Source organism: Rhipicephalus microplus, chromosome 10 (assembly GCF_043290135.1).
Source record: "Rhipicephalus microplus isolate Deutch F79 chromosome 10, USDA_Rmic, whole genome shotgun sequence".
Taxonomy (NCBI): Eukaryota; Metazoa; Arthropoda; class Arachnida; order Ixodida; family Ixodidae; genus Rhipicephalus; species Rhipicephalus microplus.
Window position 1 is genome coordinate 57,767,572 of NC_134709.1, and position 71,719 is coordinate 57,839,290.

Sequence of the window (71,719 nt, forward strand, 5' to 3'; positions counted from 1 at the left end):
TTTTCTTGCCCTCTTCAGCTGGAAACACCGATAATGTCGACCGTTTTACGCTTATGTAGCGCCAGAATTTATCGGGTGCGCTTTTAATAAACTTTTGTAGGGTGTGTTCTGGACGTACGGCGTTGCTACACTCGTTCTTGTGCCGCAGTTTCAGTGATCAGTGCTAGGCTCTGCCGCTTGCTCAAAAAACTTATGACGCCACTAGCAAGTATATCACTTCGTACAGCCAGCGCAGATCACGTCACGCCGGCCGCTGCCTGTACTGCTCGCATAGCGATTGATGGCCTCATCTATGCCGTCGAATCGCTAGTGTTGGATTCCTGCTCCCATGACCTCATTTTGAGTTGGGACTTTCTCTCCGCTAATAAGGCCGTCATCGACTGCTGTCGCGCTGAGGTGGCATTTGAAGTGTTAGGTGACACTTCGTTATATGATGCTCTTGAAACAGGGACAAACTATTTGTTGCTGACGACGTCATCATACCGCCGCACTCTTTTGCCCTTACCATGGTGTCTCGCAACTCGCTCGCTGAGTCCAGTGCCCTTTTCACGCCATCTGCTCTTTTCGTTCGTCGCAAATGTTTGCCGCTACCTTATGCCCTCCTAGAACTTCATGACGGCGTCAGCAGACTGCTTATCTCGAACCTCTTGTCATGTCCTGTAACACTACTTCGGGGTGAGTGCGTTGGGCGTGTTTACAGTCTCGACCCTTCAGCAATTATCGACATGCCGACTGGTCCTTCCACCGAACACGAAGTCGCCAGAGTGACCTGTGCCTCTTCGCCGCAGACTACTAGGCCTGACGTACTGAGCAGCTCCATCGCCGACACGTTAACCGTTTCGCAACGTGCTCAGCTTCTACGACTGCTGAACAAGTTCCGTTCTTCCTTCGACTGCCAGCATACTCCCCTCGGCCGCACGACAGCTGTGTGTCGCCGCATCAACATGGGTACCAATGCGCCATTGCGTCAAAGACCCTATCGCGTGTTCGCAGCCGAGTGCCAGGTTATCGATGACCAAGTAGCTGACATGCTCAAGCATGGCGTCATCCGGCCTTCGAATAGCCCTTGGGCATCTCCAGTCGTTCTCGTTATAAGAAGAAGGACAGGTCAATTCGCTTCTGTGTTGACTACCGTCGTCTTAACAAAATAACTGAAAAGGACGTTTACCCCTTACCGAGAATCGGCGATGCCCTTGACTGCCTCCAAGGTGCGGAGTTCTTCTCTTCTATTGACTTACGGTTCTCTTCGTTCATGTTTATCGCAGAGTTTTGTAGTCGAAATTCATAACTCATATGTGTGGAATACGCAGATCTGTTTGCAAGATGTTTTTTTTTTTCTTTTTTTCATGTACTGATATTTTTCCCTAATGATGATGTGTGGAGTTTAACGTCCCAAAACCACCATATGATTATGAAAGACACCATAGTGGAGGGTTCTGGAAATTTCGACCGCCTGGGTTTCTTTAACGCGCACCAAAATCTGAGCACACAGGCCTATAGCATTTTCGCCTCTATCGAAAATGCAGCCACGGCAGCCGGCATTCGATCCCACGACCTGTGGGTGAGCAGCCGAGTACCTTAGCCACTAGACCATTGCGGCGAGGTGCCCTAATGCTAACACGATTTTATGTTACCCGTCTGTTTTAATATTTTTTTCTGTTATATTTTTGTGTATCTTTGTATATTCACTCCTGCCATAGTGCAATTAGCGCTGCAGTATGTGTAAATAAATAAATAAATCAAAGACAGAGCGGGCAGATTTCTAGTGTTTTGCCACTTATGCATTTTTCAAGCCACCAAAGTGAGTATATATATTTACCTATCTGTTCCTGCTCAATAAGGGTCACCTCCGGAGGGTGCATCGAAATCATGGCGCGACTTACAGCCCAAATAAAGCCAAGTCGCAGATTTTCAATAGACCAAATATAGCAATGCACATACCCAAATCACCCAAATCAACGACGAAAATTTTTGTACCCCAATTTGGCTATATATAGCCAAACCTGACAACGCTGCACTCGGCAGAAATTTTAAGCACTTGCGAATGCCCAGCCATATTGAACTGACGACAGTGTTCATGCTTGTGAACAATTTCGTTCAAAAAGCAAATATTACGCATATCTGAGACGCAACATCAATACTTAAGTATTAGGTGGTGTGTTCTTTTACCAGAAGATATGTATATATGTAATTCTAAAGACCCTAGTGTTTTTAAGCTGCACAGGAAATTCAACGCTATGCACTGAAGCACCCTGTGCCGACGATATTGTGCTGTCCACTTCGGCGCACCTGTAGTACATTCGTACAGCCAGTTATCCTTTTACGCAATAAAATACAGCCGTTTACTTGCTAGGAGTTTACTGCGGGAAGATAAACTGTTCATGGAGTTAAAATGGCCCAGTTATACACAGTCTCGCAGTAAATATTTGGCGAGACTGGGTTTACGGCAAGAGAAAAGTCATAAAGCATTTTATTTGCAACGATATGGTTAGAAATTAATGTTGACGCTAGATGGAGATACGTATACACGATTACAAAACGTCCATGCATCGGCGCAGTCTGCACGGAATGCTGAGAACGGTCAGCGTCGTCGGCACCTGCAAATGCAGCGTCAAGAAGCGGTGCTGTGAGAAAAGCGCATTACCACTGTGCAAAAAACACGACTATGTGAGCATCGCAAGTACATGATGCACGATTGCGTGAGCGTACCGCGTATTATTAATACCGTATATGTAGCAGTGTGCAAGAGGGGTGGCCACCTTCGTTGTAACCTTAATTCACTTAATGGGGGTAAGATGGCGCTGCAACTAACCTCCGCCCCCCTTGAAGGGGAACTCGTTGTACCCCTATCACTTTACATTAGTATATATAAATTATTAGCAGTATAGTAGCACTAGGGGTAGTAATAAATTATGTATATACCAATATTACTAATATAGTAGTAGCAGTGGTGGTAATTACATTGCTATTTCAATACTATGCTAGGCTTCATTTTTATTCCTTCACGACATTATTCGATTATGGATCAAATTAAATCGATAGATTAAAAACGTACAGTCACTCACACTAAACACCCTTGTCTCATAATGAAGATTTTCATGTGTATAGTTCTTACGTAAACATATAATCATAGGCTTGAGCAGAGGCGGAGGGAGATGTTACACGGCAGCGTTTTCCTTCACACCACTTCTAACGAGTCCGAGAAGCAACAAGCTTCACGACTGATGCAATAATAAACATGAAGTGATTACAGGCCCCTGATAACAGCCTGCCTTATGTCTGCAGTGTTCCGTGGTTGGCGGTGAGAAGTGAACAGCCCTTCAAATGCAACGCTAGGGGTTCTTTGTCATCATTGTTGTCAAAATCATTCATGGCCGTAGCCTTAGACTTTGAATAATTTAAGTAATGCTGGGGCTAGTTCGACTGAGGGAATATATGTCAGACTTGGCGCACCTCTTGGGTGCATCGTGAACTTGTTTACAGCGCGCAACACCAGAAACGCACAACAGGGAAGGAGCAAAAGAAAAAGAAAAGATTGTGCTGACTCACAACTGTTCTTTATTGGAAAAAGAAATGAAACATATATCCATCACCTTTTTTTTCTAATAAACAGTTGTGAGTTAGTGCCGTCCTTTCTTTTAGATTCGGAGCATCTAATACTCGAGGCTTGTAGTGCGGCGCGTCCGCAAGCTTCCTCCTCCTTCTTCCACCATCTGTGCATCCCTTCCTCCTCTACACACCGCGCGCGCTTCACTCCTCCACCATCTGTGCACCCTTCCTCCTCTACACACCGCGTGCGCTTCTCCTCTTCACGAACATTCGCTAGCTGTATAATGTAGCGCGCATGCGCCGTCACGCTTCGAGAACATCGGCAGCTGACGCGCGCGCATGCGCCGTCGCGCTTCGAGAACATCGGCAGCTGACGCGCGCGCATGCGCCGTTGCGCTTCTCCCCCTTCTCGAACATTCGACAGCTGACAGTGCATGCGCCGTCGCGCTGTATATATACTCAAGGTCGGCGCTCGCTCGCTCAGTTGCCGCTCGTCGGTTGGTTTGTACGGCGCGTCGACGTCCAAGGTCGCGGTGAAATGAATTCCAACGAATCCACAAACACAATGATCGACGTCCCTTCGACCAGCGCCGCCCTTTCGCATACGTGTGTACGTGTTCACTCATTTAACACCCCCTCCTACAACCACGTTAACCAATTTAGCCATCGACCCAAGTAAGTCGCAATTTAACACCCCATTTCACATTCACGTTAACCAATTTAGCCATCGACCCAAGTAAGTCGCACTTTAACACCCCGTTAACCAATTATATGCTCCGCATCCTCCTCAGTGTTCCCCCGAGGGAAGCTGCGGGCAATTTTTTTTGCTCTTTCCCTTCCTGTGTTTCTGGAGTTGCGCTGTAAATAAGTTCACGATGCATCTCAACCAACTAGCCCAACTTACCGTCTTACTACACCTCTTGGATGATTTTGGGGAGTTGGGCAAAGACAGATTGACTGATTGATTGATTGAAATTCACTGAGAATGGGATCATTGGTCTTAGCAACATACCGATGCTAATCCCAATAATGCAGCCACACTTAATTCCCACTATTCATTTGCCATTATCCTCACTCAATGCTTCTCATGTAGCACAAGACGCAAAATTGCCTGATGAGTAAGTAAATTGGCAGCTTACCGTTACACGTAATCCAGTGCGACTGCCGATGAATCTTCCAAGGCACTTATGTTCCTGGGTTCACCTTGGACATCCGAAGGCGTGTCTGACATGTGAGGACAGTAGGTTAGAGAAATGCTTCCTTTAAGCTCGTCTCGCAGCTGGAGTGTATCCAGCTCTTTAACGGGGGGGGGGGGGGGGGTTCAACCACACTTTTTGTATGTTCATACATATATGTATATATATTTATATATATAATACACACATGCGCAAGCAAAATTTAAAATGTTCGGGAAGGTTTTAACCCCACCCCGTACCTGGCAAAGCCCCTGACTAACACCAATAGGCAAGCAATAATTACGATATCACATATATGGACTTTCCAGAACCCTTTTTGCCGTTGCCGCATGTTCTGTATACTGTACACTCTAGGTAAACGAAGATATCTTGAGTGGAATCGCTCCTTAAATGGAACTGCCTCTAATTTGATTGCTTTCGTATATGAACTCTGCAACACTGTTCATCACTCAAAAGCAGAACTCCTGTCTAACAGAACAAATTTTCTATATCTCTTGTGGTTCAGTTCAACCAGAGTCTATAAGTTTAAAATCGACATCATCATCCAGCGCGTCTTATGGTCTAATTTTAAGGCAAAAGCATGAGAAATTGTAGCTAAAACTGAGATGAAATGCGTCCGTAATGTACCATTTTTTTTTCGCCTTATACACCACGGCACTCAAGAGAAACACAACAAAGGTTCGTTTTAAATATCGCATCCGAATTTCAGCATCGCTACGACAGCGTGGCGTCAGTATATCGAAAATGTAGCCTTTCGTTGTCCAAAAATCTTTGCCGTTTGCCTTTAAGGATGGAATAGAACTGACTGGTTGCGAACGACCACCTCTAAAGTGTGTGATGTCATGACGCCACTGTTTCAAAGTTGCCACATCAGCTGCTGACATGTTAAGCTTAAAACGGTGGCTTCACACGGCTCCCATATTCATTCACTTCCTTCTTTGGCTTTAAAAAGCTGGGTTCATGATACCGGTTTGTTCTTAATATAGAATGGTTAAACTCTAACACAGCACAAATATTCTTGAATTGCGTAGGATCAGCATCAAAAGTTTAGAAGACACATGACAAAAAAGAAAACAGCAACCTAACAGAAAGAGCTGGATGTTTCTTCTATCTCGGAAAAGAGTCTCAAGTTTATGTCATCTCTCCTGTTCGGAAAGCACAATAATGAGTGCTGTGCGGTTCAATCGAGTAGAGTCACAAGTTCCTGGGAAATCGCAAAGATTTAAAAAAACCTCGTAGTCTAAGTTTTTCACGGTGGCTATACATTGGCATGATGTTGCTCAAGTGCTGCAGCGCATGAAGCGACCGAGTTCAAGGTCACGGGTTCAATTCTGATCACGAATGCTCCATTACAACGGAGACATTGATAGACCAGCGAAAATGCAAATGTTCAGCCTAAACAATTATACTGAGACAAAGAAGAAAAATATTTCCTGGCCTCCCCTTTTATACGGTATGTCTCACAGTCAGATGGTACTATAGGAATGCAATAGCTAACCACCTAACTGGTCAGTCTAATTAATTCAGCATTACTTTCAAAGTACTCTCAAGCAAGATGTCGATGGTACTATAGGAATGCAATAGCTAACCACCTAACTAGTCAGACTAATTATGTTCAGCATTACTTTCAAAGTACTCTCAACCAAGATGTCGCGCTCACTTTCCTCGACGTGTTCTGTGTCCTCCGCGAACACTATGGAGACTGGCGGCCTTCCGGAGCCTGAAAGGAAATCATCGCACGGTTAAATAAAGAGAATCTAAATGTTCTTTACGTAATGCATCCTACACTTAGAAGTAATCGATGTGTGCCACTTCAATTTAGAGAAAAATGTTGGAGGGGACCCTAATCATAAACTTATAAGCGTGTGGTAGGGTTTCCGTTAGTGGCTACCTATAGGGCCAAATTGGCTGCTTTATAACCCAGCCTGGTGAAGACAATTTCAGGTTCATGCCGTGGCCACTATTTGGCAGCTTCCAACTTCTGTTTTTCCACTTTCTATTCGCCTTCCACTTTTATTCTTTAAAAAAAAAACAGTTCTTTCACTTCTATTTTATTCACGCCTTTATGCCCCGCCGTGGTGGACTAGTGCCTAAGGTATTCAGCTGCTGACCCGCAGGTTGCGGGATCGAATCTCGGCTCCAGCAGCTGCATTTTCAATGGAGGCGAAAATGCTGTAGGTCCGTGTGCTCCGATTTGGGTGCACGTTAAAGAACCCCAGGAAGTCAAATTTTCTGGAGCCCTTTCACTACGGCATTTCTCATAACCATATAACAGTTTTGGGATGTTAAACCCCACATATCAATCAAATGCCTTTATTCGTTGTTCAATCATAAAAACAAAAACTCGTCCTAATAGCCCTTTTTCAACTTCTAGCTGCAAATTCGGCGATAACATTACATTGTTTTTTTTTTTTGCTGCTTTAGCTACATTTATCTAATGATCTGGCTTTTTTCGAAGCTACCCAAGAACAGCCCTGCTGGTAACAGGATTTTTCAAGGTTTTTTTATTGACTTTAGGATCTAATTTTCTCCTCAACACGTTTGCGGTAACAGCGTTCCGTGCCACCGCCTTAGCGGATCGCGAAGGCCCCGTAGACATAAGTGCATGGTTGAGGTCTCCCCCGCGAGATGCCACGGCGTTTCCATGGTGCTCATAGAAAAACCATCTGCTCTTTCGATGAACTCCTTCCATAAAACTCTAATTAATTATTCTTATAGCCAACACTTAATTATACTAAACAAGCTTACTTGCCCAGTGTAATTAACTAACTCCTAACTTCAACCAGCGTTGTCTCTTTACAAGAATAATTAAAATCCCGAAAACCGTATATACTTGGAAAAAAAGCAAGAGTCTCACACTAGTTCGTAGTGCCAATAAAACGCTGAATTCTGAACGGTGGCAAAGAATACCTCGAGTGATCTCCCACGGTGTGCTCGCGTGCTTGGCACTTCTTGCTCAAGGCTACCGACACAGTGTGACCGGTAGTGACAGTTGAGTCATGGTGGTATAGACAAACCTGGGACGGTTAGTCTATACCACCAGGTGACGGTGACTATATACGTTTGTCTATACGGTCGGTAAGGTAACGTGAGGGGTGACTTTTTATATGTCTGGGAAGGAAAGATAGTGTTTCGGTATTCGGTTGCAACACCACGGTCGATTTAAGGCAGCCATAATATCGAGAGAAAAAAAAACGCACATTACATTTAAGTAAATGCGATAAATACGGAAACAACTGATACTACTTATTGTTGCTACTGCTGCTGTTGCCCTTGTTGTTGTTCTTGATGTTGTTGAATGTTGTTATTGTTAATTATGGATGTTGTTGCTTTTGTTGAATCCACGTTTTAGCTTGGCCCAACGCTTAACCCCCTGGCCCGAGGAACATCTTCCGAACACGGGAGAGAAAAATAACGATGCCACTCACTGTCATCCCACAGGTTTCCGTCCGGCAGTTCAATCAACTGCGATTCGGTGTCATTTTCTTTTCCTGCCCGAAAACACATGAAACAGAAATGAAATACACATTTAAATTCTCATTCAACTCTTCTCCTTGCATGCAAAATTTACAACACATGTCAACATCCTAGAACGCTGGAACGGCAAGCTCCGACGTCGTGTATACCAATGAGGAATAATTTGAGATAGCCAACGCCCAGCATTCATTATTAGCGGTCATGCATGTCATAATACCGACGACAAATAATTTCATATGGCCAACGCTTGAGCATTCATCATAAGCGGTCACGCATGCCATAATTTGGCTTTTCCTAAGCCGGGTGTGATCCGCTCTTTTTTACGCGGCGACAAAAGTATAAGGTAGACTGCCATACGCGTTTACAGTGTGTACAATAATAATCATGATATATATGTAGCGTCAAACAATAGCGACATACTTGCATTTTATACCTTTCCTCCAACAAAAAGGTTAAAAAATTGCTCGTAAAAAGCGTTCGAAACACGATGAAAATAACCCCGGCATATTATATCGGCCACGATGTAGCTAGGCAACCCGAAAAACGGCCAGAAGATGGAGGCTAGCCATGAAAAAAATCCGTTAACGGCACTTGTGTGCTTGAACCGAAGTTTCAGCAAGTAGAGTTCTAGCCTTGAAGAGATAAGTTCATTTGTCAAAACATTGGTTTGAGGACAGAAACCTTTATTTACGGATTTTTTCAAAGATAGAGGCAAGTCGCATGTGAAATCAATATCATTTCTAGATGTTTGTATACTCCTTAGCTGCGATGTTTTTATTAATATTATTATTATTATTGTTAATATTATTATGCCCCCATATGTAAGATAAGTACCTGTGCACAATTTCGGACACCTACGTTTTCAAGCCCTCTAAGGGTCGCGATAACGCATTCACCTTTAAGAACAACAGACTCCTCTCATTAATCTTCTGTGGGAGCCGGCTAATCTGCTACTACGGTGGGTCTGTTATAAAGGATACTGCTGTAGCGAACTTAAATGTTTTCATTATTGAATGTATTGTTTGAATAATGAGATACATATACACCCAGATATCCCGGTGTGTCTCCTAATGCGCATTGTTGTCAACGATTCAGGAAGGTCGTACCGTTCTTGGGGGAAGAGGGGGCTTCTTTTGGGGTTATTAGTCCCTTGTTAACTCGGTTACATCCGGCAAATCTGGTGGCGCCTCAAGCGCAACAAGGTGATAAGAGTGTGAAGGCATCCAGCACTTACTTGTTGTTTCGTCGGGCTGTTCGACGTTGTCACTGGCTGGCAGAGAGAGAAAAAAATATATTGGTACAATAGGTCTCACTAAGGTGTCTTGCATAGACCATGCAACAACTCGGGTTGTATATAAAGCCTACCTGAAGTCGCTGTTCCAGCTAGCGTTGGCCTCTCTCCGATAATGTTCCGGTCCCAGAAAATAAAAAAAATTAACTACACCTTGCTAATTCCCCCACAACAGTGAACTAGTTGGTTTGATACAAGCTGGAGTTGGCGTAATAACAGGTTAAAGTCGACACTGGTCTTTTGACACTTTGCTCTAACGACACTGATTGCGCTGTAACCATGTCGTCACGTTCCACCATTAGCAAACTTGTAAAAGAGCGAATAAGAAAACACAGGATCCGCTATGCACTCTCCTGGCACAAACTGAAGATGCAAGCAGTCTTCCTTCAAGGGAAAATTCTAGTTTAAGACGAAATCCATAGATGCCTCATGAAACTCGAACAAAGACCGTCAGCCTCCACACGAGTGGTTCGAAAAATCATCATGCTGCGATGATGTTACTCTCTGACGTTACAGGTCATCAAAATGTGTGACCTCATCACAATGTCACAGCACATAATGTGAGTAACGTCACGTAATGACATCGTGCCGTCATTGCTTGGTCATGGGTGAGCCTATCTCGGAGGCACGAGAGGTTCAGGAAGCCTTCAATGGTGGAGACCCTTCCCGTAGGCGGTGCAAAAAGCACGTCAGGTGCTGAAAGCTTTTGGGGAGGGTAGATCAATACAATTGAATGAGAAGGGCAAAAAATATATGGCTGATCCCTCCATCATAGGAGTCGACATTTCCGTGATGGAAATACATCATGAAAGTCGTGGTGGACTTCAACACAAAACACTTTCATGTTAAAAAAGACAATTGATTTGCTCTTCCGAGTCCTCTTAAAGGAATACATAAGAAGCCATGTGAACTTTTATTCTCAATCGATTCTATTCAAAACCCCGATCCAGCCGCCATATGAATTTTCGTAAGACTACAATGGTTTTACACTGCCTTCAAGACCGGAGGCGTTGCAACCTTTCTGCGTATCACGTGATTTCGCAGTGCCTCTGGAACGGCCCACATTTGACGAAGCGACGATATCATGCGATGACGCCGTCGTGTGACGTCAGAGTGAAGCACGTCACAAACTATATGGCGATCTGTGACCGCTGATCTCCGCTGAAAAAGACACGTGCTTTCCTCCTGGTGGAGATCATTGGCAACGGCGTCCCCGTGTGGTTTTTTTTTTTTTTGCACCTTCCTCCGTGTTTTTTTTCTGTATCACTTCCTGTCGATGCCAATGCCACCGATGGTCACTCTTCAAATTTAAAGAGGCATCTAAGAAATCCTTTAACTAGAACAACGCGCTGAATCTTATCGTGCAGTCTGAATCGTATATCAGCCACCAAGTAAAGTATACACTTTAAGTTTAATAGCTGCAGTTCACCGCAATGGCGTTGCGGCTACGGTCTCGGCTGTTGATATGAAAGTAGTGGGCTCGATTCCGAACGTGGCAGTCGCATTTCCACGAAGGCGGAATACAATGGGCCCATGTACTGCACGAGTTAAAGAACACTAGGTGGTCCAAATCTGAGGAGGCCTCTACTCTGGTGTCCTTCATTATCAACCACGGCAAATGCACTTATTGAAATAACTACATCACTGCGTTTGTCACGCTCAGCTTTGCTCTACCATCCGAACCACTCTTAGACCGCTTTAAATTATAATATTAGATTGTGTTTAGTTGTTAACATCTTATTTGAATAATTGTAGCAACCAGAACCTACATAGCCTGTTCTTTAAAGTAACTTGTTACACCATGCAATATAGTCCGTCATCCTGCCTGCTTTCATTATAAGAGCACTATAGTTCCATCTTTATAGTGCACCAATATTCGCAGACGTAACGGCCTGTCTTTTATCCACGGAGTTCTCCGCTAATGCGTACGTGTCTCGTTGTCACATCGTGTTTTCGGCACGTAAGGCAACAAATGCCAGTGGCGTTGCCAGAAGATGGCGCACCGGGCCCGTGACCCCCCCCCCCCCTCCGAATACATAGCGCAAAATGACCACTTACCTGCCCGCCCCACTTCTGATTAAAAAGCCCCCCCCCCCCTCTCGCCCGAAAAAAAAATTCTGCCTACGCCCCTGACCGATGCAGGAAATTCTTGGATAGAGGTCCTCACTCGCTCGAACCGACATTTCGACAACTGGTATTCCTCGAAGTAGACGTATGGTCCCTAGAATATTCTAGAGACCATAGTAGCGCCACTGCCCAATAGGGCGACAAGGCCGCTAATCGAAGCGTTGCCTCTAGAGACCTTCCCTAGCTCGAAGACTTTTCGGTTCTTGAGGCCTCTGAACACAAAAATGTCTTCAGTTGTAGTTTTCTTGCGTCAAGTGATAATCCAAGGACTCAAGTGACTAGAAAATGTACTGGTAAGGGTGAGAACACCTTGGGAAAGTAATTTCAGTATGTTGCTATGAGCTAGTTTCGGTTCCTACGTACTGTGCTCTGACATGGCGTCCTCGGCAAGCCAGATAACTTCAAGACGCGTGCGTTTCCAGACAAACCGGAATTCCTAGTTGTGTTCGCAACTCTATGATAGTTTGAGGTGACTACAATGAATGAGATGTGGTGCAAAGTGGCGAAGAGATAGACACTACTCACACGAAACGAAGACCTTCCAGACGACGAAGCCGCCGATGCCGACGATGACGAGGACGAAGACCGCGAGACCCACGACGGTCAGCGCCATCTGCATCTTGTCCGCGCCTTCCGCGATCTGCTGGGCTGCGATGGCGGCCGCCCTGCGTCACACAGCGTAAGCCAGGGGCCTCAATCTCGTGTGCACCTCAGCGGCCCCCGGGATGCAGCCATAGAATGCAGTCTCAGTGGACCTATATACTTCCCTGTCTTGGGGCAGTAAAAGAGGTTAGTTGAGAAAAATGGTGGAGAACTTTTTTTTTATCTTGCCTGGTGGTCACACGCCGTCAGTAGTGGTTGCCCTCCCAGATTATGTAATTCGTTCTGCCGAACGCCGTGCAAGAAGTGCACTCGTACCAGCATCTCTACATGTAGGTATACCTGGCGGCAGCAATTAATCTATAATTAATATCTGGAAATTTACGTTCCAAAACCAGAATGTTATTAAGACGAATGCCGTAATGGAGGCCTCCTGAAATTTCAACCATCTGTCTTTGCCATGCACTGAAATCGTACAGTATACACGAGTCCGTGCCGGCATTGTCCGCTTCTCACACCAGTGGCAGATGCTCGACTATTTCACCAAAGCTGTGTTAGATAATTGCAAACTTTGCCACTGGAAAGAATGCCTTTCTCATGCCTCATATATGAGTCGCTTCTAGGGCCCTTCCGGATCTATATTCTAGAAACACGTCAACACGTACTGGTCTCCAAAATGACTGGAGCAGTGGCACAGTTTTTGTGCCGCTGTTTCAACGCACGGTGCCCGCGTGAGATGCGTCAGGGAAAAATAATGCTTGAGACCGGTCACGTCCGAGTAGCTCATGAACATATTCGACAGTCATGCGCGGGCCGGGAACCTCTAGCGGGGATTAGGGATACCTTGAGAACCGAGGACGCCTCCAGTTTTCGTTTTGCCGTGAAGCTCCATCTATTCCCCGCAACGGTTCTATCTTCGTGGACTAATAACAAAACGCGAAGCCTAAACCATCAGCAGACGATCACATTCCCTTGCACAACGTCTAGCAAATGCACTCTTTTTTTTTTGTTCGTCCCTCGAACGATGTGAACAGGCATTCGGAGAGGCTAACAGAGGAACAGGCAAATGCTTTAGCTGACAACTCGTGCACAATAGCAACGCGCCGCTTCTAAGTTTCGATCTCTAGGAGCCCTTTAACATTTGAATGTAGACGGCATATCATTCTTTGCTATCTGATATACAGCATATAGCTCAGTGTTCGTTATAAAAAGAAAACCACAAAACAAGCCTTAAAACCGCATCGCCATTAAACATTCATGGGAACCCCCTCCAACGCACCCCTGGTAATGATAAGGCTGCAGCTGCTTTGCACTTCACGCGAGGGATTCGGATCACGTCAAACGGCACTTCCTTCTGCCGTACATGTTTGCCACTTTCGTACATGAAATGAACACCCGCCTAGCCACTGATTCATATCATTCTAACGCCGCGATGGGTGGAACACGGTAATTAAGAACACCAAAATAACAGCGTAAAAGATATTCCTCGAAAGGAGCAAAGTCATCCTGCTGAAGATGGTTGCGGAATAAATCATGGTCTAGCATAGCGCCCAGAAAGTGATTATCAATAATATTACTCCAAAATAATACTAAAACATACCCCTTGCCACAAAAAAAAATGTGTAGTGTTTGCACATTCTCTTAATTATGCTGATCGGGATGGCGGCCAATTATCTTTCTTCTTTTCGGTCAATCATTGCGCAGATCCCCGCCAATGTAGTTCAATCTAATACGCTGACAGTCACTGCAACAGCGATAATATATCTGTGTGGTCGGGCGAGCATCACACAGAGCTCGCTCGTGTCGCATACCCTGATCGGCTAACGGACTTCTTCTGCACCATCATAGAGTCCGGTGGTTTCTTCTTTCCGATGCCGTCCTTATCTCCGCCTCCATCGTCGTCATCGTCATCGTCGTCGTCCTTCTTGTCGTCGTCATCCTTATCGTCGTCGCCCTTGTCGTCATCCTCCTTGTCGTCGCTCTTGTCGTCCTCCTTGCTTTCTTCTTCGTCTGGCATCTGATGGAAGATATAGATTGAGCTTCTTCGTTATAACCGGTTATTGTTGTAGCCAAACAGACCTTAGTCGCCACACTAATTAGCATCCACGGCACTAGGTCACAGGGCTAACAAAAAAAAAAAAAAAACTGGCAGCTTCACCCACAGTACCGCAGCTCGCCTGCAATCCAACCGCGAAAGAGTAGCCCGGTATTCTAGAACTCCCCTTTACTCAACGCTTCACCTTGGCTTGAGAAAATCGATGGGAGCGTCATCCCTAGGTAAAACGAACGCCTACATATCAGAGATAATCTTGAGAAGCACGACGTTATCTCCAGTCCAGAAGTAGCACTGTTTGGAGAGCAGCTTTAACTACAGCCGTCCTTTATGAAATGAATTCATTAAAAAGAAGTTATTATTATTATTATTATTATTATTATTATTATTATTATTATTATTATTATTATTATTATTATTATTATTATTATTATTATTATTATTATTATTATTATTATTATTATTATTATTATTATTATTATTATAAGTAGTTGTTGTAAATGTCACATAAAAGGAAGAAGTAATCAGGCGAAAACCGAAGAGGAGTACCTTCCAAACCCCGTACATCCTAAACAAATGGCATCCGGGGGTGCACTCTTCCAAACGCAAAAACTTTTGCAGCATCGCGTACTGCATCACATGCTCCGGGCTTGCCCAAGCTATACGGTCTCAACGAGAATAAATAGTCGTGGGAATACACCCTCCACCACCAGGGAGGACTTCGAAGGTTCATAACTCGGTTTCTGCCGGCGGCAAATTATCCTTTAACAAAAGTCGTTGCTGGAATATTCGGCGCATAGTTAAATGCAGGAAAGCGGTGAAACACGTGACCAAAACGTAGATGAGGGTACCATAATACAAGCGCGCACACCGCACACAAATACAAGCTCACATTTGCGTTTCTGCTTGTTCCCACGTTCACGAATTCGCCCCGCACGTAGCGCGCCGCTTTATTGCAGTTAGGTTATCTTTTTGGCCACTCTACTTTTTTCACGCTCATATCTCAAATAAAACATGTAACAGCCCTTATTCCTGCCTTACCGGCATTGTTGCCTATTTCTCATTAACATTCAAGCCCACAAACAATTCATTCGTCAAGCCGAGGCCACCTCCAAAAGCCAAGTGGTTCAGGCCGACGTCTTGGGGGGAGAAGGGGGGGGGGGGGTAGAAGGCGAATCTCTGTCTCAACCCGATCACCGACGGCTGCTGCAAATTAAGTGTTTTCTCTCTCTCTCTCTCTCGGCCAATGTAAATACTATACGCATGTTATAGAGACATCAAATCAAAACAACAAATTAGTTTAGACTATAAATTGTTCTCCGAAAACTCGAGTGTCGCTAATTTCACTACCACGAGTTCATTGATTAAAAACTCAAAGCAAAGTTTCACTTCTAGATTTCCTGCCGGAAAGTATGGCAACGTCAGCAATTTTATTACTTTTTTTGCGTATTTTGGGCACGGAAGCTCAAATGCATGCTCAAATACGTGTTCAGTCTCGGGCTCCTTCAGAAAACAATCCATTTAATTTCTTTTTTACACACTGCGCAGGTCTTATAGTAGGCGCCGTCAGAAACATCAGGTTATGCCGAATGGTGCGGAAGCTCAACCGTTGCGTCAGTTCTGTCGTAATCATCATCAACCTGACTATGCCCAGTGCATGCAGACTTTTTCCGTGATCCGCCAATCAATCCGGTCTTCTCAGTTTACGAGCCATCTCGTTTTGTATGATCGAGACAGCGCAGGCCCTATGAACGACGCACCTTCCCCCCATTCCCCCCAACCTTCCTTAGCGTCCCTTAGTTTCACTTAATAAAGGCGGGTGGGATGATTCGTCTCCCGTCTGCTTCAGGAAAAATCGACGGAAGGCCTCGCACGCGGGTTGGTGTTTCCGCAGGCGCCCTCCGTCTGATGGAGATGGACGGCTTGTTTCATTTCTGCTTCAGCCGCGTCACTCAAGTTACTAGAAGCGGATAGGACATGCGATTCACGGAGTGATGCCATCTGTTTGGGCTATACATGGAAAATGACGGTAACGCGAAAAAAGTCACAGCTTTGCCGCAAAGGTGAAGCAATGAACGTGTCAGCAACTAATCGGAAGGTCACGCGCAGAATGGCAAGCAGATCGAAACGTGTCCCGCGTTTTTCACGCACAAATAACGCACGAAACCTACTCACAGGTACAGATAAACCCAAATAAGCACCTCAGTTGTTACTTCGCTGTGTTTGAAAAGCGCACTTTTTTTCGCAGACGGAGACTGCGCAATGATCGCAGTGACCTTTGTGCGCCCGGTAACTACAGCATAATCGTTCCGGTGAAATCCAAAGGCCAGCCAAGACGTACTATCCTCCCCACCGCGAAATAAAGGGCGCGTGACTGAGTGTCCGCCACCTCCTCTACGTGGGGCAAAGTAAGCGTGGAAGATGAGCCGCCGCGTCGTGACAATATGGCGACGCTAGAGTTACTGTATATTCTGCTACAGTAACTCTAGGCGGCGCGAGTTCATTTCGACATATTGCTGGTAGTATTGAAAACACGATAGCCCCCCACCCCCGAGATGCTCGTCACCAGTGGTAAGTGGTAGATATAAAAAAATTGCCCGCAGCTTCCCTCGGGGGAACACTGAGGAGGATGCGGACCATATAATTGGTTAACGGGGTGTTAAAGTGCGACTTACTTGGGTCGATGGCTAAATTGGTTAACGTGGTTGTGAAATGGGGTGTTAAATTGCGACTTACTTGGGTCGATGGCTAAATTGGTTAACGTGGTTGTAGGAGGGGGTGTTAAATGAGTGAACACGTACACACGTATGCGAAAGGGCGGCGCTGGTCGAAGGGACGTCGATCATTGTGTTTGTGGATTCGTTGGAATTCATTTCACCGCGACCTTGGACGTCGACGCGCCGTACAAACCAACCGACGAGCGGCAACTGAGTGAGCGAGCGCCGACCTTGAGTATATATACAGCACGACGGCGCATGCACTGTCAGCTGTTGAATGTTCTCGAAGCGCGACGCCACATGCGCGTCTACTGGAGAATTAGGAGAATTGTAGATGTCGAACGCGGTGTGTAGAGGAGGAAGGGTGCACAGATGGTGGAGGAGTGAAGCGCGCGCGGTGTGTAGAGGAGGAAGGGATGCACAGATGGTGGAAGAGTGGGCGACGGCGCGACGGCGCATGCGCGCGCGTCAGCTGTCGAATGTTCGAGAAGCGGTGTGGACGGCGCGGACGACGCGGACGGCGCACTACAAGGCGCGAGTATAAGATGCTCCGCATCTAATAGCTTGCCGTTTGAACGTTGAGGCACGTACTCCTCCGTGGCTCTGTGGTGAACGCCTTGCACTGACGTCTCAGAGGTGCCAAGTTCAGTTCCGCGCGCCTAAGTCTTGTTCTAATTTTTTTGCTTTCTTGTGTTTTCATATATATATATATATATATATATATATATATATATATATATATATATATATATATATATATATATATATATATATATATATATATATATATATATATATATATATATATATATATACAGAGAGAGAGAGAGAGAGAGAGAGAGAGAGAGAGAGATCCGTATACATTGTGACACTTCACATAATCTGGTAGTCCTGTGCTCCATGTTCAGCTAGTCCGGACGCGGTTTAGTAGTCGTTCCTATAGGCGCGAGCCTGCTCCATGACTGCATTGGGGCCGTAGCTCCGGTATATTAAAGTCATTTTCGCCATATAGCCGCCTTGTCTACGTTGCCGAGCCCTCACAACATATACGATGAATGACGCCGACGGCAAAATGCAACCAAGAGTGTCCATATAATCACTATCGCAATAAAACCCGTAGAAAGGGTCCATGCAACTGGCATTGCAACGATAAGCATGTTCACCCCTTCAAGTGTACGAACTGCCCACACTCCACGACAATGACGTGTCTGGGTTGTCGAAAGCATGTGACAGCTGAATCGAGCAGCACTAACGTTTCCAGCCTTTCTATGCTCGACAAGTTAACTAAATATAACGTACAACAACGTGTAAACTATTTATGAAAATTTTTATGCCAAAATAAGAGACGCCTTAGCATTTAAGCGGATTTACATTCTAGATTTTGCTGGCATGAAAACGAAAACTGCGGAACCACGAAATGATTGCGCGAAACGTCTCAACCACTCAACGGCGGTTCAAAATTGGCGTGTAGCAGCACTACAATCACACCGAGTCTATTTAGTTGTGCCGTTACAGTGGCCATCGACTGGATTGCCTTTCAATAGTGCCTGGGTGACGGCGGTATAAACCCTTGAAGGGTGCCCTATCCGGATTGTTCTTACCTTTAAGCGAGCTGGAGTCGGTGACTACGCTGTTGACGATGAAACACTGCGATGGTGCACCCGTACCTTCAGCGAGGCTCGACGCTCTTCTTCTCCCCAAGCACGCGCATGGCATGCGCTGCTACTGGTATTACCAGCCCGTGGTTCATACCCAGTACGGGAAACTGTCTGTAATTGTATGGTGTAAAGAAAATCGAAAGTAGGAATCTATTTGAGAAATGCTGTAATATTAGCAGTTACGAATACTATTACAAATTTAAATCACAAAAGAAGTCTGGAGACGTACAAAGAGGGTTCAGCATTGAGGATGACGCAGTGAGCGATGGAAAGGAAAATGATAGGCGTAACCTTAAGAGACAAGAAGAGAGCAGAGTGGGTCAAGAAGAAGAATGGACATTGGCCGGGCACGTAAGCAGGATAACCGCTGGTCATTAAAGGTAACTGACTGTATTCCCACAAAAGGCAAACGCACGACGGGGAGACACAAAGTTAGGTGGCCTGAGGAGGCTAACAATTTCTCAAGTATACACCTTTTCACAGGAGGCAAACAACACCGCCATGATGGGGAGTACAAAGCTAGGCTAAGGGCGCAGCCTTGTCAGTGCATTTTTGAGGGGTCACGCAAATTTGCGTGGCCCAAAGGACTATACGTCGGCGCCCTCGGAGGCATTTTTGAAAAGGTCTAAAACGTGGCAGCAAAAAGCACAAGACTGGGTTCATTGACGGATCATGAGTACTATGGGAGAGGCCTTTGCTACTTTTGCCCTGCAGTGGACGTAATCAGGCTGATGATGATGGTGACATCCAAATAGTACTGGTCGATGTGGTCTAACTCCGGGGCACATCACGCTCTCGTATCAACGCAAATAAGGAGACAGGTTCGATTGTAACTTCTTTACCCAAGGTTTCTCAGCGTCATGATTGGCGCGCATGGGATTCACAAGCGACGCGCGCCTCGACATGCCCCCTCACACACGTCGCATCAACGGCTTCTCGCCGATGGTCTTGATGAGGCGACAGCACAGTCAGTACTTCTCGCTGAAGTCGGCTGGAGAGATGTGACACGCGTATGGTCTCTTCACCGAGTGGTTGCACGCGCGACCGGCAAACTTATTTCCCGAGACGAACTTAGTGCCGCACATGCAGCACACTCAGGGCGCCTTGCGCTGGCCCGCCATGTGCGTCGTCATCGCGAACCTGCTGGCGAATGCGGTCGGGCCCAGAGAGCATAACAATGGCCTCTCTCTCGCGTGACGGCACATGTGCTTTACCAGGACACCGTTGCGAGCTGAGTTCTGGCTGCACACGTCGCACCTGGATGGCCTCTCACCGGTGTTTATGTTCATGCGCTCTTGGCAAAGTACAAACTACGCGGGCCTGAAACCAAAACCGAAAGTTGACATAGACATTCGTTGTGGCACTTGATGCACTTCGAGAAAAAAAATAATGTAATTAAATTTTGCAATGATAGCATTTTAAGCTTATCAACAATACTGTAACTACTCGTTGGGACAATCGGTGTCGATAAATAGCAGAATTTGATCACATGGTGGAGTTTATGGTTTCAAATGTAAGCTTTCGGTGACATGTTCAATACAAGAGTCTTACTAATGTTCAATACAAGAGCATACTAATGCTTTATGAGAATTCAATGACTATGCTTTCATGCCCTTTCTTCTGAAGGTGTTGAAAAGAGCTACGTAGCCTAAAAATACGGACAGTGGCCTAAATGGAAGGAACGAGTTTCTTGTGATATTTTTCTGCTCAAGTTCTTTTTCTTGTGCATCGATAGATCCAGTTTTTCTGCCGCCACTTACAGTGCCTCACTCAACCGCCGCTTAGAAGAGGGCGCGCTCAAGGCACTAGATAAATTTGTTTAGCCTCGGTAGTTTCTAAACAAAACTAACACTTAAAAACGCATTTTAAATAAACACTTAAGTTTTAAATTTGCATGACAAAATATTGAATACGTAATAAGCCAGGTCACATTTCGTGTTCTGTGATGAAACAAACAGCGGCATCGTCATCTAGCAAGGCAAAAAAAAAAAAAAAAAACGCGCGCTTTGAGCGATTGTAGTTGCTGTGCAGGCTTGCTCCGGATTTTGCGGTGAAACACTTGAAAACTTCCTAGTGCTGCTCAATGTTAGAGCATCTCCCGCGAACGCGTACTTCTTGCCTTCCTTTCAATCCTCAATTCGTGTTTATATCACGGTTCGCAGACGTGGCGATCTGTTCGTGTGACCGTTGGACTGTGTGGCCTTGAGCACCGCAACCGTGTTTTCTAGGAGCGCCGGGGTGATCACACATGATATCGTCGCGCGCATCTGTACTGACAAAGCCGTCAAACACTCAAGTCGGAGTAGCACATTCGACGAGGGTGAGCCTAAGTATACTACGCTGAGGTTTACGGGGCCAAACTGTGATTGCGTGATCCGTTTGCTGGGCGAATGTGACGCTTTACCTGTGCAGGCTGCGCGCTTGTATTTTACCGTACAGTCCGCATGTTTGGACCATACTAGCACGTAGCGCGTTACAAGTAATGGGTTACTTAGGATCGAGTACATTATACTCCAGTTTTTTTCACGCTGTATTTATGCTTCCTTCATGGCGCGACGATCCTTGTTATGCGTTTTCTTTCCCTTCCAATCGATTACGAAATTGTGTTTTGTGGAAATGTGACAGTGACCGGAATTGTTTTTCACCGATAGCAGTTATTAGTGTCTGCTTTGGCAATACTTGTATGTGACTATAGTTACCTCTGTAACGTGCTTCAGTAGGATTTCGACTAGGGCTTGTTTGTTATTCGTCTATATGGAAACTGTGGCGCACAAAAAACGCCGACACGAGAAGGAACAAGGAGAGGCAGGCGCAAACTAACAACTGTTTATTAGCGAGTAATGAGACCTTTATTTATACCTACGTGCGTCGCATTCTGTTGATATGTGACCGCGTGCATGTCGGCCAGACAGGTCGCTGTATTAACGACCGGTTCCGCTAGCGTGTGTTTAAAGTAAGAAACAAAACACGGGGGTGGCAGGCCCTCCACTGCGAGAAAAAAAAAAGCGGTTGCGAACCTGAAAATGAAAAGTTGCACTGTGATTGCAAAGAACGGAAGTGAAACAACACGCCCAATCATTGAAGCTCACGAAATATGATGCCCCACACCAAATCTATCAGCATGTCATCTATTTGTTTATCAGCTGTAATTTTACATCTCACTGGTACCACACGTGTGTGTTAGTTTTGTCGTTTCTTGGCTTGGTAATATGTAACAATTGTTAGTTAGTTGGTGTAAATAAGGTTACATATCTCGCCAATAATCTCTTGTTAGCTAGTACTTCATCTGTGTCCCTTCTTGTGTTCCTGTTTTCAGTGCACGGCAGCCCCCATCATAATCAACCTGTAATGTCGTACTCAGCTTTAACGGTTTGATCTCATTTCTGTGACAAGTACTGGTATTTTAAACATATTGTCACGGATGAAACCACACTGCCCCCGAGCCACATGACACTGCTTCATCATGCGTCTTTGTGCGTGTACGCGATTACTTTAACTTTTAATTGGCATTGGTCATCGGGGTGGTACTTTATTTTTCGAAGGGGAGGTCGTTCTGTAATCACGTGACAATATAGATTATTTCCTGGCACATTCGGTAACTAGTTATTTCTTTTATGTGTTCGTTTCTTACAATTTACATTGGTTGTTCTGTTTCACATGGTAGCGCACACCTCTGATATAACCTCTTAAGAAAATTTGAGATACATATGTGTAGGTACCCATTTCTTGTGCCTTGATACACCGGCGGCATCGCAATTTAAACCACACTGTATGTACAGGGCTCAATTCGCATGTCTGTAAGGACGGATCGTCGCCCGCGGAACAGTATGAGCGACATCTGCAGTCGAAAATACTCCACATTTGAGCATGCGCGGCGTCAATGATGTGCCTACCCTGCGGTTTTCACTCTTCTTTATCCACACGGTCGTGATGACTGCTTTGGCCGTCATCATGACGCGCTGTCAACATTATGTAAATGAAATAAAACAGAACAACGAAGTATTCTCGCTTCGTGATATCGTATTACAGCGGCAACGGTCTTACTTCGTCTTTTTTTTTTTGCTTTTTGTTTTTCCGCTAAATCGTTCAGAGCGCTTTCGACGGCCAAAGCGGTTGTTGCATCCGTGGTGATAAACTGGGATCAGTATTGCAAGGCAGGCACATCACTGGCGCCGCGCATGCTCAGATGTGGCGGATTTGCAATAACAGATGTCGTCCGTGCTGTGTCGCACACGACGCTTCGGCGTTATAAGACATGTGAGTTGAGCACTGTACATGTATATGGTACCATACTAAAAAAGTGGCATGAAAAGCAACATAAGGTATTAAACTACTCTAGAGTAATTTTCTATTACTTTTCTGAGGCTGTAAGCCTATCCCTGATCAGTTAGCTTTTTTGAGTAAAGTTAACATAAGCGTTTTTTTTTTTTTTTTTTTTTCAGTAATGTGCACAAGTCTGGCTGCATCGCTGTTTTGGGAGCTCGACTGAAGTTTCCCGCTGCTGTCAAATGGCACCCCTAACGTAACGGCGTCAAAGCGCAATCATGCCAGGTAATCGCAGCGCCTGTGCAACGCTGTGTCGGCGCATCGACCAGGACAAATGCCTGGCGCAGAAGCACGGCAAGTTCCGCAACCTGTACGACCTGTGCCTGTACAAGGGTGACACGCTACGTGAACACGGGGACTACGAAGCCGCACTGACTGAGTTTGAGGAGGTATGTGCGATCGGGGGCGTTTTTTTTTTTTTTTTTTTTTTTGCTGAAATGGCAGAACGCTGCAACACCATTGAACATTCGTGTTAATTTGTCGCAAAACGAGCAGCGATCGCTGTCACCTATACACATAACTGGCACCGATAGCATTGATGTTGCAGTTCATTAAAAATATTCATTTATTAATTACATCTGTGACCATGATTTTAACTCCGAGAAGGCTCGACCCACCACTCCAATATGCTGGCTTACCTTGCCTTGTAATCAGTAGCGCATGAACAGTTACACATGCCTCTCCACTCATCCATTCATCCATCTATCCATGCACGCATGCATACATACATATACGTGTATGTATGACAGATACAAGCAAATGATGTGGGCTGCCACTCTCCTACTCCTTGAAGAGTGAAAATTTTTCAGCACACTTTGGCTGATGTGTTCTGCATTATAACTGTTTTCTCTATGGCACGTATTGCCTTTTTAGGGGCGAAGCTCCTTATGGCGTCACCTGTTCGTCTCTCTATATCATATGTAACTTCCGGTGGCACATACCCCGAGAGAGTGGGTATGTGCCGCAGAGGATAGACTTTTAGCAGTGAAGCTCCTTAAAGGGGTGGTGACACCAAATTTGTGGAATGCGTGTTCTTTGCTGTAAGCGTTTCCTTCAGCTCCAGGAAGCATGATACACAGACCATAAAAAATTCGCTACCATTTGCTGCTACCACAGGTAGCAGTAATTGATCGTAAATTTTCAGCAGGATGCGTGTATTTTTCCTAAATAGTTTAATATTGCTCTACTTATGTGGACCATTTTGGTTTCGCGACGCTGAGTTGCGCAGTGACATCATTCTATAGGTGGCTTGGCCACGTGACTACACAAAGCTGTGACACACATCGTGCTGAGTTTCGTCTGCTCTCACATGCACCTGCCACACAAGCGGCAGCAAAACAAACGTGCTGACTGTCGCCATGGCCAGCTGGAATCGCCTCCAGGCAGTGGCAAGGCAAAAGGCAGTCAGAAGAAAACAAAGCGTTTATATTTACAACGTATGTACAGAACGTGGGCGAGGAAGCCGCCTGACGCTAGATGCACTGGCCTTTTATGAGCGCCGATACGCTGAAGGAGCACGGTGCAGCCCCGCTGTTGGACACGCGCGGCGTCTCTGACGGACAAGGACGCGTCGAGTGTCTCTTCAAAAGCACCCAGTGTCCATAACGGACGCGCAGTTTTTCTGCCAGGGTCGCCAGCACACTCGTTACTACAGATCTGGTGTGACGTCACTACAACTGCCGTTGTTTCTCTGATTCTGAAACGTCAGTGTTGCTGCGCAAGCAATGGGTCTAGATCATAAGAGTGGGCATTCAGCTACACTTTTAAAAGTGAATTATAATATATTTTATGTGTTTGTTTTGTCCAGCCCTTCGGGTGGAGAGTTCTTGCATACAGAGGGAACCCACAACAGGCTTGGAATGGCCTCGAAATTTAGTGACACCACCCCTTTAAGCCGTGGGCTGTGCGTTCTCGATGTATGTAGTAGGTAGCCACCTCTCGTTTAGTTCTTGGAATGTCTGCTAGATGGCAGTACTTGTATATAATCAATATATGCGGAAAAGGTGCGAGGTGTTGGTACTTGGAGTGTTTAATAGAAGGACGGACATACAGACAGATGGACTGACACACGGACAAACAGATAGACCCATGGTTAAACGGACAGATGAATGCACGAATGGACAGACGCTTCGCCCCACTCATCCGTGGATATGCTGTATTTTTTCAATTGTATGTACCTGAATTTTGACTTTTTTTTTGTTCTGAATATTCTTGTGTGTTCTTCATCGTGCACCTGTAGTTGCAAGTTTTTGTTTTCCTCTCTCTTTTACCTTCCAGTTTCGCTCCTCCCCTATGCAATGTATTGTCAGCGTTAAATGAAATGCAAGCACAGGCAAGAATTAAAAATGATATAGTGTGCGCCAGTCATCCCATTGACAGGCACGCAGCGCTCTGGTTTGGCAGTGCTGTGCATGCTCATGGTGATTACTGGGCAGTGCACTCTACATCATTAGAGCTTGCCCCTGTTTTCATTTCATTTGATTCTGGTAGTACAGCTCATCTTTGGCGGTGTAATAATTAAGTAAACAAGTGCATAAGTGAGTGATAGAGCTGTGCATTCACTGAAATAGTGAATCTAGAGTGAATCCTATCACCTCTTCCTTGTTACAGTAAGTGGCTGGTAAACGTCACACTATTATCATGTTATAGCCACCCATGAATCTTGCTGCTTGATGCGAGACAAATCTTAACCCAAATATGATCCCACCTACATGCCAACAGCACTGTAGTCTCATTGCTCAAGCTTGCAGCTCTTGCACAATTTTATTACTAGCTCAGTTGGAGCATGTAGTCATAAAAAGAAGAATCACTCACAGTGCAAATTATATTGACCATTTAAGTACATGTGCATACAGAGATTGTATGCAGGTAGGGGTAGAAAAGAGAAAACGACGACCATCTCTATTTTGGTGGGAGTCAGCCTTGACACAAACCGTAATTACTCGAATCTAACGCGCACCTTTTTTCCGGTTAAGTGAGTTCATAAATCGTATGCGCGTTAGAATCGGGTACGGAAAAAAAATGAATACGGTCATTCTATTGCCATCGGCATTTCCAAAATGGCCGCCGCTACGCGCGTCGGCATGGCGCGTCGGCCATTTCTGCCTGTGTGTTTTCCACGTGCGGCACTTCGTACGTGTGCTGAGGAGTTCATCATATTTTAGTGCATTAGCATCGACGGCATGGAAGGGCCGAGTCCAAAAACTCGACGAGTGCACCACGATGCCGCTTTTAAAAGAAATGTCATCGCGTGTGCCGAAACGAACGTTAATCGGGCCGCATCGCGGCTATTCAGAGTTCCCGAAACGTGCGTGCGGGACTGGCGGAAACAAAAGCAGAATATTGTCGACACCAAACATTCACGCAAAGGCTTCAGTGGGCCACAGCAGGGTCGGTTTCCGCAAATTGAAGAGCTGCTCGGCGAGTATATGATTGAGCAGTGAGCGGCCCGTGACGATAGCACTGCTCCAAGTGCAGGCTATGCAGTTAGCCTTAGAAAAAGGGCTAATGCGAAGCCAGTTTAAAGCGAGCAGGTGCTGGCTAACTAACTTTATGAAGAGGAGAGGCTTTTCCCTCCGATGGCGAACCGGCATATGCCAAAAGTTGCCGGAGGAGTACGAAGAAAAGCGTCACAGTTTTAAGAGGTTCGTCCTAAACTTGTGGCACAACAACGGCTACCTGTTTGGGCAAATCGGGAATGCTGATCAGGCGCCTCTTTACTTCGACATGCCTGGCACCACAACCGTCGAAAAGAATGGGGGCGAAGCAAGTTCGCGTGCTGACATTAGGCCACGGTAAAACTAGAGTGACGGCAATGCTCCATTGCACGTCAGATAGGCCCAAGCTTCACCCGTACCTCATATGCAAACGGAAGACGCTTGCGAAAGGAGTCGTTTTCCCGAGTGGTGTGATCGTGCGGACCAACGAGAAAAATGGGTGCGCATTGCAATCGATGTCTTACTTTTTTGTTTTCGTCGTGGAAACCAGGTGCGCGTTACAATCGAGGGCGCGGTAGAATCTAGTAAATACTGTATTTGAAATGTGTCGTCAAGATTGTCACATTGTTGTATGTCTTAAGTTACAAATGTGCAGACTTGAAGAGCCTCTGTTGCAAAACGTGGCCGAGGATCCTATGCACTGTTTTGGAATCCATTACAGCAAAACTCCTTCGCATCTATGGCTTTAAACCGTCACTCATATGCACACTACTCAACATATCGGCCTGGGCATAAACCACTTCTTTCTCGAAAGGACGCAACATCACTAGCGCCACGTTCCCCTCAAACCAGAGAGCAGTAGCTGTGCACTTTTAATTTGTGCCTGTATGTATGTCTTAAAAGTGATCGGATGTCATGGTCAAGCCAGCTTCTATAAAATTTATTTATCAAGCACTATTGGTTCTCACTTGCAGCTAGTGCAAAGGATCTCGTTCGGCTTCAGTTGCTATTTCTCGTGCTGCTGTGACGGGGGTATAAGAAGTTTCTAGCGGTAGAAAGTGCACGTGGTATGGGTCTACGCAGTAATGCATGGACCCCGGGGGGGGGGGGGGGCAAACACACTTCCTAATAAAGTTTTTCTGTATTCGCACCGCTTCAACTAGTATAAATTCTGGGGAATGGTCGACAAAACTGAGAAAAAGTACAATGGTGTGAATGACGCACACTTGAAGCCCTATCGTGTTCTATTATCTTGCGATGCCGACGATGAGTGTGGTGATTATCGGGAGGTTCGCAATACATGGGGGGGCGTGGGTGAGCGCAGTGCAAGGAGTGATGTCCGCAAACTACATCAGTGTTCATGTGCGTGAGTACTGTGAAAACAGTGGTGAACGAGAATTGCTTACAAGTGTTGTGTGCGAGAACGATGCAGTGAGTGGTGTGCAAGTGCAGTTTGCAAGTAGGCCTAGAACTTGGCTTGCGAGACTGTGTGTGTGCGACACAAACCACTGATTTAGTACAGCAGTGTGAAGGCTCTGACAATGAATTTAAATTTCACACTCACTGGAAGACATTTCCAAACGACAATGATGCACAACGAAAGGTCGCCGCTTACAACACGGACACTGGATCGTATTGCAGTGCCAACAGGTCAACTGTAGTGATTGTTGTGTTTCGTGTGTCGCGAGGGCAGTGTCATGCAGAAGGCTTTTTTTTTTTTCTTTTTTGACCACTACGAGATTTTTTTTTTTCTTTTTTGGCCACTACGAGATTATTTTTTTCTTTTTTGACCACTACGAGATTTTTTTTTCCAACTGTTGTTAAAGACATTCTTATTTAATTTCTCTTAGAGAGGGACCCTTCAGGCAGAATGCGAGTCAAAAAGGGAAGCTGCATTTGGTTGGTCCCAGATTAGTCCGTAAAGGCCGATTGCCAAATGGTTTTCCCTGCAGTCCACTCACTCATCATCATCATCATCAGCATGACTATGTATACTGCAGGACAAAGGCCTCTCCCATGTTCCGTCAGTCAACTCGGTCCTATGCTTGCTGGTGCCAATTTATACCCGCAAACTTCTTAATCTCATCTGCCCACCTAACCTTCTGTCTGACCCTAACCCGCTTGCCTTCTCTGGGAATCCAGTTAGTTACCCTTAATGACCAGCGGTTATCCTGCCTACGCGCTACATGCCCGGCCCATGTCCATTTCCTCTTCTTGATTTCAACTATGATATCTTTAACCCCCATTTGTTCCCTAATCCACTCTGCTCCCTTCTTGTCTGTTAAGGTAACACTTACCATTTTTCTTTCCAATGCTCGCTGCGTCGTACTCAATTTAAGCTGAACCCTCTTTGTAAGTCTCCAGGTTACTGCTCCGTAGCTAAGTACCGGCAAGATGCAGCTGTTATATACCTTCTCCTTGAGGGATAGTGGCAATCTACCTGTCATGATTTGAGAGTGCTTGCCAAATGTGCTCCACCCCATTCTTATTCTTCTAGTTACTTCAATCTCGTGGTTCGGCTCTGCAGTTATTACCTGCCCTAAGTAGACATAGTCTTTCACAACTTGAAGTGCGTTATTACCTATCTCGAAGTGCTGCTCTCTTCTGAGGTTGTTGTACACTACTTTTGTTTTCTGCAGAATAATTTTAAGACCCACCTTTCTGCTCTCCTTGTCTAACTCCGTAATCATGAGTTGCTATTCGTCCCCTGAGTTACTCAGCAATGCACTGTCATCGGCGAAGCGCAGTTTACTAAGGTACTCTCCATTACCAGCTCTCTATTATTAGCTCTTATCCCAAAATGTTCCCATTCTAGGCCTCAGAAAATCTCCTGCAAGCACGCGGTAAATAGCATTGGGGAGATTGTATCCCCTTGCCTTACACCCTTTTTAATTGGTATTCTGTTGCTTTCTTTATGAAGCAATATGGTTGCAGTTGATCCCCTGTATATTTTTTTCAGGATGTTATATACCTGTAGGCCTTCTTCAGACCTGTATGGGTCTGAAGAAGGCCTACAGCATTGTTAAATAAATAAATAAAATACACTTCGCCCTGATTTCGCAGTGCCTGCATGACTGCTGATATTTCTACGGAATCAAACGCCTTCTTGTAAAAGGCTATGTATAGTGGTTGGCTATATTCTGAGCATTTCTCTATTACCTGATTGATAGTATGCGTGTGGTCGATTGTTGAGTAGCCTGTACGAAATCCTGTTTGTTCATTTGGTTGATTGAATTCTAATGTTTTCTTAACTCTGTTAGCAATTACCTTTGTAAATAGCTTCTATACTACAGAGAACAAGCTGATCGGCCTGTAATTCTTCAAGTCCTTGTGATCTCCTTTTTTATGCATTAAGATGATGTTAGCATTCTTCCAAGACTCTGGTACTCTTCCCATTAAGAGGCACCTCGTAAACAGAATGGCTAGTTTTTCTAACAGTATCTGTCCTCAATCTTTCAGCAGATCTGATGTTACCTGGCCCTCACCAGCAGCTTTACCACTTTGCATGCTCTCCAAGGTTTTTCTGACTCGTATCATTACTGGTGGGTTGTCAACCGGGTTACTGCTAGTTCTTATAGTATTAGGGTCGGGGTTGTCCTGACTACTGTACAGGTCTCTGTAAAACTCCTCCGCTATTTTAACTATCCTATTCATATTGGTAGTTATTTTGCCTTTGTTCCTTAGTGCATACATCCGATTTCTGCCTATCGCAAGCTTCCTCTTCACTGCTTTGACGCTTCCGTCGTTTTTCAGAGCGTGTTCAATTCTCTCTATGTTATACCTTTTTACATTGGATACCTTAAGCTTATTAATCAACTTCGAAAGCTCTGCCAGTTCTATTTTGTCTGTTGTACTTGAGACTTTCATGCTTTGATGCTTTTTAATGAGGTTGTTCGTCTCCTGAGACAGCTTGCCAGTGTCCTGTCTAAGTACTGTACGTCCAACTTCCACTGCACACACCGTAATGATACTCGTGAGATTATCATTCATTGCGTCAATGCTAAGGCTAATTTCCCCGATGAGAGCCAAGTACCTGTTCTGTAGTGAGACTCTGAATTTCTCTACTTTCCCTCTCAGTGCTAGCTCATTGATTGGCTTCTTGCGTATCAGTGTCTGTTGTTCCTTCTTCAAGTCTAGGCGAATTCGGGACCGTACCATTCTATGGTCACTGCATCATACCTTGCCAGGTACTTCCACATCCTGCACGATGCCTGGGTGAGCACTCATTATAAAGTCTATTTCGTTCTTATTTTCGCCATTAGGGCTCCTCCATGTCCACTTACGGTTTCTTCGTTTTCGGTAGAAGGTATTCAAAATCCGTAAATTATTGCGTTCTGCGAATTCTACTAGTAGCTCTTCCTTGGCATTTCTAGTGCCGATGCTATAATTTCTCACTGCCTAGTCTCCAGCCTGTTTCTTCCCCACCTTTGCATCAGTCTCCCATCAGTATAGTATATTGTGTTTTTACATTACTCATTGTCGATTCCACGTCTTCATAGAAGCTTTGACTGAAGCGTCATTATGGCTGGATGTAGGCGCGTAAGCCTGTACCACCTTTATCTTGTATCTCTTATTCAATTTAATTACGATACCTACTACCCTTTCGTTAATGCTATAGTATTCCTCTATGTTACCAGCTATGTTTCTGTGAATAAGGAACCCCACTCCCAGTTCTCTTCTGTCAGCCAAGCCCTGATAGCAAAGGACGTGCCCATTCTGTAGCACCGTATAGGCCTCATCTGTCCTCCTAACCTCACTTAGCCTTATTATATCCCACTTAACACTTTCTAGCTCCTCAAATAGTACAGCTAGACTTGCCTCACTAGATCAGGTTCTAGCTTTAAACATTGCCAAGTTCAGGTTCCAATGGCAGCCTGTCCAGATCCAGAGATTCCTAGCACCCTCTGCTGCGTTGCAGATCTGACCGCTGCCGTGGTCAGTTGCTTCGCAGCTGCTGGGGACTGAGGGCCGTGAGTTAATTGACGTATGCATGTGGGAAGTAGTGGCCAGATACTTCACCGGGGTGGCAAATCCTTCTCTGGTGAGGGAGTGCGTTACCGGCGGTGGTCACCGGTGAAGCCGCACCCCAGGCCTCTTCTACTATCGCCACACGGATTTTTTTTAATCCCGTTGGAAACTGCGCGGCACTGGGAATCGAACTACGGACCTCTTGCATGCGAAGCGGATGCTCTAACCACCATGCCATCGCCACTCACCCATGAATGCTGAAAGAGTAGCGACTCGGGCGACTTTTTCGGAGTGAGTGGGCTCGGGACCAGCAGCGTTTTTCACGACCCTCAGACCAGTCATGCTGGCATTTTGTCTGAGTATGCCATCGTGTCAACAGTATGCCGTCATGGATTTTATTCATTGTTCAGTGCATTGTGTAAATACAAGTAGTGCTAGATAAATAACCCCCAATTAGTGGTCTCCGAAATCATTGTACTATTGACTTCTCATCACTTACCTGTGCAGAGTTGCTCCCACTTGCCCTCATATCCTGAGTCTTCAGATGCTTCTTGTTATAAGCAATGACGAAGTTTTGATACAAGTGCTGAAGGCAGCATTTCTGTTAATTTTGAAACTTTTCTTTAACTCTAGTTATTTTAGTTATCTGAAAAGTGTCAGTTGCTGTTATAGCTTTGCAGTGACATTTTTACTGATATGAAATATGCTACTTAAGTTCGTAATGTTTTTAAATTTAATTATAATTATTACAGTGACAAGCAATAGTTTAGTGACCCTACCATCAGCTTAATAAAATAATAATAACAAGGCTGGCTCTGGCATACATTTGATATGTGGAATCTTTTCAACTCTGCTCACTGATACGCACTCAGGCTGTTCCATTGGATTTCAGCTGAAATGCTGTGAGAAAAGTATGTCACAGCAACATTTTTTCTAGAGCTATGTGAATAGCAAAATTTTGAGTGGGAAGTGAATTGTAACATTGAAGTGTGAGTATGAATCGAATCAAATATTTTTCAAATATTTCTCACATGTTTTTTTAATACTTTGAAATGAAATTGCAAGAAAAAAAGTCGGAAAGGATTCCTAAGCATATTCTTATGAAGTAGTAACATGAAAGTGTTTTTTTCTTACTAGGTTGATCAAGTGCTGGCGGGTGGTGTTTCAAAGTCGTCTTATGATAAATGAGATGATGCAACAGTCGAATTATTTATGTACCTGAATGGGGAGGTGCGACTAAACTATTGCCGACAACACATCACTCATGAAATGCACACGGCTTCTATTTCTTCTGCCTGTCCTCTTTCAACGTCTGTGGAAGCCTGACTGATATGGTGGACAAGGGTGTGCTCCCTCGAGTCCGGAGTTTCAAATCTACATAAAAACATCTACACAAAAACATAAAAAAAAAACTTCTTAAATTTTGGATGTTAAAAATTCCTGGCATCTGGTTTTTCAGACTTTCTGCCCGAGTTCTAGGTCCACAATAGCATTAATTTAACCATCTCTGCCACATCTGTCATCTTCATGTTGGAACCAGCGTTTTCTTGTGTCAGCGGTTCATTTACAACTGCAGCTGAGCCTGAAAGGTAACTTTGCCGCAATATGAGTGTGTGATGGGATGAAGTGTATTGAAACTTTGAAGGGGCCATTGGCGAGTTTGAATAGTAAAAACTCTAGTGCGAATCAAAGAGCAAACGCTATTAAAGATGTATCCGAAATTTCGAGTATTCATACACCTTTAATTTTTTCCTAACTTTTGTTTGCAACATGCCATCATTACTCAGTGCACACAGAAAGCAGAGGCTAGGCATGATGCCTGTGTCACTAACATTGCTGGTGAACACTCCTGGTTTGTGCAGGCTTTTCAAATCTGCGAGGTGCTGCCAGACCCAACACTACTCGACAAAGCTGAAGTGCACCGGCGGCGTGGCGAGTGTCTCATGCAGCTCGAGCGTTTCGACGAAGCCCGTCACAATCTGAAGAGCTACCTCAAGTTGGCCCAAGAGGCAGAATCACACGTGGAACAGCAGCGTGCTCTTGCGACACTCGGGCAGTGTTACTTCGTCGAGCACCAAACAGAGGCCAAACCTAGCAAGCAACTCATCGAGAAGGCCAAAACGGCGTACCTCAAGTCGTTACGAATCGTTCAACGCAACCTTGTGGATAGCTTGAGTGAACAAGAGATGCTCGTCATGAAAGGTCGGCTGATGCTCAACATGGGCCTCCTGTACGATGCAGTAGAAGACCCCAATGCGGTCAACAGTTTCAGAAATGCGCTAGTGCTATTTATAAAGCACGGCGACTCCAAACAGGATCTCTGTAGATGTCTCTCGGCACTGGCCAACATTCATCTGAGGCAGGGGAACTCGGAAACTGCGTTGTCACTGGCGGGGCACCTGCTTGACATTGGTCAAGATGCTAAGCGGCCGGATATCAAGTGTGAAGCGCACCTACTTCGAGGAGCAGCAATGTTGCAGGTGGGCGACCGAGAAGGAGCTCGCACAGCCTTTAAGCATGCCATGCGCCAAAAAAGCCCTATACAGGAGGACCACGAACGTGCCAGTCTTTGTGTGAGGCTCAGCCAGGCACTCAGAAACTGGGACCTAGACCTCAAGGAGGCTAAAGATCCCGCTGCACGTGTCGAGATTCATGAAATGGCCGGCGATGCTTTGGTACAATGCTTGTTATCCCGGCCAGCGCTGAAGGAATACAGTATGGCCGTAGAAGAAGCGCTGTCATCTCCGGAAGCCATCAGTCAAAAAAAGCTTGCCAATCTTTATGTCTCCCTGGCAGAAACATGTAGCGATGTACGCGAATACGAGTCGGCCCTCAAGTACTACCACATGGAGCTTTCTCTGAGAACAGATGAGCCCGACGAGGTGGCATCGACCAAGCTCAGCATTGCTCGTATTCTTCAGAAAACATGCAATGAAGGAGCTCCAGAGGTTCTGGATGCTCTTCAAGAGGCTGTAACATTGTCTCGGGTCGCAGGAAAGCACTCTCTGGAGCTAGAGTCTCTAGAGGAATTGGTCGCCTGGCAGGGCAGCGCCAGCAGTGAAGTTCAGGATAGAATACAACAGCTACAAGAAGCCGCTGCAGATGAAACCGACAGCTCCAGCCAAAGTCAGCAGTTGGGCCCTTTGTCTGACATCAATTTTGAGGACATATCAGAAGCCAGCGACAGTGATCCCGAATTCAGTGATACCACACGTAGACCGAGGAAAAAGCTGGAAGAAAAGATTAACACAAAAGGTGAAACAAAACTCCACAAGGCTTGTATCGATGGCTTTTTGAAGAAGGTGAAAGAGCTTCTTAGGATGGGTCACTCCGTGAATGTTCGAGACTACAGCGGGTGGCAGCCCCTGCATGAGGCAGCAAACTACGGTTACCTAGAGATCGTAAAATGTCTTGTAGAAGCAGGGGCTCACGTAAGTAGCCCAGGAATGAATGGTGTCACACCGCTACATGATGCTCTGGGAAATGGACACCTTGAAGTTGCATTATATCTGCTCGAAAAAGGGGCTCGGCCATCTCTAAGGACAGCAGAAGGAGAAACGCCCTTCGACATTGTTCGTAAGTGGAAGCACGAAAACCAGTCAACGATGAGCCCCGCTGAAGAAGAGTGCCTGCGGAAAGTGGAGCTTCGGCTCAAAGAGGCCAGTCCTGCAACCGATGACATTGCACTGTTGGTGCCTGCCAGTGAAGGTGGTCCATGGATAGCTTCACAGTCCCTGAGAAGTAGACTGAGTGGTCCTGCTCTTGTTATGGAAGCAGACGACTGGCTTGAGGATGACCTTTCAAGGCCAAGGACGAAATCTAGACATGCGGAAGAACCAGAGTTGCCAGCATTAGTGACAGAAATGGACGACTGGCTTGAAGATGATGTCCCCAAGTCGAGGTCCAGAACGTGCCTGAAGGAATCAGGTTTGCCTGCCACAAGAAAGCGAAACCGTTCGTCTGAACAGTCATTTAACTCAAAAGTCTTGCGGCTCGAGGAGGAGGAGAAGGAGGGCAACACTCGTGAGGACGGTGATGGCACAGAAATGATCGACACTGCTGACAATGAGCAGTTCAATTCCCAGCCTTCTACAACTTCTGCCTGTGTGTCCTCTAGTTCTTCAAGCGCTGCCATGAGTGCACACTTGGGAGGTAACCTCTCTGTTCGAGTTCGAATCTTAGACACGCTTTTCTTAGTTCCATTGCCCAGAGGTGCCGCATCGGAAAGGACAGTTGGGTGGCTCGCAACTGAAGCAGCCAAACGGTACCAAGATTTTCAAGGCATGCGACCTGTACTGAGAATAACACTTCCTGACGGAGCGTTGCTTGATCCATCAGACTGTATCGACACCTTAGTGCACGGGCCGCACGCTGAAGTCATTGGGCAGGTGGAGTCCTGGGACTTGCCTCCCCTGGCCGAACGCTACCGTTCAGAGTGTGAGAGAAAAAACGTGCCTGTGTGTGCAAACCTGGCCACCGTTCTACAACCGTGTGTTGAGAGTGGAGACTTCTCAATTCCGGGCTTCCACGTCAAGAACGTGGATTTCTTGTTTCGTGCCCTGAGGCACCAAGAACCTCTTCATACCCTCGACATCTCTGGTACTGTTCTGACCCCCACAGCAGCAGCAGCATTGTGCGACTGCCTTGCTACGCTGCGGTCTCTCAGTAAACTTTCTCTCAAGTGCACGGGCTTTAAGCCAAGCTACCTCACCACTGCTGTTCAGACTTTACAGAAGGCACAGACAGATTTGCCGTGCACGGAGCTAGACCTAAGCTACAATCCCATCGGAAGTGACAGCGGCTCAGCGCTGGCAGCGCTTCTCACGCACGTACCTTTGTTGAGAGTTCTGCGCATTGAATCTTGTGATCTCTCTGACCCTGGATCATGTTTGCGGAGCTTGAAGACATTGGAAGCTCTTCATGTCGGGTTCAACTTCCTGAATGGCGATGCCCTCAGTGCGCTAGAGCCTGTGCTAGAAGCAAATCCCCTACGACTGCTGGACCTTTCTGGCTGCTTTACAGGTAACATACCCAGACTAGGTGAACGGCTGGTTGGTTTCCTATCAAAAGCGAAGTGCAAGCTTGCCGAAATCGGGATTGGCTGCTGTGGACTGACGGACAGGGACGTAGGCACACTCGGCTCGTTGGGCAGCAGCTCCCTGTGTAAGTTGGACATCACAGCAAGTCCTGGCATCAAACATGAGAGCGTCGAGGACCTGTCACAAAAGCTGTGCGGAGTGAAAATATGTTCTGATCATGGCGCTTACGACTGTTGTTTATGATAACGACAGTGCTTGAAAATGTGTGATTGTGCAACCTAAGGAACCATGTAATCAGCTAGTCATAGGATCCAAGATTTGTGAAAGCCCTGTGTAGGACATTGACATGGTATTATGTAAGTTACCTTGTTTTGGACCTTGAAGAGTTAACATTTGCTCTTTTCAGTGTGACGAAACAAAAACACTTTTAAGCAGATACACTTTCTTGATGTCTGCTTTAGGTAAAGTGATATGTCATTCACGAACTACTAGCATGTTTTGTGTGTGTATGTGTGTGTGTGTTTCTTTTTTTTTAGTGTAGATAGTGTAATAATAGGCTTTTACATATGTATACACATATATCCAAATATAGAAAAGTGTGATCCTTTTGTACCAGCTCATTTTGATGTTCCAAGCTCTCTTAAGAGTTTGCAGTTAGAAATAGTACTCGTTTATTTTTTATGTAGTTTAGGATTCATAAAAACAGTCTTTTAATGTATAACACACTTTTGCGGTGGTTGCAAATTAAGTCAGGTCTATTATGCCGTGGAGGAGCTGTGTATAACTGCAGGTCCAGCTTATAAAACTTGGTTTAAGTGCTGGAACCACAGGCCAGCTTGTTCACTGAATGTACGACAGGTTGGGGACATTCACCTGCTCCAAAAAATTGATCATCATTTGCACTCAAAGCACGTTTTGTGTTTTCACCTGAATATGTGCAGCCTGTTGCCAGAAAGCATTTAGTCAGAGTAGGTTGGGGAACAGTCGCTGTTTGTAAGGCAAACACATGAACAGTACCACATGCTTATGGAGCTTAGCAAAACACTGTCTAATCTAGTTCAGATAGTATTTCAAGCCTTCAACTTTATTCATCTCTGGATGAAGCAACAGCTAGGTTGAACTTTCTAAATTCTTGTTTTCTTTGTCAAAACCTCAAAAGCATAGCGAGTTTGCAGAGTTTGAAGATGCAACATTTGAATTGCTGAGCAGTGATTTTATTTATACAGAAACAGCATTACCGCCTTTATCATCAATAAGCGACTTAAAAAAAGAAAAGTGGTGCTTCTTTAAAAATTCTATTCTTTAATGATAAATTTTATATGTAATCATTTTTGTTTTTAAAGGGACACTAAAGGCAAATATTCAGGCAACATTGATAGTTGAAATAGTGGTCTAGAAACTTTGTAGTGTTACTTTTCTACCAAGCAAGTGCTTATTTTGAAATAAAATCACATTTTAGCGGTCCTTAGTGCGTTATTGCACTTCAAATCAACTGCGGGAAAGCGGTCTTTCTTATGTCACTGTAGCCGTGCTCAATGTTGCCCCCCTTTACTGTGCAGTCGCCGACACTAGTAGTAGAGAGCGAAAGGGGCGGAAGCTACAGCAGCGACAACAGCCATTGAACAATTTTCTGCTTGCTTAGTTTAGCGGGGCCCCGTTTGATGGCACTTCCTATGCAGCCTAACAAGGCAAAAACTTAACTGTTGAACCACTCATGCCACTATCCATAGTAATACTAGGTGGCTCTTTTTTCTATAAATGAAACAGAAATGAACAACCAGTAGCCTTTTATTATGTCTCCTGATGCATGAAAAGTGCTTTTTTTACTGCATCTGGTTTGATTACCAGTGATTACTTGTAGTCGGATGCTCTCACGTCATCGGGACCATTGCCGAAATGTCCCACTCGGGGCGCACGTCGTCTGATACATGTAGCTTAATTTCTCGGTAAGTAGGCCACTGCTGTTGATAACAGTGTTGCTGTTTTAGACGTTTTCATGCATTGAGCTTTCGCTTTGACACAAATTGTTATCTGCATTTAGTGTCCCTTTAAGCACTTGGGACAAATGTGGCTAGAATGCCAATTCATTGTACTAATGGCAACTCAGTTGCATAAGGCCACGTTTCAGCTGCAATGGAGAATCATGATAAGAAAAAAATGATGTTAGAAAATGTGGCCCTTTGTTCCATTGCTCAAATGTCTAAACAACTACTGAAATTCTTCAAGGCAAATGGAGTGCCTTCTTGAAAAGCTGCTGAAGAGTGCCCATGGTATTCAACTTTTTCCTTTGGCTCTTGGCTACGTGTTGAGAAGTAGCACCGTTTCTCTTGCATTACAAACAACCAACACAGACGTTCAGTGTTGCTGATGGTAAACAGTGCTTGTGTAAAGTGTACATGAACTACAGGCAAACCTATGAAGCAAGTTCCTTTTTTTGCGTGTGTGAGTGTTGTTGTCCCCTGTATAGCTGATGAACATAAGGAAATCTCGAGTTAATCTCAGTCTATTTTGTTTGGTTGTCTTCGCTCATTTGTGTTGTGAGTTGAGCTTTATGTGCAATCTTCTGCACTTTGCACTCAAAGTTCTACACTTTTTGAACTTATTAAGAGACACTAAAGGCAACCAATATAAGGTGTCAAGTTGCCCATCTCAAAGCATGTTCATTTATTCATGCCTATGAGAAAGTTCAGGGCATAGCACATTTAGGCAGTAGTCCAGGTGTTTATGGTTTATGTGACGTCACTTCCACGTTCTTGGTCATGTGCCCGCACAGAGTGGGCACACGCACTTGTGCGGGCTGATCAAACATTGCAGCGTAAAGGTGTAGATAGCATCGCTGAGTGCCTTTGAATGAAGCTGAATAATTTATAATGCTCGAGTTGTGGCAGCTAAAACTTAGAAGCAGAAAGAGCAAATAGAAAACACATAACAAACTGTTTATCTAGACAAACCTACATGCATTGAAGTGCTGCTATGAAAAAAATGTGTCTCACTTATCGCAATTTATTAAACTTTTCAGTGACTTTGTATGGGGATGACTTTTTTGTACTGTCCTTTGAGTTTTTGACGACTCCGCAGACTCTGGCTGCTGACTTCATTGTGACCGTGCGACAGGGTTTCTGAAACATGGCGTGAGTAACTGTTGTAAAAGGATTGTTTGCTGATCTGGTTGGTAATCTGTTTTACCTCGCAGCTAATGGCGTGTCACATACAGTGCCAACACAAAAAAAAGTGGAGCACTGCATATGTGCTCTTTCTCTTTCCGCCCTGTATCTTCACTTAAACGAACCTTTGTCGTGCTTTAACCCGCAAGATTACGGCCATGCAGGGTTTTTTTGACGATAATGTCAGCCGAAGAATCATAAATGTGACATTCCAAAAGCTCTACTTCCCACTTTTATCCCCTAAAACTCGGGGGACCAGGACAGGTCGTTGTGAGAAGAACGTCATTGCTTAATTTTTTTTTTCTTTGTATCGTTTGGGGAGCTTGTTTAATTTAATTTTTTATTATTCAATGATACTGCAATTCCCACAGAAGATTTTAGCAGGGTGTAAATAACATTTTATGGTAGAAACGCAGGCAACAAAACAAAACAGGGTACTTGAACTCTTAACAATTTTCTAGAGAAAGGGTGCTGTGCAACTTGCTCTCTCCTCTACCACTAACGGTGGTGGGAGGGAAGGCACATGCCTATAAACAACATCGCGACTGGACTTTCAGCTGCAGCCGCGTGGTGGGCAAAACATGCTTGTTACATTGACTTGACGTCATATCTGCCCCTGTGTTTCATCACCATGCCTTCACACTGCCACCTACGTCAATAGGTGACAAGTTTCATGCCACACACTTTGTGCCCCTTAACGTGGCTACCAAGCACTTACGACTTCCCGTATTCCTATAGAGTTGGCGGCGTCATCTTAGGTTTTCATTAAGCATAGAGCTCTGCAAGGCTCTTAGAATGGCCCATAGTGCATCATTAATCCCATGCACACCTATCCCACCTACAGAAATTCACAGCGTGCCTACAAGGCCTAGCAATCAAACGATCAAGATTACAATGTGCGTTGACACATCTATAATGCCAATGTACGGCACGTGTGTTTGCCTAAATCAGTAACTTTGAAATGTCTGTGGCCTACCTTTCCTTTCTCGGTGCAGTAGGGGAGAACGAAACAAAGCATGTCTCAACTACTCTGACCAGTGACCAGTGGCAGTGTCGTCTGCCACGGCAACCTAAGCGTGGTGTTTTGTACCGTATATACTCGTGTAAGGGCCGCCCTCGTGTAAGGGCCGCACCCCAACTTTGAAAGCGGATATTTCGAAAAAAAAAAAAACAAAAGTTCAAAATGTCCCGCCAGAAAAGTGTAGTTAGTTCATTTACAGCCAGATGGCGCTGCACGCTTTTCCGCTTTTATTCTACTTCCGCCGACGCGCCGACCACGCTGTTGACAGCGCGCCGCCATATTTGCCTTGTGCGGCCTCTTTGTTGGCATCGTTCCTAGCATCGTGTCGATACGTTGGCAGCGCGACTTCAGATCGGTGTCGTCGGTGTCACTTTGTTGGTTGTAGTGAACCCTGCAGAAGCCAGCGCACGTGACGGACGATGGGCCGGCATCTGAGATCATTCACTGCAGCATTTAAGCTGCAAGTGATTGACTATGCCGAGGAGCACGGGAAGCGGGAAGCTGGACGAAAGTACGACGTCGATGAGAAGCGCGTGCGTTACTGGATGAATCAGAAAGATGCCCTCGCCGCTACTAACAGGAGCCGAAAGGCGTTTCGCGGGAAAAAGTGCAAGTACCCGCAACTCGAAAGCGAGCTCGTCAACTACGTCGTCGACACACGAAGGGACGGCTACGCCGTATCGACTGACATGATACGCGTCAAAGCCCTCAGCATCGCTCGCCACATGGAAATACCCCCGGCACAATTCAAGGCAAGTCGGGGCTGGGCTACGCGGTTTATGAACCGTAACCAGCTTTCTATTCGGCGCCGAACGACGATTTGCCAAAAACTGCCGCGCGAGTACGAAGACCACGTCATTAAGTTTCATCGCTTCGTGAATGCTCTCAGGAGGGAGCATGAATACGACCTGTCCCAAATTGGGAATGCGGACCAGACACCTGTGTGGTTCGATGCACCGGAAAGCACCACAGTGGATTTAAAAGGTGCGAAAAGTGTGTCTGTGCGCACGACTGGTGCAGAACGCCAAAGGTGCACTGTGATGTTGTGCATCACGGCAGACGGCAGGAGGCTTCCGCCGTACGTCGTATTTAAAAGGAAGACTCTCCCAAAAGAGAAGTTCCCTCAGGGAATCGTCGTACGTGCGCAAGAGAAGGGCTGGATGTCCGAGGAACTGGTCGTTGACTGGATTAAGACCGTCTGGGCAAACAGACCTGGAGGGCTGTTACAACGGAAAGCCCTCCTTGTTTTGGACAGCTTTAGGGGCCACTTGACCGACCGCGTCAAGAACCGAGTTGCCGCAACTCGTACGGACTTGGCCGTCATTCCCGGTGGCCTGACGAGTGTGCTGCAGCCGCTCGACGTATGCGTCAACAGACCATTCAAAGTGGAATTTCGCCGATGTTACTCTGAATGGATGGCTGGAGGCGTCCACGAGAAGACCCCTACAGGACGGCTGAAGCGGGCGTCGCTCCAACAGGTGTGTGAATGGATTTTGAATGCGTGGCGTGCCATGTCAGTAGAAGTAGTTGCTAAAAGCTTCAAGGTAACGGGAATTTCGAACTCCATGAACGGCACCGAAGATGACCGTCTCTGGGAAGACGCGGACGCCGAGGCGAGCTCCTCCGAGAACGAGGACAGCGAAATGGAATCCGAATAAAAACATTTCTGGCATGTCATTTGTGACTCTTGCACTCTGCTACTGTTGCATAAACAGTACAGACCTTTGGCCTGTACTGCCTGTACTAAATCGGCCTGATTCGTGTAAGGGCCGCACCTAGCAAAATTTTCGAAAAAAAAGTGCGGCCCTTACACGAGTATATACGGTAATGCGTGTGCAAATCGCTTAGGCTGTGCGGAAGCGAGATTCACAAAGAAAGGTGTATTACGTGCACAGGTTGGCAAACTCGCTCAGGCTCAGCTCGAGCTCTGAGTCTGGGTGAGTAATATTTTGCTAGTCAGAGCGTCCAATAAACGAGCTTTCACAATAGTACTTGTGAACGGTAAAGGTTAACTAGTCAACTTGGCTTCCATCTACACCACAAAGTCGGCAATTGCCGATCAAGTAGCCATTGCATTGTCACTTTTGGATTCAAATAGATTGAGGATCCACAGCGACTCTAGGGCAGCCGTGCGAGCATTTGCCAAAGGAGTTATCTCTAGACAGGCTCTGGCAATGCTCAAGGGAAAAGTAATCAAGCCACACACTATTATTTGGTTTCCTGCTCACTTGAGAGAAATCAATGGTGTTCCAGCGAACGTCAACGAATCTGTCCACAATGCTGCATGAGGACTTGTCAACCATGCAGCCACAAGGCAAGATTCAGCATGCAAGGATCACCTCCTTTCGTACAACGAGATAACGAAACATTTCTCTCTAGGACGCAGAGTCTTCCCCTCTCGCCACAATAAACTTAACAGAGCTCAGGCCATTAAACTCAGGCGATTACAAACAAGAACCTATCCGTACCTGCTGTTAATTAACAGGATTTATCCGGAGTTGTGTGTTCCCACAACGTGCAATAAATGTCATGACACCATAGATTTTGCTCATATGCTCATAGGCACCCTCAACAAGGGAGTTCATCGAGGGGGGCAGGAAGGCAGGTGCATGCATTCTCTTTTAACCATGTTTGCCCTTGGCTTCCGGAGCAAGGAGGGTGGGGGGTGGCACTCTTACAGTGTCCCATTAGCGACACAGTGCATATTTCAAATACCCTGAACAACAAAATACAGGTCCAATTCACCAGGTGCGAGCTGGCTGCCACATCACCGAAGCGCCGCCCACTGGCAGTCGAAGACAGTGTCATCTGCTAAGAGAACTAAACCATATTGCTTTAGTAGCTTGCGTGAAAGTTGAAAAGGAAGAGAAATAAGGTTAAAAAGAAAATGTCTACTATTTATCGGTATAAATTAGTTATATTTTGTTTGTTGGCAGCATTGTAATTTATTAAAACAAATTGAAACGCTGCCTCTGTGAATTATTTGCATAAGATCGCACTGCTGAGCTCCACGACGCAAGTTCGATCACAGCCACAGTGGTCACGTTTCGATGTCGGCGAAACGCAAAGACACACGTGTGCTTAAATTTATATTTCAGGTTTAGGGAAAGGTGGAAGCTCAAAAATACGAAAAATTTGTGAAAACAAAGTTTTGGAGCAAATGTCTCGACAAGCAGTCTTGTCTTCTGAGAGGCTACATTGGCATTTGCCTTAACCCCTGGAAGCCAAAATCAATCTAAATTTGCCCATTACTGTATGACTCATAAATGTATCATAGATTGACATGTGAGTCATCAGAAATCATTAATTGCATTACAAAATAAACACCACCACAGTGAGGGGCATTAACAGGCTTTCCGATATTCAGTTGTGTCTTATGAGACAGTAAACAACTTATGCTCAGGACTGTTTTGTCTTGATTAAGTATGCTTACATCACAGAAAATTAGAAAAATTACAAGTTGATGCACCAAAGCTCATAAGTGTGTGCCCAATAGTGATATGCACATGTGTTCAATGGGCTCCTTCACATTGATAAATGAATAGTAAAGGTTATGAGCAATTCTTGCAGCACAGCTTTACCAAGTAATTTATAGTTGTTGTGGTGAGCAAGGTTGTGTTCGTTGTGCTAGTGTTTGTTTTTATATATAGCATAGAAACATCCCAGATTTGTTTATGTGCACCTTCTTTTGTTTAATTAAGGGGAAATGAGAAACAAGTTTTTTTGTAATTACATATTTTTCATTTTTATTTGCTTTCACTAGTTTAGTTTCTCTACTTCCATGACAAATAAATTGAAGATTGTTATTAACATCGAGGTAGGTTAAAGTAGCTTTTGAAGGTCACAAGGTGGCTACTAAAAACTAAAAAGTGATCATTGCATAGAGTTCCCTGGAAGTTGTCACCTGGCTGCTTGCCATTGCATTTCATATAGGGGGTTCACTAAAGCCACATGCTCAAAATAACCATGATTGCCAAGCTTTTATCATGGGAGAAGTAATTAAAAAAAAAAGCGTACCTCTGCTGCATAGATGACTTTTGACTTGTACCTTTAAAATGCATTTTTCTTAAGATCCCCCCCTTTTTTTGCAACTTCTTGAGTTTGGCCATCTTGTTTTTGAACTTCTGATAGCCCGGTCGGGTGAAATGTTGCCCACATAATCCTTAACATGCGAAAGGTGCAAATATCTGCTTTAAAACTTGGTATTGTTTGTGTAATTATTGCAAACCTAAAGTAAGCAATTAGTATGGGCTGAGTATTCTAAGAATTTCTGCATTACAACTTTTCTTGACCATCATAATTTTTATATGCACTTTCTTGATAGTTAATTGCATTCTACAGTTAATGTGAAGCAACAAGAACCACTAATGGCTCAAAAACATGAAAGTTTAGTGGCATAAAAAGTTTGTCTAGAACGAACTATACTTACCCATTGTCATGGCGTAAATAAAAACTGTGCAACTTACTGTAAAACTACCTACATATCTGAAATCAGCACAAAAGCTTATATACACAACAAAAATTTTGTTGCCCTAGACTGCGATCAAAGTAAATTTTTTGCCAAATCGCATCTCCCCTATATTAACTTATCATAGCTATAGTTTCTGCCTCTATAAAGTGAAATTCTGTGCACTACTGTCATGAGAAAAAACGTAGGAAATCGATGGGGAAGTCGAAACTCTCGTGAACATGTCTTATCCACAGCAACAGTTCAAGGTATTAGGCATTTCAAGCTGAAGACTCTAAAAGTAGCGGCGACAAAACAAGCTTCAGCTTCCTAACACAAGTATACTGAAAAAGTAAATAACACGATAAGAGTATGTAATATATGCAACCTTTATTCATCCAGCATTTGCACAGGTTCACACCATGCCCAACCAGTTGATTTCGGGACTGTTAGCTCGCAAGAGAGTGCTCGGCATGTCTACGTGAGAAGCATTGTGCTCATAGCTGAGCAGTTGTGCAGTGCATGCCTAAAGCTTATTTTCTTAGCATTACAGTTCTTCAATCCGCAAGCACTCATGTCATATGTCTGTTCTTTAGCATACATGTTCACTGCAGACTCAGCATGCTTGGAGCTGCAGCAGCAACATGAATATTAGCAACACCTGTTGAGGTAAGCTGATACGAAGTGCTGGTACTCGCGAGAATGGTAGCCCTGGACATTACTGCACCAGCCAGCTTCAGTGGATGGCACGTAACTACAATTGACATTAACCCGATGTGATGACTGTACCGTAGGAGTATGTATGTGATGTTTATAAAATTGGGTAGCCAATCGCTACCACAATTGATGTTTCACGAACATTAGGGTCTATATTTAAAAAGCAGTTCCAAAACCAGGCGTGGATACTCGATTGCAACGCAGAATGCTGGGGTTTGATTTCAGCTGGGGCGCTGACATTTATACTTTCAATTCGTCAGGTCAGTGCTGCTTATGTCAGCTTTTTCTTAATGCTTACACGTTAAAGTTTGCGTGTTCGTGCCATTTCTCTACATGGCTACACTGACCCTAAAACTCAAACTGTGCACTTGATTCACTTCTGCAGTAGTACGGAATAAAGAGTCAATCACCTGTGGCATATACTCGCCCGCTGGTATGTGTCACACATCTTGTGGAAAATGTTTGACAACGTATGCAATGAGATTGTAACATTAGTCATGTCATGACCAGGAAGTCATATTTGCCAAACGATCTTACCCTCCCATTCTAATTTTGGATTATTCCAAGTTAAGGGGTGATCACAACAGCACCCAGACGTAGGTGGCTAGCTAGCTAGAGCTATATATACCTAGCTTGATAGATATACAGACAAAAGATAAGTGGAGGGGCGGACAGATACATGGATGGGCAGAGTTATTGAATCATGAATAACTCTAATGTATGGTTAGTGAGTGCGAAGTGGGTGGATGGGTGCATAGAGATTTCTAATATTAGCTAGAGGGGACTCTGGTGCTGCAATCGTTCAGCGACCAAGGGAATTATGAGTATGACATGGATTTGCCTAGATTCATGCTTGCATGCGGCCATTAAACCGGCGGTTATAATGTAATGGAAAAAAAATTTCAAATTTGATGAAAAAAATTATTATACAGACATCTAGGGAACTTAAAATTGGACAATCATGAGGTTACCTATGAATAAGGTATGTCAATAACGAATAATTGAAATGAATAAATAAATTATAATTTCAAAGAACTAGACTTTCATTGGTAAGAAATCTAACAAGCTAACCTATTCTGTATCTAAGAAATTCACAAACTGCTTCCTTCTGGCTTTTGTCTTCCTTTTTTCCTTTTCTTCTTCTTCTTCCCGGTAGAGGTGGCAAACTGGTTACAGCTTGGTTAACCTCCATGACTTTCCTCTTCCTCTCTGTCACACCTGCCCTAAATTATTGAAATCAAACCAGAAACGCTTCTCTTTTCGTTTGCATGCAAGAAAACGTCACTTAATTGATAATTCTGTTTAACCTGTAAGATAACACAACTGCCAGTAAATTTGTTGCACTTCTTGAATATGCCTAAATATTCTTGAAAAAACAATTCAGCTACTTTTTTTTTGCTTTTTGCTAGATTTTTTAGCTACTTTAAAGCTGTCGTCCTGCCGACTAACAATTGGCAGCACTGATCATCATCATCACACAGACCATAGCCTCGTATATTTTTCTTGCCTGCCGATTGAACGCAAAACTACAGTGTACTAGAATATGCTATAGTGTACAAGAATACATATTATAGTACACTATAGCAAAACGCCTGACATTTATGGCAGCGCTACCTACGTAAAGTTAAGGGTCTTTGTACTCGGCCTTTGAGATTAACAATTCTAGCGTTTGCTAGTTTTAGAGGGTTTGCCATAAAGTTTCATACAAAAATGATTGTATGAAACTTTATGGGCTATGCCTTGTATTGACGGTGTTGCCTGCTAAATGAGCACAAAACGCCTCTCATCTATTGCGGCGTCACTTACGTAACGCTTTTATAAAAGTTTTTACGTTATTTTTGTTGCATATAAGCTGTAAAAACGTAAAAGCTTATTTGAAAACAACACTACTTAAGCAGCGCCACTACCGCCGTTTCGATGACGGCCGCTTTCCAAGTGACCGCCGATAATCCGGCACGAAAGAGAAATCTAGGAGCACGGAACCTTTCCTTCCTCCGTGTCTAGGAGGCTCTGAACCATAGTAGCCACCCTTCCTCCGTGGTACCCACCATAAACATAGCCTCTTAGATTTTCTTTGCCTGACGGATTATCGGCGGTCACTTAAAAAGCGGCTGTCGTCGGAACTATGGAAGTAGGAATGTCTTGAAATAAGTTTTTACGCTTTTGAAGCTTATAGGCAACAAAAAGAACGTAAAAAGTTTTAAAAAGACGTAAACGTAATTATAATTAACCCTACATAAGTGACGCCGTCATTCAGCATGCAACTTTTTCAATACAAGGCATCCTTTGAAATTAGTAGCAAACGTCAAAATTGCCAATTTTAAAGGCCAAGCATGGAGAAAGAAAAAAATATAGAAGAGGCATGACGTCATAATCGTGAAGCCGCAGCATAGATGGATGAATGAGTTTGGCTGTACCCTTTAGATGGATGGATGGATGTGGCTGTACCCTTTAGATCGGGCGGCGGCTAACGCCACCTAGCCGTAATACTTAGTGAACTAATCATTACATTTATCTTTTTTTTTCTTTAAATAATGAAGTTGAGGATTCGTACTTCGCAGTGAAGGGTTTAATTTTCACTCGTGCCTTGACTTTAGCCACCAATCAGATAACCTCCTTCTAGTTAAGTCTACCCGCTTAAAGTCTATTTTGCCCTCGCTGTCCCTAAATCCCAGTGCTTTGAAAAACTTTGTGCCATCATCCTGAACTATAGGGTGAAGCCCTTTACAGAACATTATCAAGTGTTCGGCAGTTTCTTCTTCCTCTCCACACGCACTGCATACTGTGTCGACCCCTTCGTATTTGGCCCGATATGTCTTGGTTCGCAGTACTCCCGTCCTGGCCTCAAACAGTAGAGAACTACCCCGAGTATTATCATAGATCCTTTCCTTGGCAATTTCCTGCTTAAAAGTTCGATAGATCTCTAGTGCGGACTTCTTAATCATGCCCATTCTCCACATGTCAGTCTCCGTTTCCTTCACTTTTTTCTTAACCGATAGTTCTTTTTGGTTTGGCCACCTGCTGTTTTCTAAGTATTTACCAGTCAACTTCCTGGTTCGCTTCCTCCATTTTGTATCGACATTCTTCATGTACAAGTAGCTGAAAACCTTCCTAGCCCAACGCTCTTCCCCCATTTCTCTCAATCGCTTCTCAAATTTTATCTTGCTGCTAGCTTCCCTGCCCTCAAATGATGTCCATCCCATATCACCTTGTACTCCCTGATTTGGTGTATTCCCGTGAGCTCCTAAAGCAAGCCTAGGAGGCGGCGGATCAGGCGGCGGCTAGCGCCACCTAGTCGTAATACTCGGTGAACTAACCATTAGATTTATCTTTTTTTTTCCCTTTAAATAGTGAGGTTGAGGATTCGTACTTTGCAGTGAGAACTCAAACAGTAGAGAACTACCCCGAGTATTATCATAGATCCTTTCCTTGGCAATTTCCTACTTAAATGTTCGATATATCTCTAGTGCGGACTTCTTAATCATTTCAATTCTCCACAGGTCAGTCTCCGTTTCCTTCACTTTCTTCTTAACCGATAGGTTTTTTTTTTTTGGTTTGGCCACCTGCTGTTTTCTAAGTATTTACCAGTCAATTTCCTCGTTCGCTTCCTTCATTTTGTATCGGCATTTTTCATGTACAAGTAGCTGAAAAACTTCCTAGCCCAACGCTCCTCCCCCATTTCTCTCAATCGCTTCTCAAATTTTATCTTGCTGCTAGATTCCCTGCCCTCAAATGATGTCCGTCCCATATCACCTTGTACTCCCTGATTTGGTGTATTCCCGTGAGCTCCTAAAGCAAGCCTACCTATTCCACGTTGCTTAATTTCTAATCTTGCTTGAACTTCTGATCTGATTGATTGATGTGTGGGGTTTAACGTCCCAAAACCACTATTTGAAGAACTTCTGATCTCATGCACAAGACCGCATTGCCGAACGTCAGCCCAGGAACCATGACCCCTTTCCATATTCCTCTCACAACATCATACCTATCGTAATTCCAAAGTGCCCTGTTTTTCATTACCGCTGCATTCCTGTTACCTTTAGTAGTCACGTATATTTCGTGTTCCCTTAGGTACTCGGCCCCATTGCTTATCCATACGCCCAGATATTTGTATTTATCTGTTATCTCTAGCGTGACCTCCTGTATTCTAAGCTCACTACCTCCGTTATCATTAAAAATCATGACTGCTAATTTTTCCTTACTGAATCTAAAATCTAACCCATCTCCTTCATTACCGCAGATGTCCATCAATCTCTGCAAATCTTCCTTGTTGTCGGCCATTAGCACTATATCATCTGCGTACGTCAATGCTGGTAGGGCCTGATCAATGAGTTTTTTTTGTTTGACTAAAGAGAGGTTGAAGCCAAGTCATCTTCCCTCTAATTTGGCCTCTAATCCTTGTAGGTACATCATGAAGAACAAGGGTGACAGTGGACACCCCTGCCTAAGCCCCCGTTTCACCTCTGTGGGCTTGGATACCTGTTTTTCCCACTTTATAACTACCTTGTTACTTTTATAGATTTCCTTTAAAAGATTAGTGACTCCATCTTCCACACCCAGTGTGTCTAGTATTCCCCACAAGTCCTCTTGAACCACGCTATCGTATGCTCCCTTGATATCCAAGAATGCTAGCCACAGGGGCCTGAGTTCCTTTTCTGCTATTTCGATGCACTGCGTCAGTGAGAACAGATTGTCTTCCAACCTCCTGTGTTTCCGAAACCCATTCTGCAGTTCCCCCAGCACCCCCTCATCCTCTATCCATGCCTGCACTCTTTCCTTTGTAATCTGCATCGCCAGCCTGTAAACCACTGATGTCACTGTTATAGGACGGTAGTTGTTTATGTCATCGTTGTCCCCCTTTCCTTTATAGATCATGCTCATCCTGCTAAGTTTCCATCCATCAGGGACTTCCCATCGATTATTGTTCTGCTCACTGCCTAGCTCTCTCTAAGTCTGTTTAGACTTCGGACCCAATGTCTTCATCAGCATAACTGGAATGCCATCTGCGCCTGTTGATGTACTACTTGGAACCCTCGTCTCAGCCTTTTCCCACTCCAGTTGTGAAAATGGAGCCATTGTGCCACTTGATCCATCTATTGTGGTGCATAATGCACTTCACGGTGATGCACTTCTTTGTTGAAATCGCAAACACCCGCACTTCCTCCTAGCGGAGAAGCAGATAAAAACTTCGCGATTTCCGGCGACGAGCCGCCGCAGCGCCCTTGGAAGCGGTTCTCTTCCGCCAGCGAGTCAATCCACGAGGGCTGCTTCTTTTGCGTGTTTTTAAAAGACAGCTGTATACTCGGTGCGAATCGCGTGCACCGCCGGATGTACCTGGTGCCACTTTTCACGTATGTTTGCTTCACTGTTGATGGAATTTACATGCGGAGTTCTCAGCTGTACGCTCCGTTGGTTCTTATTCATTGTGTCAACTGAGAACACACGCGAACTTTCGTTTTAGGGGCGAATCTCCTTAGGGCGTGGGCTGTGCGTCCCCTGTAGCCTGTATGTAGCCACCTCTAGTTTAGTTCTTGCAGTGTTCACTAGATGGCGGTACGGTCTCCTGTATGTAGCCACCTCTAGTTTAGTTCTTGCAGTGTTCGCTAGATGGCGGTACCGTCTCCTGTATGTAGCCACCTCTCGTTTAGTTCTTGTAGTGTTTACTAGATGGTGGTACTTGTAGCTGATGATGAAAAGATGCAAGATGTTATAAACTAGAAAGCGGTACTTGTAGTTGATGAAAGACGCGAGATCTTATAAAATAGGAATGATGTCACATATGGCGCGTGTCATTGGTTGAAGGCAATCGTTCGATTTAGTGCGGCGACGTACGCTAGGGGGAGCGATGTAATAAAATCGAGTGGGCAAAATGTACAGAGGATTCATGGTTTACCAGGTTTACCTCCGGAGCTTCGCCCACTCATCATCATTCACTTCGTGGATATGGCGGAATTTTTTACTGTTGTAAGCATCGTGTCGCATTTGTAGAAGTTGTGTAGTTCATACAGAAGGGCAATAAACTTTTCTTGTTACCGGACAAAGTGTGTATGCATTGTACGGTGTGCGCTCGCTGCGTGTTAGTTTTGTGCGCACTGGAAATACACACTTAACGTGCACGATCACGTATACAATGCAGCTGTGCCTTCTTATCGACGTGAAGTACGTCAAGTACTAGGCTGGCGTTGCACGGAATAGCTACGAAGCAAGCTCTCAAAATCGTGCATTGCCACACTGACACTATACACGAGCAAAGAACTGTTAATCAGCCCGTAGATCATGAAATATGGCTAAGAGAGAGAGAGAGAGAAAAAAGGCCTTGCGGCGAGCAGAACGCGTAAGGCACTGCCGGGTGAGTGCGAATACGATGATGCAGAGGCTGAATGATATTCATTCCGACGTACTAGTGATTTCTGTGCCGTTGCACAAAAACACTCCATGAAGAATTTCAGCACGCCGCGCATGGGCCTGCCACGCACGAACAGTCCGGAAAAAGTGTGCTCGCAACATTTTACTGCTTGCAAACCTTACAATATGGGTTAAGTTAACGCCGGGACTATATAAGCGACACAGCGCTGACAGCACGCCGAGGAGCGTCTGCTGTTTTGTTTGCCTCATCCCGGTTTGTTTGCCTCATAAGTTTGACGTCACTTCCGCCACATTTCTTTCAATGCATTGGGATAGGATAGGGCACGGAGAAAAGAACCCTTTCCTACATCCGTGGCCTCTCCTTATTTTTTCCTTCCTCCATGAGGCCAAGTACAAAGACTCTTGAATGGATGAATAAATATGACTGTACCCCACGGAGGAAGAAAAAAGGTAAGGAGAGGGCATGCCCACTCGGCGCAGGGCGTAAAAAATGTGGCGGATATTACGTCACGCGCGGCCATATTCAGTAGGCACAATGGCGGCGTTTTGTTATTATTGATGTAGTGTGGTGCGGCACCGTTCAGGCTGGGTCAGGCGGTCCAGTGGCGGTGTGCGCGTTTTCATGGGCCTCGCACCTAACCGTGGCGTACTGCAGGTGTTCGACAGCATCCATTTCTTGTGCCGCATTGCTAGCTACGCGATTTTCCCCCGGTGGTGGTTGTAACCAGGTGTCTGAACTAGAAACCACGGAACGAGCGCACGTATACGTACTCCGAATTTGCAGCGTCCGTCAAAATTGTGCTGAAAATCCATCATAGAAGATAACGACTGTGCTGAAGAATTCGTTCAATGAATGCCTTGCAGGTTAGTGACAGTTATGCGGTGTTGCTTCTAATGACAACAAACGATGCATTTGCGGTCCACAGGCCCTTATTTAGACTGTAATCTAATCTTGTTTTTCATGTTCCTGTACAGTTACCACATGCTTCTGCGCAATAAAGTTCTTGTTCTGCTTCGCTTGAGATGCTCCCTCTTCGCAATATTGTCTCGCTCTCCACAATATTGTCTGTGTTATAGCAAAACTCGTTAAAATGTCTACACTCACCTGCACAAGGTAAACAGGTGCACCTCACTAGATGCGCGTGCTTGTGCATTCAGAAGCTGACAAAGCCGTTCGGACGATGTTGACCAAGTGATTTGAGAACTCAAATATAACGAGTAAAACACATTTTAATGACACTTAGGACAATAGCAAGTATGGGGTAAAATTGTGAAGTACACAAGGAGCAGTATATGAACAATTCAATGACGAAATATTTTATATAAACAGAAATATTTCACCGCAAATATTTGTGGCTACAGCAACAAAAAAAAATCTGTCGCGTTGTTTGTCTAAAAAATAAGACAGAAAAACTTTTGTCTATGAGCATTACCAGCATGTATTTCAAGTCTTCTTTGGGAGAGTCTAGGTGTACCATTCAAATGCAAATCAGATACTAAACAATACAGATGTAAGAAACATAGGTCAGCAAAACTTGTGCAGCCCACTCAAACTGACTTATTAAATATATTTTGCGCTTAGGGCTCACTTGGAATCACACTCGCGAAACTTTTCTTGAACCCACTCGAATTCACCTTAACAGCCTCATCTGATTTAGAGTGAGTTGTTTCGTGAGTTAGCCTAGAATGAGCTTTTTCAACCATGCTGTCGCTGCTCTTTAACATCAATATCTCACATAATTGGTTCTCTTCTTGGCACCTATTGATATAGTACCTTCGAATACGAGTTGTGAGTGCTCGCAAACTAGTACGGTAATTTTTCTTGAAAGCATGGCAACATAAGATATGTTTATCAAGAACTTCCCTAGAAGAATTGGAGAGGTGGTTAGGTAAAGGCATGTCCATCTGTAATTAGCGCCTCCGATCAATAAACAGTGCAATGGGGCATGAACGCCGCTGCTTTGGAATACGTTTAATAAACAGTGCAATGGGGTATGAACGACACTGCTTTGGAATACCTTTGAGAATACATGAGTTTAAACGTGAATTCAGGTGATGCTGATAGTAATGCTGAAGATTAGTTGATAGCTTGGTAAAAACAGTAGAACTCACTTAAAAAATGTATCTTGCGCTTTTTGTACTCAATCAGACTCAGACTATTTTTTCTGAACCTACCTCACTCAGACTCACACTCGAAAAATTTTTTATATTACTCCCACCAACTTACTCAGACAATAGATGACTTACTCAGACCACCTATGGTAGTAAGTTGAACGAGTTCAAGAAAGGGGTGTGCAATATAATTACCAATACAATTCCGAGTACACGCAAGTGTTAGACTTATGTGTATGCTTAATTCTGAGAGAAGCATTGAAGGGCACATGATCATCTCAGTGTAATGAACATAAAGGGTACCAAAAACACAGTTTTCGTTCATTTCACCCATTTAGGTATGGGATAGTAGTCATTTTATCCAGTTATAAAAGTTATTCATTGATTTACTGAGCACTCAAATGAGAGGCAAACACAGAATGCAGCAGAACAAAGTGGGTGTGTGCAAATTTGCTTGTAAAAATCACATAGATGCGTAAGACATTTCAACCGGCACGTTGTGGACAATGTCATCGAAGCAGCAGATAAATAAGAGTCAAACACAGAACATCTGAGTATACTCAGCAGCATTTACGCATTAGGGCAAAAACTTGCAACGTCACACATAAGGAACATTGATCTGGACTACAAGAGCATATAGCAAAGACATTGTGAAGATTGTTACCATGCAAAGTACATGTTCATATGGAGTGCTATTGCCCTTTAAACTGGGTCAATTTCGTGAACATTTGGCGCACCTGACTGCTATGGAAACTTTGTGTTGTCTGCTTACCAACATGATATAGGCGCACATTAAGGTAATACTCTGCGACACTTCTTAAAAGATGGACATAGTGATTCTCCAGTGGAGAATTATCAAACATGTGTGAGTGCAGTTCTGCAAACAGTTCTTTATGCTGCAGTGATTCAAGGACTTGTAGCACAAGATCCTGCAATAGTGATTTTGATGCTAATTTATTCATGTGCACAGCCCATCGAAGAAGAGATTCTGATTTCTTGCAAATTTTGAGGACACTTTTAGATGGGTAGTGAAGCCCCCCCTTGCTTTTCCTTTGAATGAATGCAGTGTCTGCTGCTCTGGATGTGCCAAACAATGCTCCAGTACCATGGGCACACATCAGCTTTGAGCCCAGCTTGTGAGCCACATAGCCAGCAATGTAGGTAACAGCACGACTACCGAAATCACTGATGTGTTCGAGTGATGCACAGTAATCATGTTCGCTGACTACATGGCTCTGCTCAATACACTCTTCAGACAAGAGCTGCCTTCTCTGAACAGTGGCATTCAGCACTTCTGTTGCTGAATGCCTCCTGGTTGAGCTACATGACAGTATAGTAATGTGGTCCAGCACTTGACAATTTCCAGAAACAGCATCAGACAGTTCATTTTGGACTATCACTTTTTTAAATGCTGCTTGAAATTGTTGGGCTGTCGGGTTGTCATTGTGCCCTCCATGTGCTCTAATTAAGCCAAAAAATAATTCCAAATGATCCTGGCTAATTTTATACCCAGGAATATATTTTAGTATCTTCTTTTTACAAATGAGAAAATCGCACATGGCTAACAGACTCTTCATGCATATTATGAAGCCCAAAAAGCCAGTTTTCCGAGCTGTTCCTATCAAATGTCTCATACTTGCAGGCTCTTTCAGGAGGGAAAGATATCGAATTGTGCTGTCAAACAATGTTTTGATATCATTTACATTCTGTTCATTGACTGGTTTCTTCCACCCTCCCTGATGCATGCTACGGGAATTAAGTATGTCGAAGAGGTTATTAATAATTAATGAAAATTCCTCAGTTGGCTCAGAATTTATAAATCCTCTCAAGCACATCACCCTACATTCAGCGATAGCTGTTGCCACAGACAGGCTCATCACCTGCGCTGCCAGGCGAACCTTCATTGGTTGTTTTTGCCACTCAATGTGAGTCCTTCGCAACTTATTTGCCAAATGTAATCCCTCTTTATCTTGCAAGTCATGAAGTGCTTCGATGTGTGCCCATGATACAACTTTTCCCTCCTGATTGATAAAATATTTGTGGTGTGCAAAGGCATTTCTCACCATTTTCAGCATGTGGCAGGGATCAAAAAATGCGGCTATCGGTTCGTTAGTTGCTGGGTGCTTGAAGGTTGTTTGAAGGTTCTCAACATTTGTGAAATTGCAACCTAATTCGTGAAACATTGCAATGTTAGCAGGCGCACCATCGCATGTAACTGAAACAATCATGGCCCCTGCCTCATGAGCTGTCAGCAAGCTCTGCCTAACTAAGTTCGCTCGCTGCTCACCTACTATCCCGTCAACCAGAAAGTAGCCAAGAGGAACTTTCCAATGGCCATTAATGGCTACAACCATTATCACGAAGGCGGATTTTGCCTGTGGCAAGCAGTCACCTTCGGTTCCTGTGCCCATGTCTACATAGCCTTCAAAGTGACCACTTTGCCACTGTACCTGCTGTCTAATTGACATCTCATCAATTATGAGGCTGCACACAGCTTGATGTCCTCGATTGCACGTGTCTAAGCACTTCATCTTTAATGCAGTCACAGCCTCTTTGGAAAACCCAGCTTTTCCATCAACACTCTCGTACCATTTTCTTAATGTTCGAGGATGTGGCAGACATGTGTCAAAGACTTGCCTTACATATTGATATGCTCGAGGAGAGTAAAAGTTCAAGGTAAGAGCAAAAGTCCTTAGCTCAGGTGAATACTTTTTCAGGTGTTGTCCTGTCTGTTTTGCTATCTGTCGTTTTAAAAGATGCTGATTAGCTGCACCCAGGGTGTCAAGCACTGAAACTTGCTCTCTGAGCAAAATGTTTTCCTTGGTTAGTGTTTTCAAAACTGATTTCAATTCAGCATTTTGTTTTTTAAGGCGCCTCTTAAACTGCTGAAGTTTTTTTATTGCTTTCCTTGATCTCTGCTGCTCCGAGGCAAGTCTTACTGTGCGAGCTGGCAGAAAAGCCTTCTCTGGGGTGTCGACCTACAAAGCAAAACCACATAGAACAAAACACTCTCATTTGTCAGGTGGTAAGGTGTGTCACTTGTAAAAGGCTGAACCACTTCTAATAACAATGTGACTAAAAGCCAAGTAACTTGGACATTTAGTCATAATTTTTCCTTATTCCTGCTTCTTCTGTTGACACTGCCACTTATGGTATTTAAGTTTCATATTTAGGACAACCTCGTACTAGTATATTTTGGTCAGCTCTATGAAGACCCCATTGATACTAGCCAACCATTTCCTGTAACCTGGAGCACAGCTCAAATTTCATTTAACATTGCAGTTATTAATTGATTTGTATATCATGCTGATAAACACAGCATGTATGATTTACATGGATTGCTTTGATTGCACTTTGACTTCAACACCCTTTCTTGTCTTGTTTTATTATTTACTGAAATAAATATTAGGACTGATTGTGTTACCCTTGGTGTATACAGGTGCATTGCTTTGATCTGATAGCTTGCATTTGTTGATCTTTTTTACCTTTGTCTGCTTTCTTCTTCTTGGTGTTTCAAATGTTGCCAGCATGTCTTGTGGCCTTTGTAATTCCTGTGGAAGTAGATCATAGTATCATAATAAAAAAACAGTTATTTGTAATTTTCACAATGCTGAAATTCGCATGGGCTCGCCTAGCCAGCAGTCTTAAGAGGAACTGCTGCACACTTAACAGCATTTTGACTAACTCACAAGTGTCTGGGACTGAACAAGGCAGTTGTGTGTACATATTCCAATTATACATGCTGGTACATTTTAAAAAATGCTCAAAGCTAATAAATCACATTGTAAATATCAGCATTATTCTCATTTGCCCAATAAATGCACAGCTCTAGTCATAAACCTAACCACACACATGCATCCCTCAGGTTAGTACCCCCAAATTAAGTGTGCAGATAAGTATTTTGTAAACATTAAATTAGAATATTAGGTTTCAAACTCTGTTAACCCTGAAAGACATGATGGATTTAAAATTAACACTGCATTTCGTGTATATAGTCTTTCTAAATTAGGCAGTAGCAGTAAAACAGAGGCAGAAAGCAATTAGAGATTTAAGATACCTCTGTAAGCTCGTTGGTATTCTATTGCAGCAGCCTCAAATTCACCCACTTAAAAATGCTTTATTTACTGAGTTTCTCAGAAATAGGATCAATTATTTTTATTCCAATAAGTATTTGCTTTATTTAAATTTAAGTAAGAGGTGTTTGTTACACATTTGTGCTGCCTTCATTTACTTTGTGATTACAACCAAGCCAAAGTCACAATGTAAAACAACAATTATTTTAACTATACTGTTTTTCCAAAAATTAAGGTGGGCTAGTACATGCATTGCTTCCCATCAGGACATTACAACAAAAATAAAGAGAATATTATGTTAGTACAGGCTCAACTAGAGAAGATATAACTTGGTATAATGTTCAACACTTATGTCGCATGGAAGTGGTTTACCTGCTCATGGACCGGCTCCCATTGAATACCAGCAGCGTGGCCGGATGGACCTGGTGTCGCGATGCTGGCCTGTGCTTCACTCTTCTCACCAATATCCATGGGAGGCTTTTAAAAAGAGCACATGTTAGGAATTCTTACTTTTACACCAACTGCAACAGTAGTTTACCTATAACAGAGGACAAGCATGCTTAATGAGTAGAAGAGAAATAAATTTTCACCTGTACAAATGCTGACACATTGAAATGACTGGCACTTAGGTCGGAGGGAGCTGGGTCGGGTAAACTGATTGGATCTGCACTTTCAGGCTCTATATCCATGGCTTCCTGAAAGCAAGAATACCTATGCTATTCAGTGATTTGCTCTTCAGCTAGGTATTCAAAGCAGTAAGCTAATGAGGTGGATAAAAATGACAGGGGAAAAGAGATGTGCACCTCTTGGAGTGTGGACTGCTCGTGGAGGCCTGCAGCTAAGTCAGGCGATTCAGGTGTGTAGAGGCTAGCTTGGAGGCCTTCATGAGAAGTTGCAGCAACCTGCTCAGGGGATTCAGGTGTGGAGAGACTAGCTTGGAGGCCTTCATGAGAAGTTGCAGCAATCTGATAGTAATATATGACTGCTAGTTAAAAATGCCTTCGTGAAAAACTGTTCAAAACAATACAGATAAAACGAGGCATTGAAACTGAAGGGTTGAGTCAATATAACTGTATTCATTCCCTCAGTTTCTGCATATTGCTTTACTTGCGTTGCATTGTACAAATACACATTAAATTCTAATATGCCAAGTGTGACCAGATTATTTTATTGTCAAGTGCATTCTTCAAGCACAACTCGACCTGTAAGCATAATATGATGATCAGGTAAAATGTTTATCTGTGCAAGCAGCAGCAAGCCTTCAGCACCACCTTGCATGAGCTGAGGGGAATCAAAGGATGATTCGGTGCTTGCTGAATCAGGTACTCTATCACCTTGTTGTACTGGATGTGGTAGCTGGGGGATTGAAGACTTTCAATATTACTATTGCAAATTGGATGAAAAAAGTAGAACAATAAACGAAATAACAATGGCACAGGTGTTGCGTCACTTCATACCAACATAAATTAAGCATTATACATGATGCAAGAGGCACTTACAAAACTTTTGCTTTTAATTACCACATTTATATCTAAATTTTCATATGCAAGTTATGGGCTACCTTAAGTGTTTTTGCATTGCACCAATTCGTGCACAAACTACTAACAGGTATGAATTGGTGCTGTTAATTTTTAACATGAGAATATAATTTTTGGTGACGTCAAAAAAAGGAAGCATGGATGAATACAACTGGTGCATGACAATTTGATTATTTATTTATTTGGTTATTTATTTATTTTGCAGTATAACATTTATTGTACGTCCATTCTTTTTAAAATTATTTGCCACTATAACGCTAGCGACATACATGTATCAAAAGCATATACCAGAAATAGAAGAGCATAAATAAAAAAATTTGCTCGAAGATAAGGGAAATTGGTTCCAAAGTTCATTCGTTCTCACCAAAAGAGTAGGAACTGCATGCTCTCGTAGGCGGACTTTGAACGCGGACGTGCGATCAAAATGCTCCTCTAAGAAATGCTTCGAACAAACATGAGCCTTCCTTGCAGGTTCCCGGCGAATATGCGGTGGCCAAATTGCTTCTATCCACTTTGTCCGACGAACGGCGTCTTTGGTAAAACCTGATGATGAATGATTGCATATGTGTTGCACAGTATACACGCAGCGTAACTAACATGTTAATTTATAACAGAAGAATTGCCACTATGCGCATCATATACATTCAACTTTGGCGTCTACTCTACTGCATGCACCGAATAAGTAAATTTACTTACGAGTGGTAGGAGGTGGCTGGTACTCCTTGCGACCCGCGTGACTTGCATTCTGGCACACAACAGCTGGGCATTGTGGCTGTGACCGCGCACACAGCGAAGTGCTTGCAGTGGAGCTTTGAGGGATAGTGCGAACGCAGCAAGACGTGCCGCTAATACTACTCGAAATCCTCCAGTGTGGTATACGCAATCATATCTTGCTTTCGTTGAGAAAGGAGGAATGCTGTGTTTCTTTACGGGCGCTTTTGGGACCGGGCGGGCATCCTTGAAGGGTCTGTTTGCGCGTGAATCACCCCTTACACACCCCGCAAGGCGCTTAGCCGCCTCCCCGATAAGGGAAACAGAAACAAACGCCTCTCTATTATCCCGAACTCCTTTAAATTTCCATCGCCTTCCGCCGGATGGCCGTACCCGCCATCCTTGGCGGTTGGCGCTGAGCTGTGTTTTAGATAAGGAAGACAGAAACTAGCGCCTTCTCTTTATTTTCCTCTAATGACTAGCCACTTATCCCGGAGTTATCTTCCCTCGCATTTGGCTGGCTTTCCCTGCCGTCCTTGACGGCTGTGTCGACGCCTGAAGCTTCCCGCAGACCTTTTCTCACGCATTCCTTCGGCTAACTTCCCACCTTTCGCCCTAACGCGATCCTGGTTTCCGTTCTCCGTAGCTACTAGTGCGTGTGAATCACACTGGAAAGTGATCTGAAAGAAGCTGTACAAATTTCGGTGCCTGGTTCGTCGCGCGGCAATGCCCGAAATATCATCTTTATTTTCACAAAGAACACATCAAATAAAAAAAAAAGCTTAACGTGCAACTTGCCGTGTTTATCGTAAAAGCCGGCAGTGCAAGAGTACAACAGCCATACGCAGAGATTTTGTTGAACGTATCGCGGCAAGACAGCGTGTTGAAGTCCGTTCCGTTGGTTTCGGATAGCACCGGCGCACGCGGCGCGCAGGCCACGTGCTTTTTGAGACAGAGGGGGAGTCGCGCCTTCTGCTTCGCGTTCGTATGTAAACAAGAGAGGAGAATTTGCCTACTCAATATGGCCGACTTCCGGCTTCTTTGCGGCTTCACAACAAGTGACGTCAGGGCCTCTCCTTACCTTTTCCTTCCTCCGTGACTATACCCTTTAGATTGGGCGGTGGCTAGCGCCACCAAGCCGTGATTCCGTTCCTAGGTAGGCAGCGCCGCCATAAATGGGCGTTTTGTGCTCATCCGGCAGGCAAGGGAAATCTAGGAGGCTATGCCACAGAACACCCACCAGGGTATGCTCTGGACAGACGCTTGTGCGTGTGTTCCACGTGGTGCTGTTGGTTCGCGCGGCTCGGTGCCTTTGGTATTTTGTTTTTTATCGTTGCTCAATCGTGGTTTGCGCGTAAAATTATGGCTAGGTGACCAAACTAGCCTCGACAGGCGAAAACAACGTTAATAAAGTGAGGCTTGCATTGTTCATTGTGATTACCCAAGCCGGTACAAGAATAGAAATGGCGGTTCGCGCGGTGCCGACAATGCGTCTGGCCATTGTTCTGACGTGCCCGACGAACAGTTTCGGCATCACTTTCGCCTGGCTAAAGAGACAATGTTGCGGTTGTGCGACGACGTTGCCTACGAAATGAGGGGCTGGCGGCCAACTGCGGTCTCGGTGGAGCGGCGGGTATTGTGCGCCCCGCGTTTCTTCGCCTCCGGGTCAGGTGTTCTGTGACGGCGCGTCCTTCCAGTCGTTGGTGGGAAGCGAGTAGACAAGCCCGCGACGTGTGGCTCGAGCAGTCGTGAATGCCAAGACCCGCAACAAGTGGGTTCATTTCCCGACGATGCCGAAGGAGAAGGCGGCCGTGAAGGAGAGATTCCTCCGACTAGGACCTGCCAGGCGGCCTTCTGGTTCCGGGTATTTCGCCCGAACACGGCATGCGGATCCTCGCCGTGGACCCGCTGCGACCAGGGTTGGACCATGGCAGCCACAAGTGGGGCACAACGTGCGTCCGCGAACGTTTCGAAGAGGGCCGCATTTACACGACTGGTGAGTAAGACCTCGGTGAGAAACATCTATTCATGATGAAATATTGGGAGCGCAAACTGATGGGACGCAAAGGAGGAGACAAACGAGCGCAGACTGAAACTCGGTTTATTCGACGAAGATATGTACCAGAAAGACAAGAAGGGAAAGGGAAATGCAAAGAAAGTTCCATCGTGATTAAGTGTCGTCCAGAAACGAGATTTTACAATCTAAAAGTGATATATATATATATATATATATATATATATATATATATATATATATATATATATATATACATAGACAGTGAGCTGACACAAATATCAATATTCTTTTTTATGAAAATCTCCCTAGTATTTGTGTCACGATGGGTGTCTATTCCCTTTGGTGTCATGTGCTATCAAAACATTTCCTCGCGGTATATTGATAAAACTTGTTAGCACAATAACAGGCGAGGTGATTGCTGACATCTGTTACTTTCTACCTTGCTTAATCTCTCAGCTGTGGCTTAACTGCTGCAGTATCATCAAGTGATGCACTTTATCATGGCAACCTCATGTTTTGCATGATACAGGGTCTACGTCAGGCTGTTTGGGCACTACAGATTCTATCATTGCTATCCTAGGGATAACTGCCCCTTAGATGTCCTTGTAATTTTAGTAGTATTTATATCGCAATTCATATTTCTGCAGCTGACAGTGGCTACCTCCACGAGCCTTGGCTTATGGTCCCAGTGCAAGGTCGTCATCACAGCGATACTGCAGAAGGCAAGTACAACTCGGCATACGTCTTAATGTGTTGCATAGTGGAGCGTAATAGAAGGCTACATAAGAGCCGCTTTCACTGTTTTCAGCAGTGCTGAACTCTGCTTCAACTCACCGTAACGTTCTTCTAGCATTGTTGCTGCATGTGCAGTGTTGCACAACCTTTGTATTGAAGAAGGTGACATAGGTGTTGTAGATTTCAGCGACGGCAGTGGTGATGAGAGCGGTGAGCATGACAGCTTTATTGATGATGACCCCCAACCTCGGTTTCGATGGGAGTGGTCATCACTCTCTGTGTACTTGTGTGAGCAAGCTGTCTGCAACGACGTTATCAGCTTGTTTGGCGCGGCTGGGCAGCAACGCCTGCAGTTGGTTGCCAGGCAACTGTGCTGCCCGCAGCAGCCGCGGCAGTGCTAAAATATTTCTGCTGCGCTGCGAGAGCTCGACTGTCTGCCGTCCTTTAACGTGCACCTAAAATGAAGTCAACCAATGCTACTGCATTTCTCCTCATTGGTCTTGCAACCGCAGCTGTCAGCATTAATGGGACACATGTCCACAAGTTTAGTAGGGGTACATCTTATCTGGTCAGCTGCCATGGTGTTTCTTGAATAGATCGAGAGGTAGGGAGGTCAACCGATCCAGGATAACTGGTTTGCTACCCTGCATGTTCGTCAGTTACAAGGAATTGTGAAGCAGCAACAAAGTGCAGCCAAGTCACTGGGAAAGAATTGTTTGGTACTATTTTTGCAATTGTTTCGGAGGTTTTATGAGCTGAAACCACAATATGAATATGGGGCACACATCACTGGAAGTCTTTGTAAGAAAATATAGGTTCCTCAACGTGCACCCAAATGCTACACAGGCCTTTAGGATTCTACCTCCATCAAAATACAATCTCAGCAGCTTCGATCATGCTCGTGTGATCCGGGTGAACAGCCAAGCCTTGTAACCACTGTACACTAGTATCATTTTTGTCACTGCTCTCATCCTGCGATTTCCAACTATTGTCATTGCTATCTGCACCATGCCTGGGCGCCGTTTTCTTGCTTCCTGCCTGGGCAACGCACATTTACTATGCTTAGTGGCCTTCTGTTTCACCACACCATTCCTTCGGAACGGGACCACCGACGCCGAAACATAGTCTAGCATTTCAAGTACCTTTTGCTCATTTGTAAATACTAAGGTTATGCGAAAGAATCGGTACGCAGCCTTTTCTTCAAGTCAGAGCTTCGTTAAAAAAAAGAAAAAACTGTATTTTATGCTCATGCGAATGCAAAGACTGCATATATTTTCTGTAATTAAGTGCACATTGTGAAAGTGCAGCATCATGTTTTCAAAGTATTACTGATATTTATTACATTACGCACGCAATAAGAAGTAGAATGAGGCTATGTACACAACGTAGTGCGCCGCCGCCGGACATGGCTATGTGATGATGATGATGATTAAAGGCCTCCCCTTTGAATCGGGGTGACGGCATGCGCCATCTAGCCTACCTTAATAGTTCGAGTTTAAATTTTGTCCCTCAACTCGGATGTCTTTTTGATTTTGCCCAGCCGCTACTCTTGGCTGGGATGTTATTTTATCGACTTCTCTGCTTTTCCTCCACCAATACTCCAGCCGCTGCTTAGTAATACCTACTGCTGACCAGTCAATGCTTCCATCAACCGCGAAGCCCAGCGCCTCAGGAAGTGTGACCTTCCCCCCATTTCTATCCGGCTGAATCTTTTGGCATTCCATGACTATGTGATCAATTGTTTCTTTATTTATGCCACATCCAACACATGTCTCATCCTGTGACAAATATTTGCTCCTGTAAGTTAGAGTTCTCAAGCAGCCATCCCGTGCCTCAAAGAGCAACGCACTACCTTTATTGTTGTCATAAAAGTTCTCTTTCCGGATCTCTTGTTTGCTTGCCTTGTAGATTCCCAGCGATCCCTTCTTTTCCATCCTCTCTTTCCACATGAGCGTCTATGTTTCCCTCACTTGCTTTTTAACTGGCCCCCTTTGCTTATTTGCCGCGGTCAAGTTATATTTAGTCGCCAGCTTTCGCGTCCTCTTCCGCCATTGGGTGTCCACACTTTTCAGGTACAGGTATCTGTGCACTCTGGCTGCCCAGTTCTTCTCATCTAAATGTCTAAGTCGCTCCTCAAACCGTATTTTACTTTGTGCTTCCTTCGCCTCAAATGAAGCCCAACCCATATCGCCTTGTACAGCCTCGTTTGTAGTCTTACTGTGAGCTCCCAGAGCTAACCTGCCGACTGCCTTTTGGTTAACCTCCAGCCCCGACAGGATATCCGACTTTAAGCATAATACGGCATTAGAGAACGTGAGCGCCGGCACCATTACCCCTTTCCAGATGCCTCGTACTACCTCGTACTTATTGTGTCCCCAAAGTGCTCTATGTTTCATTACTGCTGCATTTCGTCCCCCTTTCAGTTTGAGGTGTTCTTCATGAGCATTCAGGTAGCCTTTCCCTTCATTAAGCCAGATTCCCAAGTATTTGTACTTATTTACTAATGGTATGGCTTCCTGTTGTATCCTTGTTGGTGCTACATGAGCTTCCTCGTTGAACACCATGACTCCAGATTTGTGTGGGTTAAAATGTAGGCCTAGGTACGTTGCCTCATCACCACAAATGTCAGCCAGTTTTTGAAGTTCTTCCGCATTATCCGCCAGCAGCACTATATCGTCTGCGTACATCAATCCCGGAATCCGTTGCTCCACTAACACTCCATTGCTTCGGTGTGACAAATCAAAGCCCAATCCACTCTCCTCTAGTCGTCTTTCCATTCCTCTAATGTACAGTGTGAACAGCAATGACGAAAGAGGGCATCCCTGTTTTAAACCTCTTAGAATGTACACGGGCTCTGTGTATGTACGCCCTTCCCATGTAATGTGTGCCTTGTTATCCTCATATATTGCCCTTAGCAGCCGTACAAATTCCGACCCAATCCCCTCCTCTTCCAATACATGCCACAGCAATCCCCTGTCCACGTTGTTATAGGCACCCTTTATGTCCAGAAACAGTAGCCATGTTGGTCTGCCCTGTGCTGCCGAAATTTCGATGGTCTGGGTTATGACGAAAAGATTGTCTTCCAAGCGTCGACCCGGCCTAAATCCATTTTGCAGTTCCCTTAAAATACCGTTACTTTCAAACCACTTCAACAACTCGGCTTTGATGGCTTGCATAGCTAATCTATAAAGCACTGACGTGACTGTAATCGGCCTGTAAGAGCTCGCCTTGTCCCTTTCTCCCTTGCCTTTGTAGATCAAACTCATTCTACTTTCGCGCCAGTGCGCAGGAATCCTCTTGGATTTTATAGCGCGCTCGATGGCTCCATACAAGTGCGCCTGTCCCGCTGGTCCCAAATGGTTGATAATCTCTATCGGGATTCCATCCGGTCCTGTTGCCGTACTTTTGGGAACACTGTGTTCTGCCTTTTTCCAGTCCAAAAATTCGATATTAAATTTTTCATCTGCCACTCTTTTATTTGCCACCTGTGTCCAGTTAGCCGACCTCTCGCGTGCTTGGCCGAAAGTATTTCCTATGACTCCATGTAGGTATTCTAATGCGCTGTCCCCCAGGAGAACGTTACTGTCCCCGTCCTGTATCTGAGTCTGCATCTCTTTAGTCGTCGTTCCCAATGCTTTTAAATGGTTCCAGAATTTTTGGGGGGCACTCTTATCCTTCTTACGTATGTCTGATACCCATTTTTCACTCGCAGCTTTAATCTTCGCTTGTACTAGTTTCTGCACCTCAAATTTCTTTTCTCGGTACCGGCTCCACCGTAACTGCACCTCATCATCCTGATATCCCATTTGCTTTGCTTTTCTGTGCAGTCTAGAGGCCCGTCGTCGCTCTTCAATAGCCAGTTTAATTTCCTTGTCCCACCAGCTTCGTGGTTTCCGTTTACCCCTCCAGCGGTTTTTTTTCCTTACTTTGTTTATTTCCTTTTGTATACAACTAACAACCTCGTCTTATTCCCACACCTTTGTTGGCTGTGCTTTTAATTCTCTTTCGATGCTATTGACGATGTCTGCTATCTGCTTTTCGCTTACTTTCAGGAGCCCAACCTCCTGTGTTTTCTTCCTAGCCCCCCCACTGTCAAATTTCAGGATTATACGCCTGTGGTCGCTGCCCAGACTGTTTTCTCCTTCTTCATCTATCGTCATTTGGTTCAACCGCTCGTACGTGTGCTCTGAGACCAGGCCGTAGTCTATGCAAGACTGTCTACTGCCGCTTTGCCACGTTATCTGCCCGTCGCATTTATGTTCCCGGTTAACCATTACCAGTTGCTGTTCTTCACACATATCGATAACCATTGCACCGTTATAGTCTGTATATCCATCTAGATCCTCAATGTGGGCATTTAAATCTCCTACTAATATCACCTCGCCAGATTCTTTAAATTTTTTTATGTCCTTCCTGAGGCAGTCCACCCACTCTTTATTTTGTTCTCTGGCGTCATTCCCTGTCCACAGATAGGCCACTCCCAATCGTGTCTTTTTCCCCCCACCGTTACACTAACCCATAAGTGCTCCTTACAGCCCTGATTTTCCTTCTGCCAATTCCCTCCTCGCCTAATCAACATGCCCACGCCTCCACCTTTCCTTTCTCCCGCTGCCCTGTTGCACCCCACCCATACGTAATCATCCATCACTGGTGGCTCCTCCATATCTCTCAGGTGGGTTTCGGTCAGGACGTACACGTCAATTTCTTCTTTCTTGAGTTGAGTTTGTATCTCAATCCATTTTTCCTGCTTGCGGCCGCCTTGCATGTTTATATAACTAATTTTAATCTCCCGGTTTATTTTCCTTTTCTTTCCTTTGTGTTTCCGCCGCCGTGTATCAGTTCCCCCTCCTTCCTGCCTTTCACCACCCCCTCCACTCAGTCCGCCTTCCTCTTGAACGTTTGACCTCCCCCCGAAAAAGCCACCGCGCGGGCTGCCAATCGGTGCCCTACATGCTCAGCTAGACGGTTACTGAAGTGTATGCCGTCAGACACAAACGCCCTGTTGCGGCCTCCATGGACCAGGTTTCGGTTCAGGTTGACCACCTCGAACTTCACATGGACTCCCTGTTTCTGCACCTCCGGCACCGTGCAGACAGCAATCTGCACATCCTCCGAGGTCGCCCTCAGCTCAGTGATCCCCTTCGCAATCTGCTTTGCGAACCCTCCCCCGCGTCCCTGCAACACATCGTTCACACCCCCCATTGCCACTACTAAACTGCGGTCCTCCATTCTATCCCACAGTTGCTCCTTTGCTTGTTGCATCACTTCCCCTACTCTTTTTCCGGGAAGCTTGCTCACCTTCACGCGTTCGTCGTCTCCCACCCTCCCCTTAATCACCTCTCCCACCCTGGCCATGTTGGAGTCGCCAACAACAATCACTTGGCGCCTCCTCTGGTCTTTAGCCGGCACTTTTGCGGGTGTTCGGGGACTACTGTGGTTGACCACGGCAGCCAAGGACCTGGCTGGCGATCCCCCACTTCCCGGCGCTGCCTCGGGGCTTTCTTTGTTACCCTAGTCCGCTCTGCATTGACGGACACCGCTCGTGCGCGCAGCATCAGTCACCCCCTGTGGGTCTGCGTTCCCGCCGGCGTGCCGCGCGTTGTTCTGAGCCCGCGCACTCGCGTCGTCTCCTGCCGCCGGAGTCACGAGCTCTTCCACCCGCTTTTCAAGCTGGGCCTGCTTTTCCCGAGCTTCGTCCAGTTCGGCCACCGTGCGCACCAACTGGGCGGTCTTCGCCTGACCCGCCTTGTCAAGCTCGGCCACTTGCGCCTCGAGAGCCTCCCGCGCTTCTCTTTCCTCCCTCAGGTACCCCTCCAGTTCCTTCACCCTCGCATTCATCTGCTTCTCAAGGCGGTCGAAGCCCTGCCTTGTCCGCTCGCAAGGCCTACATTCGAAGGGCGCCTTCTTAGCGTCCGCCACACTCTCAAACATTGTCTCGCCCAAGAAGCACCAGCGCAGGCACTCTTGGCACTGCACCTGGCCCTCGTCTCCAGTGCCCGATCTCTTTCTCGGGGCCATTGTTCGGCCAACCCCTAGGCCTAAGTCGCCCGTCACACAACGGCCGCTACCAATGCCCCAACTTCTCCCTTGAACACTAACGCGCTCGCCGCGCCGCCACCGTTCGGTCACACTAGTTGCTCCCAACCCTCAAAACATTCCAAAACTGCTAAAAAAACCTACCTACCACGTGGCTTTACGCCTCGTTACATTTAGGTTCCCGCTTACTCCAGCTAGCTGCTCTTTTATCTGTTTACCTCTATTACTTACTCCTCTATTACTATTACTTATTACTACGACGTGTAGCGCCATCTAGCGAATGAATGTGAAAGCCGGTTTCAAAATGCACGTTCGGGGCCGCCGGGCTAATGCCCTAAAGCGGCGTCGTGCGCGCGTTTGTATCAACCACGACCGGCTTTGTGTGGTATCAACTCAGCGCGCGCCGCCGCGCTAGCCACGGCCTGCGCAGTCTTCGCGTTCAGACGCATGATGATTCACACATCAGACGATCAAAATAATTAGCCGGGTGCTTACCCTGTCCCACATTCGCAACGCGCGTCGGCAATGGAAACGCTTCGAATTAAGCGAACTTCCAATTGAATGAAAGTGCAAATACAGCCGACAACACAGTAGTGCCGAAATGCGGGAGTGTTTAAAGGCTGCCTGCGGTACCTCCGCGCAATTGCCTTCTTGGCGGTGCACCTCATCGTCGAAAAGTCCAGCGTGTACGCAGAACACGCGTTGCCATGATTAACGAGACTTCTAGCTACTATCGACGCCTGAAGTGACGAACAGTACGCAGAGCTTACGACCACACGAACTGTTCGTAACAAAGAGCGAAGTCAGCGTGCGCGTACCTCGACAAATGTGCCGTTTTTTTTCTGACATGACGGCCACCGCGATGCTTTCAATGAAGAAAACTTTTCACATCGAATGCTTGCAATATGAGGGGACCAACCCATTACTTCTCATTAGTCAAAGATCCATCCTTGCAAGAGCACAGAGAAGGCAATGCACCCACAAAAGGCAGCAGGTACAGCCAGTTTTTGCTACATTATACTCAGTGGGTGCCATAATACACTAGTAAAGCAGAATTACATCTACTTCAAAACGAAAACTTCGTATGGGGACAAAGAACGATAATGGTTTGCTTATAAGGGGCTTAGGATTTTGTTCCAACTAATGTGCAATTGTCGCAGGAAACCCCCCAAAAAATGGGTTATAGTACCACATTGGCAGCAAGCTACAGCCTGGAATGAACAAGCCCCTTACAAAGCTATTTGATGGATAGAGTGATCATAAAGCTGGTTAATAATACACATGTTGATTCGAGAAAACAGCTAGATGATGAGATAAGAGGTTTGTTTACAATACCAAGAAAGAAAATTGCTTTGTTGAGAAGCTCTGACACAATCTTTTTCGGCTTTCACCACATCAAGGGGGGGTTCTCTTGACTGCATTCTTTAGATCAAATTGTATGTGCTGATCATGAGTGCAGTGTGCAAAATGATTATGACAAGACGCATTGGTTCGCAGTTGGCAACATCTAGCTACATCCGACATTACGAGTTTATTGCTTCAGACAATGTCACAGCAGGGCCTACAGAACCACAACTTTTTCTTTGCATCCGCTTGCTTCACTGCAGCATAGGTCCTGCACAGAAAGAGCATGAAAATTACTACTGGTCATTCTGGCATGGCCATGAATTATTACCAGTGAAACCACTGCAGGCAATGGTCACAGCAAATCATCTTGATCTCTCCGCTGTCACGCTCTTGGCAAGCATGGCACAGCCACAGTTCATTTTTCTTTTTGATTGAAACTGAAACACGGACAGTTTCACATGAGACAATTTGACACGAGGCAAGCCGTGTGAGAAGCATATTAAAACAGGCCTATGAGGACACAGCACACTACCTGCACTGCGATAATTACCTGCAGATGTAAGCAGCTGCCAGGCATCTTCAGAGAAATAATGTTGCAACTGCCGCATTTGAACTCTGTAACCAAGAGACCACTTGGCAGAAGCTCTGGTCGTACTTCAACATCAGCCTCCTGAATGATGTAGCCACAGTTCAGCACCCTGCTGGAGGTAGCTTCCCCTATGATCTCAGTCAGCAGAACTGAAAGAACTACAACATAAGTATGCACCAAGAACTGCTGCCTACACACCATACTCACACTTGTGTTTGGCCATCTCGGTCATCTGCACAAAAGGCGTTATGGCCACATCAGACGGTTCCCTTTGCCTTTTGCCCTTCTGCACAGACTTGCACCTGGGCCGACCTCTCGGCTTGACGAGTGGGAGTTTTAACTGCGGTGTCCTCGGATTTGAACAGGAGCTGGCAGCTTGTATGTTCACACTGCAGTAGGCCTCATGAG

The 71,719-nt window shown here is 45.1% G+C and overlaps 3 protein-coding genes and 1 long non-coding RNA gene across 5 annotated transcripts; 1 reads left to right on the top strand and 3 right to left on the bottom strand.

The window, feature by feature from the left end:
• Nucleotides 1–6,405: 6,405 nt before the first annotated feature.
• On the bottom strand, nt 6,406–9,492 carry LOC119181663 (uncharacterized). The gene is made up of 3 exons (XR_012886528.1): nt 9,457–9,492; nt 8,174–8,236; nt 6,406–6,465 (listed from the first exon to the last, which is right to left on the bottom strand). It is a non-coding gene; the product is annotated as an uncharacterized LOC119181663 (long non-coding RNA).
• A 2,665-nt stretch (nt 9,493–12,157) lies between these two features.
• LOC142761714 (uncharacterized) lies at nt 12,158–18,701 on the bottom strand. Its single transcript, XM_075874650.1, has 3 exons — nt 18,612–18,701; nt 14,052–14,257; nt 12,158–12,305 (listed from the first exon to the last, which is right to left on the bottom strand). Exons 2-3 carry the CDS (start codon nt 14,255–14,257, stop codon nt 12,158–12,160), a joined length of 354 nt encoding a protein of 117 aa, XP_075730765.1. The 5' UTR covers nt 18,612–18,701.
• Nucleotides 18,702–20,674: 1,973 nt separating this feature from the next.
• LOC119181664 (tonsoku-like protein) lies at nt 20,675–39,467 on the top strand. Its single transcript, XM_037432911.2, has 3 exons — nt 20,675–20,988; nt 23,111–23,383; nt 33,262–39,467. The coding sequence occupies exons 2-3, from the start codon at nt 23,213–23,215 to the stop codon at nt 36,679–36,681; spliced, it is 3,591 nt and encodes a 1,196-aa protein (XP_037288808.2). The 5' UTR covers nt 20,675–20,988; nt 23,111–23,212; the 3' UTR covers nt 36,682–39,467.
• Nucleotides 39,468–56,649: 17,182 nt separating this feature from the next.
• On the bottom strand, nt 56,650–60,398 carry LOC142774742 (uncharacterized). Of its 2 annotated transcripts, XM_075875736.1 has the most exons (6): nt 60,241–60,398; nt 59,142–59,694; nt 58,929–59,033; nt 58,711–58,815; nt 57,751–57,816; nt 56,650–57,243 (listed from the first exon to the last, which is right to left on the bottom strand). In XM_075875736.1, exons 3-6 carry the CDS (start codon nt 58,946–58,948, stop codon nt 57,201–57,203), a joined length of 234 nt encoding a protein of 77 aa, XP_075731851.1. In that variant the 5' UTR covers nt 58,949–59,033; nt 59,142–59,694; nt 60,241–60,398; the 3' UTR covers nt 56,650–57,200. The 2 variants fall into 2 exon arrangements, with proteins under 2 accessions (XP_075731851.1, XP_075731850.1); XM_075875735.1 differs by lacking the exon at nt 56,650–57,243 and having other exon boundaries at nt 57,260–57,816; nt 58,929–59,694.
• Nucleotides 60,399–71,719: the final 11,321 nt, after the last annotated feature.

Bases quoted from the DNA above. Each gene is read 5' to 3' on its own strand.
- LOC142761714 (XM_075874650.1), bottom strand. From the start codon at position 14,257: ATGCCAGACGAAGAAGAAAGCAAGGAGGACGACAAGAGCGACGACAAG. The intron at 12,306-14,051 runs GTATGCGACACG...TGTGTGACGCAG, and splicing joins AAGTCCGTTAGCCGATCAGG to GGCGGCCGCCATCGCAGCCC.
- LOC142774742 (XM_075875735.1), bottom strand. From the start codon at position 59,027: ATGGATATAGAGCCTGAAAGTGCAGATCCAATCAGTTTACCCGACCCA. The intron at 58,816-58,928 runs GTGAAAATTTAT...TCTTTTTAAAAG, and splicing joins ATGTGTCAGCATTTGTACAG to CCTCCCATGGATATTGGTGA. The intron at 57,817-58,710 runs GTAAACCACTTC...CTACTTCCACAG, and splicing joins GGGAGCCGGTCCATGAGCAG to GAATTACAAAGGCCACAAGA.
- LOC119181664 (XM_037432911.2), top strand. From the start codon at position 23,213: ATGCCAGGTAATCGCAGCGCCTGTGCAACGCTGTGTCGGCGCATCGAC. The intron at 23,384-33,261 runs GTATGTGCGATC...TGGTTTGTGCAG, and splicing joins CACTGACTGAGTTTGAGGAG to GCTTTTCAAATCTGCGAGGT.